General features: G+C 48.6%; 2 protein-coding genes and 3 non-coding genes across 5 annotated transcripts; 2 read left to right on the forward strand and 3 right to left on the reverse strand.

Moving 5' to 3' along the window:
- Positions 1-17,509: 17,509 nt before the first annotated feature.
- Positions 17,510-17,581, reverse strand: Trnaa-cgc (transfer RNA alanine (anticodon CGC)). Its single transcript has one exon. It is a non-coding gene; the product is annotated as a tRNA-Ala (tRNA).
- Positions 17,582-17,797: 216 nt separating this feature from the next.
- Positions 17,798-17,879, reverse strand: Trnas-gcu (transfer RNA serine (anticodon GCU)). The gene has a single exon. It is a non-coding gene; the product is annotated as a tRNA-Ser (tRNA).
- Positions 17,880-36,620: 18,741 nt separating this feature from the next.
- Positions 36,621-36,693, reverse strand: Trnak-cuu (transfer RNA lysine (anticodon CUU)). The gene has a single exon. It is a non-coding gene; the product is annotated as a tRNA-Lys (tRNA).
- Positions 36,694-37,026: 333 nt separating this feature from the next.
- LOC128722912 (mpv17-like protein) lies at positions 37,027-37,593 on the forward strand. Its single transcript, XM_053816605.1, has one exon. The coding sequence runs from the start codon at positions 37,027-37,029 to the stop codon at positions 37,591-37,593; it is 567 nt and encodes a 188-aa protein (XP_053672580.1).
- A 2,167-nt stretch (positions 37,594-39,760) lies between these two features.
- LOC128730541 (zinc finger FYVE domain-containing protein 9) lies at positions 39,761-44,813 on the forward strand. Its single transcript, XM_053823593.1, has 4 exons — positions 39,761-39,845; positions 39,925-43,715; positions 43,810-43,971; positions 44,058-44,813. Exons 1-4 carry the CDS (start codon positions 39,761-39,763, stop codon positions 44,217-44,219), a joined length of 4,200 nt encoding a protein of 1,399 aa, XP_053679568.1. The 3' UTR covers positions 44,220-44,813.
- The last annotated feature ends 27,276 nt before the right edge of the window (positions 44,814-72,089 follow it).

Raw genomic sequence — 72,089 nt, forward strand, 5'->3', positions numbered from 1 at the left:
ACCCACAGAAAGCGTTCTTCATTCTCGCACGAGATGCATCTCTGCAACCGGGAGCCATTTTGTTGGCCTTTTGTGGCGACGGAAACCGCAGGACAACGAGCGGGGCCGGGGGCGTTCCGTTCTCCCCACCCCTTGGGACAGTAATTATGACGTTTATATTATTTTGTCATTAATTTTAATACGCTTCCACCGTACGGTGCGATGCCTGCGGGCTTCCGTCGGTGTTGTTTATCTTCCATTTCATGGAGTCCCTTCGTCGGTCCTTGCTGTCGTTTTTCCCATCACGGAAATGAAACTCACCAAACTCCGCTACAGAGCTCCCTTTCCACTGAGCTCTTTGAGGCGCCTTTGCTTTTGATCGTTTTCGAAGAGGGCAATTTATCAATCAGCGAATGCACGAACTGCAGTCTCACTGGATGCATTCGCGATTCGGTGATGCATTTTGGTGCAATTAGAACGGAGCCACGGCCTTTTCCATGAGCCCCCTTCCCCAACACCCACCCACCCACACATTCAATTTCCATTCAATTATGTGCGAAATGAAATTGATTTAAAATTAATTACGCAACATCAATCGAGCAAGCGAAACAATCCCGAAGCAGGAATTTAGACAGCACTATCGCTTTCTCGACCACATTCACATGATGAGGGAAATTAATTTCGACAGTTTCCTTTTCTTTTTCCACCATTTGATCGGCTCGGTTTTAATTCCACCAACTCACCGGGGAGGGGTTAATTAAAATGTTGCAATTCATTTGTTATCGTTAAAGCGCATCACAGCGCAGCAGATTCCCAGAAACGCCGGTTCTAGTTCTGGACCTCGACATATGTGGCCCCCTTTGTCCCTTCTCCACCCCCACCGACCCACCACCACCCCCATCAAAAGGTCCACCGGTTTACAGCCGATATTTTATTTATGTGCACCATTTTCCTGTTCCCGCGTGGACGGAACGCGCTGGCATCCGGCAGCTTCGCTCGCGTATTAGCATTTCGGATTGGCCCGACTGAAGGGCCACGGGTCGTATGTGTGCCCAACACTCCGGTGCCATAGCCATTTGTGTGTGAAATGTCGGTCGTTATCATGTCACGTACCGGTCGTAACGGCGCGGGAAAAGAAGGCGCATTTGCTTAGCATAAATAACACGCCATCCCGAGCCAAAGAGCCGGCCTACTCTGTCTGTTTGACGCGCCTATATATTGTGGCGTCGATGTGCGCGTGTGTGTGTCTAGCCGTGGCCTAACAACCCCAACTCACCACCCCGGGGGGTGAAATACATTTTTCAAATCCCACCACACACTCTCCGGCAGCCCGGCGGAAGTGTTTACCATTGTGATCAAATTGTGCGGATTTTTCCCGAGTCCCATACTAATCAGGGGTGGCATTTTTCAAGCACACGAATGACACGAAACCCCGGACTGCTTGCCAGCCCCGTGCTGAATCAATCATCTAGCAACAATAGAGCGAATGGAGTGAGAGAGTGAGACGAGTTTTCTATTAGCTATGCACCTTTCGAGGACTCCGTCGATAGGCCATCCAGAATGTGTTGCATAGCAACGAGTTGTTCGCCAGTGGGCGGCCACTTGGACCGTGTGGGGGGATTGTGTGTGTTTTTTTTTGATTGATGCACGGTTTTGTCTGCTTTGTTCGCCTGCTTTGCACTGGCGGCCATCTTGCACCGATGGCGGACGATGAATATTCATGCCGGCAGATGGAGCTAATTAATTTGAAGGTGCAACCGAATTAGGAAGCATTCCTTTGTGGGGATTTGGGTGGATAGGCTCACGAAAGTGCTAATAAAACGCCTCTGCCTGCATGTCCTGCGATGGAGGTGATTGCATCGATTTGCAAGCGAATATGAGATCAGAATGGTTTTATATTGAATTATGCAAACAACAGCGAAAGGACCCCTCAGAGCATCTGGCTTCGTTTGCTTATTAATGGTGGTGGATTCTCGAGCTTCTTCTCGCCTTCACAACACGCATTTCCACACACAGAGCGCATGTGGATGGCTTCGCATGTCACTGCCATAAATAAAATCATGCCGCGTGTAAATTCGCGATAAATGCTCTCCAACCGTGCTTTGTGCTTCGTCTACGAAGACACACGTGTAGGAGCTTTAGAGCGCTCGACCTAAGGGCGTTTCGAGCCCAGTTGAAATGATTTTCGCTTTCGCGGTACGTGCGGTTTTGCGGTTCGTGCGATGCCCGGAAAAGGACCCCCTCCGATCTCGTACGGGAAAAGCCGTAAAACAATAAAGTTCATTTATCTCGCGCGGTTTCGCGTGTTTGCACACACACGCACAAAAAAAATAACCATCACACCGGAATGTGATACGAACCGGCTGGACGAGCTGGACTGTGGTGGGCGCACATAAAATACGACCGCTGCGTGCCAGTGGAAAAATCCACCCTGAAAGCCGATATACGACGGCGAGGCCAGTCGGTCCCGGGACGACAGCACAAAAGGGCACGAACATGCCAGGCACGTGGAGGGCTTCAAATTGACGACATTGGTTACATGATCAGGCACTGGCCCTGTGAAACACAAAAACATTCTTATCCACCGTGGAGGCTAAGCCATCTTGGCCTGGGAAACCTGGCCTCGCGTAGCCTCGTGGCTGACATTATTTGATAACAGCGCGCGAAAGTGAAACGAGAAAAAAGAGCAACAAAATAAACTGGAACAGAACGCAGCATACGGGCCTTTGGGCGGTACATGGCGCTGTTCGGAAGGAAGAGCAGAGCGTTTGCCTCACACGAAACGGGAGAATGGAAAAATAAGGGCTGAAGGGCTCCACTTTCGCGGCTAAACACGCCACGGTGAACGATAACAAACTAACGGCACGAAAGATGGGTCTGATGGGTGGGTGCAAAAAAAAAACAAGGAAAAAATAATACACCACTCGTTGCGCTTGGCGGGAGGCCCACATTTTCATTTCCCTTGTTGTTTTTTCCAACCACCCTCCAAGGTGGAAAATGAGCACAAAGTGGCGAACAACAAAGCGCGTTAAGCGAGCTGCTCACGAAGTGTGTCGCGATGTTATGTTAAATAACGTCCTCCCGCACATCAGAAGATGATTATGATGTATTGTGAACAAGCGCACCGTCTCCCTTTGCGTGCCCTTCGGCGTGCCCTTTCGCGTCATCCGCGTAACCAACGGACCGTTTGGCGTGTGGTACGCAAACCGCGAGCAATGTAAGCAAACAAACGCCTACTTGGATGGGCGGTTATTAGCATTTTTCTCGCCCCGGGGTCTGTTTCTTTCTTAAAGCGCGTTTTGAGCGTGCAATGCGAGACGCTTCCGTGTAGGGTGTCTAATGAGTGGGTGTGAAGGTGATGCATTCCAGCGACTTGCAGGAAGCTGAAGCAAGCCTGTAGGAGATTGAAGATCTGGCTCATCAGCATCTTCGTTCATTCGTTTGTTCGACAATCGCTTCAATTCGCATGTAGGAGCTGATCAGGTTTAATTCATTTCCATAAGCCAACTTGGAAGTTCTTTCGATTTCTTGCACAAAACCTCGGCCTGTTTCGACGAACCAACTGCAATTGTGATAAAAAAACTCTCCCCCGGAAGCATGCGCCTTTTTTTGTCTCCATTTCCCTGTTCCCTGGCTTAAGCTATGATAAACCAATTTAGCTGCCCTTCAGCCAAAACAGGGCTAAAAACAGCGCCGCGTAAGGTGGGAAAGGCAGCAGATGGTAATCAGATTTAAAGATTCCTGCACCAACTTGCCGACGCGAAACAAGCAATTTTAACTCCGTTCCAAAGTTTCAGCTCCATGTCGTCGCACGCATGCCCATCACGCTCTCACACTGCGAAAGTGGTGCGGTTTAATGGCACTTTCTTGCAAGGACCCGGTAATTAAATAAATGCAATTTTCATTGCAAAATGGCCCTTCCACCACTTTTCGCGCGGCTCTCCGGAATGTTTGCCGGGACGATTATGCCATCTGTTTTGCTGGCCCGTTTTTGTTTTTTTTTCTTCCACGAAGCGAGCGACCGAAGTTGTTCAACCGTAGTTCGTCTGATTGCGACAGCTTAAATGCTCCCCCGAAAGGGCTACGGAAGGGCCCCATTAGAGCGCCGGGCCTTAGCCACTTACCGGTTGGAGGTCGGTGGGAAGAAGAAAGCGAGAGAGAGAAGAAAAGAACCACGTGGAAAGCAGAAGCAAACTACACCCAATCAGGAAATGGCATTTAAGGAGTAAACCGTCATGTATTCCTCCACAAAACGCCGGCTCAATTACCGGGCTAAGAGGGTTTTGCTCTCATTGCGGTGGCGATTGCAATTGCTTTGGATGTTGTATTTCTTCTTTTTTTGCTCTCGTGAACCGGGCTTCTCAAGCGAGCTGTAAAAAGGGGAGGGTGAAAACGGCGTCTGGTGAAGCCAACAAACTGCACTTCCTTCTAACGACAATTGTCCACCCACACGAGGAGGGTTTAATTACGCGATCGCCCACGTCTGGCAGCCTGTTATCGGGCACGCATTATCGTCGATACACAATTAGCTGCAATCGATTAAAAAGGGTGTCTCTTTTTTCTTTTCTTCTTCTTCTATCCCACCAATCCACCCTTCGTGCAGGATGCTTTGAAAAGTGCTTTCAGCAATTGAGCACGTGGCGAAAGGAAGCCATGTGGGTTTCCTTGTGGTTTTTTTTAAACTCCCAACGCCATTTGTTGGCCATCGTCGCGACTGCCAGCGTGATATGATGATAAATTGAGTACGCCTAGGTTTTGTGTGCGTGTGATTATTTATTCAGCAGCGTCTCCTGCCGCACGTGTGAAGAAAACCCACGATTCGAAGGCGTTTTGCTTTCGTTGCTGGGCCAGGAGTGATGAAAAGAAGCCAACGAAAAATGTCACTCCGCGGGCGCAATCATCGATCGGTCGGGGAAAGCGACAATGTCACGAAAGGGGGGAGACTCACACAACAACAAAAAACCCTAAAAATAAGGGCACATACACGCTTGACAGACACCCGAGGACGCAGCTGATTTCCCTGGGCCGTATTAATATTCGTTATTAGGCAAAAATGATTGCACACCAGAGCGAAAATTACAGGCAGCGTCCCGGGTCCCGAAAAAAGATGGGACGACAAATTTTTAATACGTCACGAAACGCGTGTGTGTGTGTGTGTGCTTGCGTGCTGGGAAAACTAAACGCGTGTTTTCCACAGCACCATGTGCCAGTGACGTGGGCGCGTGGTGAGCGTAAATGGGTGGGCTTTTCCTGCTGCTCGCTGTCGAAGAAACCGTAATTTATTGCTGGCATGTAACCACAATCGCGCACCGAGTGACAGATAAAAATTAAACAAAACACAGGCGAAATGTTTGCACAAAAAGGCAAAAGCGATACCGTGATTAATTGCAGCTTTTGGTGAGGATTGAGCGTCGCGTGGTGCGTCGCGTGGTGAAATTAATCAACGATTTTGCTTCCTGTTCCTTCCGAAGGATGGCTTAGTCGTGCGGTGCGATATGGAAATCAGCCTGTCAGGGGTTTTTCATGCGTTTCCTTTCACAAACTGCCATTAGCGTGCGCTGTAACATGCCGCTGGGGTGCGTTCTGCTCGAGAAGCCCATGACAAGCCCTATTCTCGGTCGGTTTAAATGAAATCATCACCGAGCCGGAAATGCACGCAGGTGCCGTATGTCGGTGCCATTTCCAGCTCAACGGAATCAACAAACGATTTAGGGTCGATGCTTCAATGTCCCCCATCTTCAACCCATCGTTGATCGGGTTTTGGTGGGCCCTTTTTTTTTGAACAAAACAGCCCTTATTCTCTTCACCCAACGCCACGGACGATGCGTCCGAAAAACGCATTAAACCTCGTAATCCCTCGTGCTATGGCCGACTGGCGGTTCCTAATCTCGGGCTAGATTAATTTTTATGGCCACAATTTATCCATCCGAACCCAACAAAAAGGGGGAAAGGTTTGCGTGTGCGGTCCGGCGCGCAATCGCATCAATCAAGCCATTGCGCATGGAATCGCTTTTTCGGAATTCCAACGGCGCGGCTGTCGTTGTCCGGTTTCGGTTTCGGAATGCTGAAAATCAATCACTTCCCCTCGGCACTGCGGTGGTGCACAGGAAATAATGACCTCTTTTGGGAAGAGAGTCTCACCCTCCACCCTCCTCCCACCCACACTTGCCTCGAGCGACACCTCCGGGCCGTTTTATTATGATTGATGCTCCGGAGGCTCGCCGAATTGGATGCAATCAGTCGCCGGATGAATGAAACCATAAACCGGCTGCCGTTGGGTTTTGCGGGGCTGTAGGGGGGGTGGTCAGGTTCGCGAATTCCCACCCGCTCGCAAAAATGGGGGGGCCATAGTGAAATAAAATGATATGAAAAAAAAAAACCACCAACCCACCGGTTAAAGGGCGCACGGAAATTTGCTCACGTGGCGATGCGCTTTTACGGGGGTGGCGATCGAGCGGAACGGGGCATTGAATTCCACAACCCCCCCCCCACCCACACCCCCCTCTTACCTCTTGAGGGAGGGCCAACAAAAAATAACCCAACCCATCGACGAATTGGGAAATAAAATTAAGCACAGCAAGCAGGAGAGCGCAAGAGAGCAAACACACAAAATAATGCGCCCGGTCGGAGGTTAATTAGCATAAATTTATTAATCATATATTTATTCCCGTCCACGTAGTCGTCGTCGTCGTGTGCGTGGCTCGAAAACAGGCCTCGTGGTAATTTATACAATTTCATATATTTATATGTATTCCGTGGCCATGTTCGCCTGGTGTTGTTTTTTTTTTTATCTTTTCGCTCCCGTGGCTGGAGAAAGGGAAAATTCGTGGCCACCCTTGCACCGGCCATGTATAATTCATCTCGCCGTAAACATGAAATTACGAATAATGATCGATTGTTTCGCGAAGGGGGCGGGGGGGGGGGGGGGTGGGGGCAGCTAACAATAAACTATACATTTATGCCACGAGTTGGGCTGATTGGCGGACAGACGCGAGTCCTGCACGTTTTTCGTACAGCGGGGTTTGTCTCAGCACGGATGAGCGTTGTTAATTTTCCATTTCATTACGCACTGGGTTCCTTTTTCATCCCTTCTGTGGGTGAATTCCAGCTTCGAGCCGTTAAAACCTGCCGTTAAGGGTCCATTTTTCGTCGATCTGCTTCCGTCGGTCACGGTTAGAAACGCCAGTTTGACGTCGAAAAAAAAGGGCGTCGATTGCTATCTTCCACAGAGTCCCGTGTAGGCCTCGAGAAGGCGTACAAACAGGACCCGATCCGATAGGGTGCCTCAAAAACCACGCACCGTACGTGAAGCTCGAGATAACAAAACGTTCGTCCTCGCCGTCGATTGAAAAACCCACCTCCGGCCACGTGGGCGCTCGTGGGACGATGAGGATGACGGGAAAATTGCTGGAATTGAGAAGAATGAAGATAAATTAAGATGAAATATGTCACCAGCAGATAGTGGGAATGGGACGCAAGCAAGCACGCGTTGGTGTGCGTGTGCGTAATCCTTTGTACGTGCGAACGAAGCCCACAGACAGGCGCTCGGATGCAGTGGGTTTTGTTTTGTTTGCCCTCGTCGAGAAGGAAGGTCGAGAAGGTAGATAAAAAAGGGAACAGAGGAAAACTCACCCGTTGAGGACGATGAAGAAAAGCCAGCCCTCACGGGTTCACGTCATCATGCCAGAGATGCTATAGAGACCACGACCTCCAGCAGTGGGCTGTGTCACGTGTGGGATGGAAGTGTTTTGCAGGAAGAACGAGAAAAAAAAACCCTCAAGCCCAACGTGCCCAAATGCAGCCCTCCCGAGGCGATCGTCTAGCGCTGGGTAGTTGGCTCGTTAGTTTGCCCCCTGGCGAGGATAGGGACGCGTTTTATGGTGCCTTAAAATTGTACTTTTAATTGAAAGATGTGACGTAAATTATGATTCATGCACCGCGGCGTGATCGTGCCCATAGTGCTGCTGTTAAATGATGCACTCTCGGTGGTGGGCCGGTTTTTCTGAGAACGTTTGGTTTCAACTCCCACAGGAAGGGCGAGAAGTACTTTATCGACTGGGAGGTTGCACGATGGGAATGCAAATCCACTTAGGATAGGCGAACGAAACGGAGTAGAGCGGATTTTTTTTATGATCTCTTCTCACGTTTATTAATTCTGGCAGTCCACGACTCACGCCACTGACTGGCAGGATCTGGACCGGAGCGTTGAATTAATGTCAGTCATATAAACGACCAGGCCTCAGAAAGGTTGTGGGATTTTTTTTTCTACCAGCCATTCTAGGCTCATTCATGAAGAGAGAGAGAGAGAGAGAGAGAGAGAAAGAGAGAGAGAGAGAGTAATCCTAAAATTCGGCCTGTTAAAATACGTCAAAATAAAGGCAATGCAGTTTTAACGACGCCCCAAGGGTAGAGTATTTAATTTTCCATTAAATATGAACGTAAAATGTGCTCAATTATGAGCTCGCAGTCCAGAACCCTCTGGTGCATGATGAATGGCGAGCTTTTCGTGCTTCATTTCCCTCGGGTGGGAATTTTTCCCACCTGCAGCTGCATCCTACAAAACCACCGGTGCGAGATGACATTCGTTTGCCAAATTTAGATTCTAATTGCTCACCACCGTCGACGAACGATAGAACAACCGGTTACCGGTTTAATCGCTGATCGATAAAACGTTCGCTCCAGAGGACGTGGTTCTGTAGCTCCTTTTACGAGCACCGGAGAATACTAGCGCTTTTCCATTTCCGGGAAAGCGGCTCATGACGGCTCAGGTCTCAAACACGAACCATCGAAACCGAACGGCACTCGAAATCGTCGACGCTTTGGTCCAACACAAAAAAACTGAAGTTCCGTTGTAGCCAGAGTGATTCGAAATTCCGTTCACCGCTTTATCGCTGCAAATAGGGCGTGAAGGACATCTAACCGGTGGGGAGGGACCCACCGTGCAGTCGATTTATTTTCCAAATGTTTGGTCCCATTTCTGGCCCGTCGATTTCTGCAAAACCCATCATCGTCCAGTGATGATGATGAACATCGACGGCACGTTTTCGCTCAACATTTACGAGTGGGCGAGGAATTTTTCTAGCTTCTAAACCCCGTTGGGGGAGGCAAATATTCTAATTACTCGCTGGTAAAATTTTCATTCCCGTTTTTGTCGGTTGGAATCTTGCAAAAGCATGCTTCAATGTGCGGGCCCGTTGGCAAAGCATAACCCACCCTTTTGCTCACATTCGTAAGCAGAACGTCAGCGCTGCAGGACTGCCGGAACCTTCCGAGGAGCGCATTTGCATGAGCACAAACTTTCGCCACGGCTCTCTCTTTCTCTCTCTCGCGCCAAAGCCTAGCAGCTGCATTTGCAGACCTAAAACGAGACGAGAGTGCAGCAGCATAATCACCGCCGGTTGTGGCCGGACGAAATTCCAGCCATTCCAACAACCACGGCCGAAGATGACGATGGCGTCCGGAAAGTTTTGCCGGCGGAGATGAAAACTTCAAAAACCCGGGACCCCAAGCCGGCCCGCAGATAGGCATAAGCACAGCGGCGAGAGCACATTATTTAAACAACCAAAAATTTTAATTTTAAATTTCAATATAAGATCATAAACATTCCCGTCGTCCACCTCGTCGGTTGTGCACGTTTCTGTCGGCTCGAGCAGGGCTAAAACATTCAACCGACGGTGTTCGGGGAGTCCGCACGATCTGCTAGACCGCAAATACAGCCTTCATCCGGTCACAAAACCACACACACACGATGGGTTTCTCGCACAAAATAAGCTCCCCAGTTAGGGGGACGAGAATGCGCCATCGCCCCATTGCACTTCAAAGAGGGCGTGCGGCTTGGGTGAAACAAGAAAAAAAAAAAAGCACGCGAACGCAATAAAGCAACAACAAACAAAAAAAATGCACTCCAAACCAGCCGAGATCGAGTGGATAATGGCGGTTGTTTGGTGCACTTTACAGCATCCCTGTGCTGGGTGGGTTGGATTTTGCACGAGCGAGTCGAATGGAACGAACCAACCCACCAGCGCAAAATGGGCTCGTTAATGCTTCATAAAACAACATTAGTTTAAGCGGCAAACTCTGTGCAGAGCCTCATGGTAAGGCTTCGGGCTCTTGGGGGTCTTCTATCGTGGCACAAATATTATTGCAGGCGCAATAGAACGCCCGAAGCGTGTACGTGCCATTTTGTTGATTATTTGCACAAATGGCGTTTCGTTCTATCAATCACAGGGAAATTGGCAGGAACGGGCGATTGTGGCAGGATGCTCTGATGAAAGCACAACAAGCTCTCGATTAAATGAGCTCCAGCCGTCCAGTCGGGCCGTCATAATCATCGTCGTCATTGCGAGCGATTGCACATCGACTGCAGGTGCACAAGAAAAAAAACAATGCCAGAAATGCATAAAATGCATTCACAACATTCGCAACGTTCTGCTCGGGCAAATTGTGATAATCAGGCTGACGAACGTCATGCTCCTGCTCGGCAAATCAGTTGTTGAGTTAAGTGAGTTGCGGAAAGTCGAAATGAGAGCGAATGTCCTTCCAGCTGATCGTAGAGCAAAAGCGACTCATCTGTGAAAAACCCCAAAAAAACCATGTCCTCCCAATGGACATGAATCGCACGCGCTTTAGTCCACACAAATGGATGTTTCTTTTCTGGTTCCACTTAAAAAGAAAAAGGACTTCCAACCCGCATCGAACACCCTTCCAGTAGCCCCGAGTTTCGACTATTTATTCGTTATTTACGCAGTTGTTTTCCATCCACACAACGGTGTCCACTTCCGGTGCGGTTCGCTGTCGAGCGGTTCTGGCGGTCTGGCCGGTTCTTCTAACGAACAACAACACAGTTAGGGTGAAAAATACACAAACCCATACCCACCCCGTTCGTTCGTCCCATTTCCGCCCATTTGCAGCGCTTCTCCCACGGGAGAAATAAAAAAAGATCAACAGCAACCTTCATCAAAAACCTGCTTCTTTTTTCGTGGTCATTGCACCGCTCGAACTGCACGAGTGCATTTTCGGGTGCCATGGTTTCGGGAAACCGACGGGGGTTGGGAAAAAAACCACTTACAGCCAATCGGGAAAAATAAACAATCCCCCCCCGGGACGGGCGGAATGTAAACAAACAAAATGCACCGAGGCCAGAGAGGTGCAGTACCGACTGGTGGGGGGGGGGAGGGGAAGCACACACACACACACAGACAGACGTTGGCCATCGCCATCTTGCAGTGCATCCGATCCATCGATCGATCGACCACCTGCATCTGCTCATCTGCGTTTATTCCACGCTGCCAGCGAGAAAGTTATGATTAACCGTCGAGTGGGTTGGGTCCTTGCAGAGATCCTCGCGAATCTACAGACACCCGTATCGAGGGATATGCAAATACCGGGGCTAAATTTGCATACCATCGCATGGGCAGGTAACTGGTTTCCCCCAAAGTTATCACTCTACGCTAATCGGCTTACGGAAGATGGTAAAATTCCTCGGTTCCGGTTTAAAAGACGTCGCTTCACTTTTGCGCCGCCAGTTTCCGCGAGCGGACGACATTTTGCCGCCTGTGAAGTTCGATTTCGAATTATCGAACGATGATAATTTATGAAAATGAATAAAGGAAGCCATAACCAAGCTCGGTGTTCCGGGTTCTTTTTTTTGCGCATCGATTCGGTGTTTCGGAGAAGAGATATACGGTTTTTTATTTATTGCGCTCTGTCGTTGGCGGCGTCAAGGAAGCGTCTGGAATGAGATCACCAGACGGTGGTATCGGAGGTGCACAGGATCACCACCATGGCCCTTTATTAGCGTGCTTCTTTCCCACATTGATTGATCGTCAACTTCACCAACGCGAGGTTGTCCAAGTTGGCGGCGGCGTTGCCTTCACAAAAACGGCCTTCTGATTAATGCATCACCATGGCAACCTTTTTCTTCGCCAATCGCACACCTTTCGCACCGACAGACCGCTCGCGTTCGCGTGATAACTGAATTTAAATGCCCAATTACTGAGCATTGGCGTAAAGGCGTGCGAAGCGACCCAACATCTGCAGATGTGCGCCCCGTCGAGGTGGAGGTCGACGCCAACCTTGATTTAAATTGATTACCGCTCGACACGACGCAGTTCCGTGGGTGGGTGGGTGGCGTGATCTTCCGCCCCACAAAACTGAGAGAGAAACTGAGAGAGAGAGAAGGAGAAAGGGCCACCAGCATGAAGAAGGAACGTCACACAAGGCTGCACATGGAGGGCGGACACAGAGGGTGGGCACAGAGGGTGAGTGGGTGGGTGGGCAACATGAGAACATTAATTTTGATTATCCCCCCTCGATGGGTCCCTTTCCTCCTCGGGCCATTCGCGTGCTCATTTTGCTCGGAAGACCTGGCAAAGTTTCACGTTTCACTCAGGCTGACAATTTCTGCCCGGCATTTCAGCGCCGTCTGTCCGGTTTGGTCAGTTGCTGAACTCTTCATTCGTCTGTTCACACGCACGTGGAGCATATCAATGGCGCCTTACGGACCATCACACGATGTGTCGCGACATTTTGCGCTCTTTTTCCTTTTTGCTTCTAAAGGCTTCATGTAAAAAACACCCGGTAGCGGAACACTCGCCTGCCCTATCGTTTGTCTCAGTTGTTATGCGACGTGCGCTCTCTCTCTCTCTCTCTCACACACACTCTCTCTTTTAATAAACCCTGAAGGACGAATGGACGAGAACACGGTCACAATCACAATTTTGGTTATGATATTTATTTATTCCATCAACCCCCCTCCCCAAGGGTGTGATTTATTGGATGCATTTTGCCAACGAAAAAAAAGCAACCCCTCTCGTGAAGGTGCTTTATTGGGGTATGAGCATGACCTTATTTGGACTGGGCGGCTTTGGAAGCGCAACATCACTACGATAGTAACTTTCTCTACCATAATGTGGCTGTATAAAACAATGATTTAGGTAGCCAATATTGCATAGAGCTAAGCTAAGTCCCGTCCAATTTAGTCAGGAAAAGTCACCCTCTTGAACAAAACGTTCGACGTCCGCAATTCATTTCGCTTATTTATTCGAAGCCACGCACTGCTCGTTTTACGCTCCAGTGTAAGCCGATCGGGTCAACTATTTCGGCACAACTATTCCAAATGGCATACGTTGCAGAGAAATATTCACCACAACCAGTCACATCACGTCAGTAGCATAACGATTCGTACGTTCCACGCCATTTTTACGATCACATAAAACGAAAGCAGAAAGGTATCGACGTGGGTGGAACATGTCCCCGTTCGTGATATGTCCAGTGTGTCCTGGATGGGCCGTATAAAATTGATCGGCTTCCTGGGATGATGGTATCGATTTGTTACACAAGCGAAATCATCCGTGGGCGAAAAAAAAACGCCCGTACTGAGCTTTATCACAAAGCCCATGCCCCATTTAGGTTTTTGATACTTTACCTATCCATTTTGAACTCCGCGTGGGTTTTGATGTTCTCTAAAATACCGATTAGGCATGAATAGTAAAGCGTGAGCGGGCTGAAGTTCTATTTCGATAATTAAGTCGTAAAATGACAAATTCTTCTACTAGTCGTCTATTTGTCCGAAAGAAGTGTCCGATGGCTAACCTATGCGTTGAACGAATAACTTTCCTTAGGATCACCTCACCTTGAACGTCTTAGAAACGTCTTAGAAACGTCTTAGAAAAGTCGACCCGAAAACACTGAAGCTGCTGGCAATCGAGTGAACCAGTAGATTTTCCTGAGGCTGACATCATTAAAGCGGAACTTATTCCAATTTACCGGGCAGCAAAAAGAGAACTCGGGTCAGCAGTCAGAAGCCAACCGATACGTAGATAGTAGCTGGCTTCCAGTTCGAACCTCTGCTTATCGACGACAAAAGACCACAACAACAAAGGACGAAAAAGAACGCTCCCAGTGCCTGTGTCAGATGTCGCAAACTTTTATTGAAACCAACCAAAAGCCTGCCTACCAGGCGTTTTCTGTTACACTGCATCCATTCCGCATTCCCGAGCGCCCCCAGGAGAGGTCTGTCGTTCCCGGAGACGCGCCATCATCGTCATTGTCATCGTCATTGTCGTCATCGTGATCGTCCGTGTTTGTCTAAAAGTCCTAAGTGGTGAGTCCTTAGTAGCCCCGCTTGACGAAGGCTGACGTGAGCGAGGCAACGTTCTTGGTGGCGGTGTTCGCATCCTTGAAGAGCAGCTTGGCAGTCTGTCCGGGGCGTCCTTTCAGCTCGGACACCACCAAGGTGTTGCCCACCTGCGACACCTTGACGGCGCTGGCGAACAGCACCGCGGCCAGGACGGATAGCAGGACGAAGATCGCTTTCATCTTGGGCTGAATTCGGTCAGGAAAGTCTCGACTGGAGAGTGTTTGTACGTGCGTGCACAGATCGCTGCTACTTGATCCATCTCGCCCGGTGAGGGTCTCATTTTATACTCCATCCCTTTGGCAGGGCGTGTATTGGCCGCATTCACGAGGGTGCCCAAATATTTGCGCACTTCTCTGGGTCCGAGGGTGTGATGAAGTCTCGAAGGACGAACATCTGAGCGAAGGCGTACAGCAGGTTCCATTGTTGCGGAAACCAACGGTTAATGACGCGAATCAACGATACGCGTGTCTCAACAACAATTAGGCTTTTTGTGTGTGGAGACGTTGTTCTTCGATAGATTGCCCAGACAGTAGGTGTTCGAAGAAGGTGGATCATTCTGTTGCCGAGCGAGCTGGCGCAAGGGCAATAGAACTACAGCTGTGAGACATCGAACATTGACGTCCAGCTTGATTCAATCTCTGGACGATCGACGACTCTGGACTCAATCAATGACTCAGACACAGTGGCTGGGTCATAAATGGTTCTGGAACGGTCCAAAGTGACCGCCGGAATGGCACCCCAACGAAGGCGACGTGTGTTACGTTGATTGATATTTTAATTTAATTTATCCCCATGGGGCCGTAGGCGAACCCGGTCTCCGAGATTGTAAACCGGAATCTCATCGATCAGATATATCGCCCGGTTGGAATGTCTGATTGGAATGGCTTTCGTGGAAGGTTCCAAGAAAGACCAACGCTTTTTTTAGGTGTCTCTGTTCGATTACAAGCCACACATGCACACCTGCAGCATTTCTGGAGCTATGAGGTGTTTTAGGTGGCTGTAAAATGCTCCAAAACAGCAAAATTCGACTGAATCTTCGTTGAGAAAAAGCCTTAGGGCACAAACTTTGCACGAGCAGGGAGAAAACCCACCGATTGCTTTATAATGTGCATGTTTATTTGAAACCAGTAAGAAGGCCAGGAAATGAGACCCACAATCGAGACCACCGGCGTGTTCCCAACACGGGAGGGATGCAATTTAATACGTCCTGGAAAAAGGGGGAAAAACGAACCACCCTGTGAAGAACCTCGACCGCAAGCCAACCGACCGCATGATTTATTTTCACCAACCAACCGCCTAACCCGCTCGGGAGAAAGATAATTCCATTCCGCCTTTTTTTTTGCTTGTTCTTCCAGCCTGTTTTGTCGGGGCGTAAATTAATCCAAAAACCACCCCCGAATCTCGGGCGGCGCTAATGGATGGAACAACATTTGGTACACGTTTTGGTACACTCTCTTACCATTTGTTTTTTGTTTTTATCTTTGGTTTAAAACAAGTCTGCTTTCCCATTTTCGACCGAGCTTTAATTTCTGCTTTCGCCTCCCAGATGCTCCCGGAATCACCGGATCCGTCCAATCTGATCGCACCAGATAGGACACGGGATCCTTTTTGGGCTTCTGCTTTGGGCTTCTGGTTACGGGAATTCGATACCACGCACGAATGCACCAAGACCATGTTCACAGGGACGAAGGATAAACGAGAGAAGACAAGGGAAAACCAAAATGTAGCAGCAGTTTTACGACGAGAGCTTCCAATACGAACCATATCCAAGCAAGTTCTTGTGACTAGTTCTTCACTGGTTTCCGCGGATATCCTTTCGTGAGCTAGACACCCTCTGTTCTAATGGCCATCATGGGCAGATCCTTGCACGTGACACGAGTCCAAGTTCAGTCCCATTTTCATTCCGTATCACGATAAAGTCTTTCGATCCGTGGGGATGAGTCTTTTTGTCATTTAAACGGGTGCAGTTTTCCGCACGAATGACCAACTATTTCTCGCTGTTCGTCCTGTCTGACCAGCTCGGACTCAGCTCTGGCCGTACGATCGATTTTCAACCCCTTAAAAGTCCGAGTCTGGAAGTTCATTACAGCCTTCGTGCGTCCTGTTTTCCACCCTTCAATTGGGGCACAAACAAACGATCCAAAGCACGATTGCAATGTGCATGAATATTTCACACCCAACCACACGCAGTGAGAGCGAGAGAGCGAGCGAGAGAGAGAGAGAGAAAAGGTCTTGCGTCATTATTTGAAATTTGAATAATTTATTCCGAGATTATGATACGCCTTTAAAGTTTCATTGCGGACCCTTTTTGCCGGCTTCTCGGAATACGTAAATTGCATTCCGAGCTGCACCATCGATAAGCAACGTGTTATGATTTTATGCAGATGCAGATGCACCAATAGCCCTTCGGAATTGCGCCATTGCGGGTTGCAAAGGGTGTTATTTTTATGGTCCTCGGAACAACATACTCTCGGCTGTAAGGTTCGTTCCGGTGGCTGGTTCCGGTGATGATGAATTAAGTGCAAAACTAATTTAGCTCTCGTCCGTGAGTGTGTGTGTGTGTCCTGTTCTGGAGGACCCAAGCAAACAAGAGAGAGAGTAAGGGAATTCAATTCTCCAGATGCCACCAGGTGCCGCCAGGTGTTCCGAGGCCAATCGTCCTTCGTGTCAGCAATCGATTGGCATCGATGGCTCGATGGGTTGAGCGAAATCAGGCGAATCGATAAATCTTCTCGTTTTTGCACGGCCCTAGGCACACTGTTCGGGGGCCAGACCACGTGGTCACACGGTATTGTGACGTGTGCCGTCGACATGAGGCCCCTTCAGAGGGCTTCATCATCCCTTCGGTTGCTAGGCTCGACTTGTTGGGTGTTGCTTTTTACCCCACCGAGAATGACGAAGGGGTAGTGAGGCGCGCTGGCAACGTGACCAACAATCACCCTCGAAAGGGACCCACGAACGTGTGCGTCAATGGTGTGACGGAGCCGTCGGCCCTTTTCTGACGGACGACCCTAAATCAAAACATTATAAACGATCTCTCATCGCGCGCTGCAGACGGTTTTGTTGCGTCTTTTTCCTATCTCCCGCGTGGGCCCTTTAGAAGGGTGTGAAGCGGTGCGGGGGACGCGAGGCAAAACAAACAAGCCACGTACCGTAGACAGATTTATGGTTCCGTGATAGGCTAATATCGCCGGGGAAGATGGACAGGCCGAGGGAGAGACGGGTGCGCGTAAGAAGGGATAATAAAAAGAGCGCATGTAGGCCATGAATCAATCCGGAAGCTAGAGATAGGGGCTCATGGGCTAGAAGGGTGTAGAAATGATACTTACATGGTCATTTGTTACAGCTGAGCGACAAAAAAAGAAGCAAAAAAGAATTCATATCGTCACGTGGAGATGCCGGGGATTGAACCCGGGACTTCTCACATGCGAAGCGAGCGCTCTACCACTGAGCTACATCCCCGTGATGATGGCCTGCTGCTCAAGGCTGGTTTTGTTCGCTTCAGCCATACTGCTTACGAAACATTTGCGTATGTAGCTACCAAGAGCACTACCAGCATAACATTCAGTTAATTATGTTGTAGTCGCTTAGAACGGGAGCATGGAAGATCAAGAAAAAAAATGGGACTTCCGCGGTGTGACCGCGATGAGAGAGTGAGTTCCACCAAAAAACATCCGTCGACGAGGATGGGATTCGAACCCACGCGTGCAGAGCACATTGGATTAGCAGTCCAACGCCTTAACCACTCGGCCACCTCGTCACTGTAGAACCCGCTCGTTACCTCTCAACGAGAGCAACCAAGCCTTCTGACAGCACCTCGGGCCTGGAGTTATCCTGGAAGGATGGCGCGTAGCGCTTCCTTTTTCCTCGCTGTTTATCCCTTATTTCTCCCCATGCGGTTGTCCTGACGCCGGTTCACGAACGAGAATCGCTGACCTAAGTTATGGCGAGTTTTGGTAGTTGGAGGGGAATTTATTATGCTACAATTATTCTTTTCCTTGCCTTTTCCTTGCGACCCATGCAAGCGTAGTGCAAACGTGTCCATTATCTTTTCCGACGTGTGCCATCGGTATTGACTAATGATAATCTGCAACCGAGCAACGGGACGACCGAGGAGCGTTCCTAATGCAAGACTAATGACGTAATAATATTATCACATCATTCGATAGAATAACTACTTGTGAAGGTGCTTTCGCCTTTCGTATTTATCCAATTTCGTAGAGCTGATGCTCGGAGACACCGCAATGCTGAGCAGCAGAACAAACAGTTATCAATTAAATGTTCTTTAATAAATAACGACAAACCGAACCCGTTTTATGCAACATATGATTGTTTGTATTATTTTTTCTTTCCAGCCCTCCTAGAATAACAACCGCAGGACCAGTACGCACATAACGTATGTTGATATGAAGCCGCAACATTGGTATAATCTTATCGTTCATATTCAGCGCGTACGGAAGAGATGAAAAGTTTTCTAGATATTTAACGGAATAGGCGTTTGACATGAAAAAAAAAATCAACTTTCCTATTGAAGCTTTAATTCCGATTTATTCCCTCATCAAACAACCCGTTGAGAGTTAATGCCGTAAATAGAGCTACAACGACCGGTTTCCCGGGCTCCCAGGAACTAGCATGTACAAAATTACACACTCCAACACCGGGTTCCCGCAGCAGCACAACCAGTCCAACAACCCTGTGCTGTGCCATCAACATCAAAGGGCAACAGACTTCCCCTATGATAAAACATAGATAGCGGTGGCGTGTGGCTTCTCCATGCAAGCTAAATCAAAGCGTTCCCAAGCCAAACTAGAACTTGTTTGCTTTATAGTTCCAACATTGGCACTCGCCTCGGAGCCTCGTTCCTGGCACGTACCAACTACTCCACCAACACCGCCGAGTGACGAGCGAGAGATATTGGGAATGTTTTGAAAAATAAATAAAAACCATACATCCTGCGCCCTCCGTCCCTGGCTGATCGATCGTGGAAGGAAGGTCCTGGAAGTGGCCATACACACACACACACACAGTCACGCACATACACGGTGAGGAAAAGAATATTATTCCCTGCTAGACGGTTCTGCATAATTCGAGACTTTCTTGTCCCGCTGCTGCTGCTGCTGCTGTTGCTCCGCATTTATTATCATTCCTTTGCTTGTAGCCGGGCTTGTTGTCCTGAAACGAGTCCTCGCTCGGTGTAGTCCTGCCGGCGGCTCAACAATCTGAAGAATGCCAAAAACCCGGCAAACCGGAATTGGTGATCCAAAACTTTACTCTCCGACTGTCGCGCGGGGATCACGTATTTGCAGCGCATTGCATATATTCCAAGGATTCGGTGGTCGTGTGCCCGTGTTTGTGTGCCGCACATGAAACAGGCTACATCTCGGCACAGTTTCGGCACACGTACAGACGCGTCCTGGCTCGAGATTGAACGGTAAAACGCGCTCCACGACATGCCATGGCGAGAAACTTTTCCTACTGCCGCTTGGCGTGGGGATTTATCTGGAATATGAGTGAGGGGCCGAAGAAGGAGTGAAGGGGGGGGGGGGGGCAAGAAAGTGATGCCCTCCCTCCCTCCCCCCCCCCCCTCTCCCGCTTCCTGACACAGACAGAACGCCAGCCCCAAAAGGCGGCCCGAAAGAAAATCCAATAACTAAGGCTCCAGCGCCGGCGGAATAAACTTTCAGCCGAGGGGGTTTTCCCGACCGCTTTTCCAAGGCACTCACTCGCGCGTTCACGGTGTTAAGCGATGACGGTGCGCTATCCGAGACGGTGCACGTTCTGGCCACGGACAGACCTTCTCACCGAAGGAAGCGAAGTGAGCTAAAATCGCGATTCCTTACGTAGCGAAATTTCAATTGATTCCCACCGCCCATCGGGGAGACCTGGAAATGCACCGTTTTCCGTTCTTTTTTCGTTCACTTTTTCGTCAGTGACACGGGGGAAAATCTCCTCGTCGGGAAAACACACCGACAGCACCCGCACCCGGAACTGTCAAAAACACTTCCGAATCGGAGGCTGTGTTGGACCATTCTTGCTAAAGGGTCGAACGACACGCAAGGCACCCTTTTAAAACCCGGCTCAACTCCAGCTGCGTGTGCGGAATTTTCTACGACATTAAATTGCGCTCAGACCGAAGAAACGTCCGAAAACCAAACTCACAGCATCGAACATGCAATGCTGCCGAAGAACCACGACAATGTTGCACCAGAAGGGATCGTACGGGGAAGCCCTTCCGGCAAACATGTGTTTCGGTAATAAAGTGTCGTTACGTAATTGCGAAACACGTTCGATCGTAAAAGGCAACCGAAACTCGTCCCTGGCTGCAGGACGGCTCGCGGTATAATAAACCGAGCAGAAGCGTTTGCGATGGAAACGTTTGGTGGATGGAAAATGGGGAAATAATAATAATGGCGCAACCAACCGCTGTGCTGTTGCTGTTCTTCTTTTCTTTTTCCTCCAACTGGCGCCGACTTTTCGTCCGGGCGTCCTGAGACGGTCGGTGTTTTGGTCAGTAGCCAACCCTGGTGGTTGGCCCTTTTTCGTTTTAATTATTCCAACCGAAAAGGTGGAATGCTGACTACATCGTCTAGCTGCGCCCCAGGAATTTCATCGCTCCGTGAGATGGAAATAATAAATGGAATTGAGTTTTCGTGTCCGAAAGTCGAGTAGCATCCGAGTTGCACACTCGTGCCACACGAGAAAGAATGCATAAGCCGTTCATTGTGGGTCTTTCCGTGGAGCTTGACCTGGTCTTAAAAGGGTGACGGTTTTCGGCAGTGATTGTACAACTTGCTTAATTAATAGTTTTACCCAAAGTTCCTCGACCTTCGAGTGACACAATCGAGCTCATCCTGTGTGGATGTTTTGTGAATACAGCCAACAGACTTACTCAGCGCTTTTCAGCTGTATACCGAGACGCTTTTTCGATTCGTTCGAGATGTTTCTTCAAAAAACGCAAAAATATCCTTCCATCTCGATCGATCGATCGAACCCACCCCAGCTGAGGGTTCTTTGTCCTTCACATTCACCCTTCCCGCTGCATGATTGAGTTATTTAATTGAGTTTCACGACGCTAAAAGGCGATGCCCACGATTAGATCCACCATCTGGCATCGCAGCCAGTGCCGCGAGGATCGCTGACGAGCATCCTTTTCAATGCTTCCGTCGAGTGTCGTGACGTGTTTGGGTCCCTCATCCTTTTCTCCGGATGAAGGGTACCGTTTTTATTAAAAAAAATTAGTCCATAATTGTGCGATTCCTTTCGCAAATGAGCACCCCTTGCTCAAGTGCCAGTCAAAGAGGTTCAGTCCCGGACGACGTTCCCGTTCGAAGGGCAATCAGCTGCTCGACTCGAAAGGGCCATCTTCTAGAGCTGCTCGTTACCGACCAATTCAACCGTGTCGTTTATCATTTGGTGCACGTTGTTCGCTCGTTCGTGTTCCCGCACGTCCATCCGAGCGGTCCTACCGCTGGGAAAATCGTTCGTGATTAGAAGCGTCGTTTACCCGCCGTTGCCGGCAGGATTCCGGCCATAACCGGGCGTCCTATTGTCACTTCCGGCGCACGAAGGGAATAAAACAGGGGCCACAAAACACAATGAAAAAAAAAACCAACCAAGCCGACAAATCCGAAGCACCATCCGGCGCAGTCTCCTGGCGAGCGGCGAAACAAGGGCACGATTATTTATGGCACTTTTCAGCGTTTCAAATTAAATTATGAAACATTGGATGTCCCCATAAATTCATTTCATCCTGCCGCCCTAGCCGACAACCGGGCGCACGTCAGCGCACCGGAAGTCGCCTCGAGCCAAAAATGGGTTCGTTTGTCGTACCGGCCACTGCTGCTGCTGCTGCTGAAGCTGCCTTTTGACCGGATTTGGACCTCTCTCCGGGCTTAATCTCGCTCGCGCGATACATTCTTCCTGCACCGGAACGGCGGCACGTCACGAACATTAAATTTATAATTTCATTCCGAGTCCTGGCGGCGGACGACCAACAAAAAAAAGCCGAAAAGAAACGCTCGCTCCACTCACCAAGAAGGGTCCGGTCGCCTTTAGCAACCCTACCGAATCCGGGCAAGGCCTACTGACGCACGTGAGCTGGTGTTTTCGAGTTACAACCCTCACGTTACATTCAGCCGTCCTGTCCGTAGGCGCTCGACAAATGACCACTTAATTAAAGGTCAATGTCTCGCGGCGGTTGGGTTATCCGTGCGTGCATGCATGTGTGTTTGTCGGAAAAACATTTCCCGTCACGTGCCACCCATCCGTTGGCGGCCTAATCAGTGGCAGCTTCTCGAGCACGGTAATCACATTTCACCGGGCTGTGTGAGCCCTTTCGATGTGATGATTGCAGTTTCGCTTTCGGTGACGGCCGCGATTGCCGAAGGGCGGAAACTTTTGGCAAACAAAATAAACGGACAACAAAAAAATGTGAGCCAACGTTATGTTGCCCTGGGGAGGGCAACGAAAGGGCCATAAATTTAATATGCCGAGGGGAACCGAGCGCAAAAGGGCCGCTGGCAAGCGGGCGGATAAATATTTATCAAAAACCGTCGACGTTCAAACGATAATGGTCGCGATAATGCGCCTTAAGTGCGCCCCCGGTTAGAACGATGGTCTCGGTTTTTCCCGGGCCCTCGGGTGAAACATTCCACCGGTCGGAAAAATAGGGACCGAAGCGATCGCAGATGACAGTTTTCCTCCAGCGTGAGCATCTTGCGCCGTCATTCGGTGTCGATTTATCTCCTTCCGAGGCAATCCTTTGATGGGTGGGTGTTTGTCCACCATTTCCCGAACCCGCTTACGGTAATAATCCCACAAGGCCTACGGTTCACTCAACCGTTTCGCGGCGTTGGGTGGCGTTTGGGTGCCCCCAGGGGACTTTACTTTTGATGTGGCACGAATGCCGCCCTAATTATGCCTGGCCCTAGTGAAATTCATCCCACTGGCGCAGGGACGCTGGTAATGCTATCATTTTTTAGCACGTCTCGATCAGATTCCGGTTTGCCGGAATCGGCGAATCCTTGTGTCAGAGTGTGCGCTCAAGCCCATTGGGCACGTTTCTGATCTAGGTTAAAGGAAGGAGAACCAGCAGAAGCGCAGCACACCGTAACGATCCAATCCGATTTTAATCTCTTGTCATTCTGCAAAACCATGGAACTGTGCGCTCGCTTATCCCCTCGTGCCATAGGGGCAGGCGTAAGGGGCAGGGTGGTGGCACCCCATCTTGAGAGGCAATTTTCTTCCGCATCTAACTGCTTACAACGACAATGGGCCGTTTCAAAATGAACGACCGTTATCGTCTCGGAAGGCGCTTTTCCACGCCACAGTGGCCTTAGAGCACACGGAAAATCATTGAAAACTGGCCCGTCGTATGGACGCGTCTGTGTGAAAGAGAGTGAGAGAGAAAATCGTTGGAATTAATCGATAGTGCAACCGGACGGGACCCGGCGAACATTAGCTCTAGCGGTTGGCTTCAAACGATACGTACGTCGTTTGTTTTTATAGCAAACTTTCCACGAAAACCCAAACTCATTTGCGTCGCAATTCAACACACACACACACCGAGTCGGAAAAGGACAAATAAACGTTTCGCAAGAAGCATACCAACGGGGCAAATGGGGGCCAAACGAACGTCTCCTTGCAAAATTATATGCACACACACACACACGCACACGTACACAAAACACAATCACGACGGAATGATGGCCGACCCGTTCCGGTCTAACTTTTGTATTTATTCTGGGCATTCTTCTCGAAACGTGCGGCGGCCCTTTTTTCGTTGCCGCTCCCCGTCACGCAGGGATGGGTTAGGAACTCCAAAAAATGAAGCACACACACACACGGTCACGCGGGCACACAGACGGCATAAAACCATCAAGCCCTTTGATGTCACTGCCACTGTGGTTCCTAGCAACGTCAAGGAACACGAGATCCCATAATGGATGGCAACCGACGATCTCTCGCTCTCTCGCTCTTTCTCTCTTTCTCTTTCTGTCTCGCTTTGGCAAAAGAAGCAAACCACAAGCCCCAGCCCACAGTTGGAGTTATCCTGAAGGGGGGTTGAGAAACATGAGTTTTTACTTTCTTTTAGCTGCCAGAGGGTGAGTTTGAGACCGGTGATGATGTTTGCCCAAAGTTTTCCATCGTCGTCGTCGTCGTTGTCGTCGTCAACCGTCTCCTGCACCGGGGCGCACTTCTTTTATGATTATGACATTCAATTTTGATGCTTCCGGTGCCGTTTATAATTTACGCCGGTGAGCTTCCGCCGATTAGGCAGCCAAGAGCCCGACCCTTTCGAGGGTGACCCCGACGACGGGTGGTGCGTTTTAATTTCACCGGACTTCTTGTGTGTTGTGGTGTGTCTCAGGTCGAAAAGGAAAAACGCTTTCCCCACCTTCGCAACGGTTTCAGCACGTACACGCGTGTAATGGGGCCACCATAAACCCGTTCGATCGCTCACGCTCCACCGAAATGGTTTTTCCTTTTTACAGCCAATCCAACAGCCGGTCGAAGAAGGGAACGAGGGCAAAGAAATGCGAATGCTCCTCTCGTTGTAAAACTTCCGCCGTTAAGAATAATTTGCCATCGCCATCGTTAGCCGCTGAGAAAAACGGCACCAAACCGCCTGTTTTCCCGGCCGGTGTGTTTTCCTGCGGAAAAATGGCCCGCGAATTGCCCTCGCAGAAATGGAGGGCCACGAAATGGCCAGGGATTCTGAACCGGGACTGGTCGTTTTGCAGAAAATGGCCATAACGATTTCACCGTGAAGGTCGCCGGGACATTGGCTTGCCGTTTATATCACCATGTTTGGGGGATCCGAGTTCGGAGTAGTTTTTTTTTGTTGTTGTCGTTGCCTGTTTTAGATTTCCATTTCCAATCGCGATGTGATGGAACTTCTCCCACCCCCAGTTACCACCACCCGTACACACACACACACACACATCCACAGAGGCGTCGCTGGGCCCGCAAACGGTTTCGAATGTGCATTATAATATCAATATTGATACGGCAAAAGTTTTATGCAAACGACCTCCAGCTCCGGTTTCCTGCCAGCCGTGGCCAACCGTGGCCAGTCGTGTTTTGATATTCCAGCGCAAGCGACGTACGATCGTAAGATATTCAATACGCACTCCGCTTTCGCCCCCGACGGTGCCGCAGAAGCGCCGTTTGAAGCGCGCAGCATAAATATGCTGAATAAACATATCCCCACTCCAGCCACGGCCGGATCTCGTCGCGCGATGGATAATCGAATGACCCCACGCCCTGCGAAGTTCATTTATTTACGGGGCACGGTTGGCGGCAGATGAATAAATAAATAATGTGCCCTCGGAATGGAGCCGAGCACACACGAGAACCGTCGTACCATCACGTCCTGTGGGGAGGGGGATGGTTTTTCCGGAGCGCACAAGCGATTTAATTTCAAACGCAGACCCCGCGGGTCGGCTTCCGGTTCATTGGAGTGAGCACGACCACGGTTGGGACGATGGCCAGCTAAAATCAAACCCTGGCGGATCGAGCACGTGGCAGATGAAGCGTAAAATTCAAATTTCGAATATTAAATTGCCGCTAGTTCCGCGAACCGTTCGCTGGAAGGGCGAATGCATCTAAACTCTACTCCAAAACCATCCCCGGGGGCTGTTGGGTAGCCTTGATGCGTTTGATGACGAGTGATGCATGAAACCGGGAACCTAAAGCCACGCATATGGCACACACGGCCACGAGGTTCGAGCGACACTTTAATTCCCCCCACGGCTGTGTCCTTTTGATGTCTGATTTCGATGGCCGGTGTTTGGAGGACGCGGTCTCCACCTGTCTGGTGGAGTGGTGTTTCGCAAACGATGAGACCGATCGATTCGGAATGCGCCGTTAAGAGCCGGCAATGAAAGTTAATGGGCCGGAGCAAGGCGGCCTCGGCAAGCATTAAGCCGAGCCGTATGAATATGTAAAACATCATCGCGCCAGTGTCCGAAGGGGAAGCGTTTTGCAGCTAAACGCTAAATCATTCGCAATTTGTTATTATCCTGTTCGGCATTTGTAACAAAACGGCGCTTTAATTGCATTGAGTTTCGATGCAAAGTGGGGAGCATTAAACGTACCAACGGTTAATGGTTTCCACTCAAGGTTATGGTTTTGTAGACTAATTTGAAGCCGGAGAGTTGAGCTTTATCAAGACTGTAAACAGCGGTATGCTATAATTTTAATGCTTTTGAAAAATTGTCTTTATTCAGAAGATAACTTAGATACACTGTTTTACGGAAATCTATTGATTTCGTGCATTTTACAAAAGTTTAATGCAAATATAGTAGCAAATGAGCTGGCGTTGTTTGATATACCTATATGGGAGGTTTTTTTGGTACCAAAAATATGCACTCAAACATACAAATGAATAACTGCCAAAGCTACATGCTGGCAGAAGTATTAAGAGCACAAAGAAGCGTATTTTATTTTCAGCAACATTAAAGGCTTTGATTAAAATGTATCACATACGTCAAGGAGAAATCTTTCACATCACTATTATTTCTTTTACTTCGGTAGATTAATTGCTTATCCACAAATTGAATACAGAACAAAAGGAACAAAAATGCTGATTTTTATTTTTATGGATTTTGTTATTCCAAAAAATAAAAATAAATCAGACTCTCACCCGCCGGATGGACCGTGGGTCGATTGCGAACATTTCCGTGTGATTGAGTCGAATCGGTAACGGCAGATCGTTCCTAGCCCTTTGATAATCGAGCAGCATTCGGTAGGGCTTCTTGCACGTAAGCTTCGAACCGATCATAAACATACCGCGATAATTTGGCGAGCAACCGGTTACCTTTAGCATGCGTCCATCCTTTTCTACCGTAAAATCCACTTCCCGGATGAACTGTAGCAACAGGGGTGGATTTTCTTGCAATGTTATCGATTTGTTGGACACGGAATACTCGAGCGTTATGTTGACGTGTGAATTGTTGACCTTTACACAACCGATCGTGCAAATACCATCATGAATTAGTCGGTAGCTGTTTCTCGTCGTTGGAATGCCTTCAATGTATCCTGTCAATTCACCGCAAATGGAAAACGGCTCAACCCACCGGAGTCCTACACCGACCTGATTAAAACAGCCGTATACGACCGACTCGATAGAGCCGGATTTATCGACGATCAGAATGACCATCGACAACAGAAGGATCCAGAACTGCTGCCACATACTGCCCATCGATGTTGTCCCTCTAGCGATCAACACAGGACTTATTGAAACGGGCCATCCTTACAGAGCTTTATACCAAACAAACCGATTACCCAAGCACGGGGAATTGGCGTAATTAGTTTGGGTATTATTTGTGGCATCGCTTGATTTGCTTTCATTCGTCTGGAGTGTTCTTCGTCATCATAAGGAGGTTGTAAAACTGTATTCCGATGATTGAGGCATACTAATCGACACATTCGAAATATATCGGGATTATCGAGATATTAATTATCAAAAAGAGTGACTGTGCTTCGATGTGAGATAGTCATGCAAATGTCTCTCATTCACATTTAATCGTTTCCAGAAATAATAACAACTTACTCAATCATACTCACAATCATCCATTCGATGATATGATGTAGTAACTGCGTAACTGATAGCATATTTAAGGGATTCTCTACCATGCCAATCATCATTACGTGAAGCTTTTAATCATGACCGCATGACAATGCTCACTCACAACGACCATCAATCACCAGCCGGTCCTCAAGGTGCTGGAAAAGCGTAATTCGAACGAGAGAAATTAGCCAGAAATGAAGTAACCATGGCAACTAGTCTGCTATTAGCACACGGAACACGAGTATTCCTGGCCTTTGATTGCTTGAAACAGGGATCATCGGTTGCTATGGTTGCATGAAAGCCTCTCCATCTGCTGCCAATGCGGAACGATATTGCTGCTCAGGAGGTTTATCAAAGACTTTACCCGATTAATGCAATTTCGTTCGGGTCAAATGTTGCCTAATCCAATCTTCTGGTTCAGAGAACAGTAATGTTTGTCGGTTTGCTCGATACAAGTGAAATCATTAGGTCTGTTGTTCAGCTTTATCATACGCTAAAACATGCTAGTGCACAATGTCAGAATCTCAATAAGCTCTTCTCGCAGTAATGTAAGTGTTTTTGTAAAACAAAAAATGCACTTCACACAGTAAACGGTTCTGCATTGCCACATGCTGTTGAGTTCAGTAAAAAAGCGCTCGCCAGAGGATGCCATTTACGGCCTTGTAACAATAAAAAAAAAGATATTCAAAACGAATTCCTTGAGTGCTGCAACGTAGGAAGAATTATACTTACAAAACCAGCAACGCGCGCAATGTGTATGGCTTTTGAGCTTCCGTCTGAGTGATTCCAACCTCTTCGAGCATTTTTTTTTATGCTGGGTGCCAATGATTTCCATATAAATAGAGTGCTCGATGGAACGTGGCGATATCGAACGACTCGTTTTTGCCTTTTCACATATTAATATCATGATTCATGCACTGCAGTGCCGGCCCCAGGGCCCTTCTGTTCGCTCCGTTCGTGTTCCGCAGTACCGTGTTGCAATATCGTGAACATTTACCAATATTGCCTGAGCTCCCGGGTCTGATTTCCCAAAGGGCTCGCACATTCGCTTGTGTTCGCTCAGCTCTTCGATTGGGCTTCCGATCCCAATGCCGCTTTGTGCCCTTGTGAGCCATGCCCGTTCGTTTGCTGGCTCTGGTGTATGTGTGTGTGTGGTGTGTGTGTGTGTGTAGGTACTGTTTTTTTTGTTCATTCCCATCCAGCAGATTCGCCCATCGAGATGAAGAACAGCAAAGACGCCATCGAAATTGGTGGCCATAACACCGCCGGCATTTGATTGCCGTCGATTGTCCGTCTGCGGTTGATAGCGCGACCGGCACATTAATTTCGTGCCTTCGACCTCCCATTGCTGCTGCACAGCGAGGCAACAATGGCGATCGATCCAGCTTCATCTATCTTCGGTGTCATTAAAGGCCATGGTGGGGAGCGAGCGACCTCACAATGGCGAACCACAACTGAAACCCCCCGTGTCCTAACGACGAGTTTGTTTCGCCATTTTTTTTCTTTGCTCTCTCTCTCTCTCTCTCCATTTTCAGCTCCATTCCAGCTGACCAAATAGACGGCACAAACTGTTTTACAATCGAAATCGATTACCGCAGTGGCAATTAAATTCGATTGCACACCACAAAGCCCCGCGCATCGTGACATTTGGTCGACGCGCGAAAGATACGTAATGGTGCCGGCATCGGACCGAACTTCCATAAATAATATTCATTGAAATCAACGCAAGCAACGCGACACGGCAAAGGTCTCGGTTTGTTGGAAAAGGCGAAGCTCGAAACAGAAGCATACATATTTCGGTGTGCGATAAAAACAAAAAAAAGCCCCGAATCGAAAACAATCCTCAGGTGTGGCTGCTACTCGAAGGGATTGGCCCGGGTTCCTGGCCGTGGACAAAAAGGGCCCGCAATAAACGACCCGCACAAACAATGAAGCCATTGCCATTACTCACGCTGACCAATCGCGCGGTTTGGGCAGCGATGGGTAAAGAATTGCACGACCAAACCCACCGCAAACCACGGCTATCTTTGATCGAACAACCGAGGCTATCGCGAGGTAATTGCAGTCAAAGGGCCAGAAACAATAGCCCTGCTGGCGATCTGACAGCACGGCCTACTGCGCTACAGTGACGGAGGGTTTTTCTTTTCTAGACGCGACCAGAAGTATGATAAGTAATTACTACCCTCAAGGAGCGGCTCGAGAGCTCGAAAGCATCCCCATGGCAACCGGGTGAGAGTGCCTTTCGGTGGGCCCTTTTTCTTGTGTGGCCGAGAGTGATATTGTTGCCAGGCAAGTATCTGCAGCAGCAGCAGCAGCAGCAGCAGGAGAAAAGCTGATGAACATCGGCTGGTTTGAAATATCGCGATGTACAGCAAACACCAGCTGTTCGTTCGATGTCCGCAAAGCGTACGAATAAATCGCACAAATTAATCACGATCGCGCGCGAACGCGCTGCAGTGAATTGCCAACGAGCAGCTGGCGAGATTCCATCGGGCTTGATTTCATCGTGGAATTGCCCGCGGAATGGGGACTTTTGCACGGTACGCCATAGTTGCACAGGCGTGTGTGCGAACATTCGCGCGAGCTAATTAAGTTCCGTGGTTCGTGATCTGCATAACCTTGCGGTGGTTTGTGTCGGGGTTTTGATGCGCCTTTTCTGTACAACATTGGCATAGAAACGAGGCCACGGATAGGCGATGGAACAGGAGGAACAAATGCAAACAACAACAAAAAAAGTCACAAGCGGACGATTTATCATATCTTCATTTTAATGAGGACCGTTTTCACTATTTCAGCCATGAATCATGCAGATGGGTTTGAGCAACAAAGCGTGGAACAAAAAACCACGTACGCCGGTTTGCATATTCGTGGGCAAACGTGCTGGATTAGAAGAAATGGTCGCTTGTGAACCTCCTGGGCAGGCGGAGTTGGAGTTCTAAATATTCAAAACCTTTCCGACCTTCGCTGGTGGTTGATTTGTATCCGCTTGCTGCTGTGTCTTAGCTCTTTGGGATGCATTAAAGATCACCAATTTCTTGTTCTTAGATTATCATCGCCAACACGCGGCAACATACGCAAAGTCCTCCTAAATGACTTAACATTGCCTTTCGCTTGAAGTTGACCTCCTTTTTCTTCGCAAGATCGTGATAAAGGCACTATCGTAACAGGGCCGTTTATGCCCTTGAAACGACCTCTGTACAGCTTAACATCCTGCCCAGAAGGGCTTACACTAAGCCCGGTGCAACCTACTGAACGGAAATCCATCGCCCTACTGCGACAACCCACAAAGCCCTTCAGACCGGCCTACACCCAACCGTTGCGAAATAGCTCCTCAATTCTAAGAGGTCCACTCGAGACTCGAACGGTGCAATCAGCGGTGCAATAAACCCATTAGCATCCCGCGAATCGCTACCACCGGACGCACGTCGCACTGGTGCCGCAATTTCCGTGACTCGATTGTTTTGTCAACAATCGATAACCCACCACCACCCCTCCCAAGCACATTCATTCATTCATCACTCACCAGGCACGATGACGAAGCCACCGATCGAAGGGGTGAGATTGTGTCATTGTGGGGTTTGCGAGTGCGCGAGACTATAAAAAACAAGCGGTAAAAATAAAGCTCGTAAAATGGCAAAATTAAATGACCACCGTCTCCCCCTCTTCCCTACCGAAAAGGCTCAACGTCGTTCTTATCGCGGGTCGGTGAATGCCTCCAATCGGGGCACACCTCGACAGCTTCGTCTACCACGGGGGTTGTCTTTTCTTCGCCCACGAGCACCGAGTCTGGCCGTGTGATAATAAGCGCGAGAGATAAAGACCCAGCAACCCCAAAACCGAGTCAGCTGACGGATGCGCGATAGTGATCGTAGGTCACGACACACACACACACACACACCCATTGTCACACTTTTCTTGGACTCGGTACAGGCTGGGCTTTCGCGGGAAATCGCACGTAAGGAATCTGCAGCACACAAAACGGCAGATAAGGGTGCGTGATTCCTGTGCAGGGTTGCTGGCTAATTACCGGTGTTGCGGACCATGCGACAGACAGACTGATAAGGCAGCTTGGTTGGAGATTTATGACCACGCCAGACTGGCAGAGAGAGAGAGAGAAAAAAAGAAAAAGCCCTGCGTCACCGAAGGGCGATGATGTGATTGGCCTCGAGCGATGTGACGTGCCACGATAATGCGGTTTCGATGCGGTGATATTGCGATGATAGCCCCAGGGACTCCCTTTTTTGGGGTGTGGAGGAAAAATACCACCATTATGCGCCAACCGATGGGTGTGTTTGATAGGGCACTTAAGCTGCGGTAGTTAGCGTTATCAGGTTGCGATGGAATCCCTATCAAACCGTGTGCATCTAGGAAAGAAAAGTCATACCAAGCCATCCCAGGGAATACCACAATGCAGCAATGCAGATGCAGATCAAACGGTGCTTTTGTCGAGCTTGTAATAGAAATCGCAGCAAGTCGATTGGTGTTAGAATGTCGTCATGCTGTGTTTTCTGGTGCTTTTTCCAATCATCAAAAAACGGGCATGATATTCGCATCCGGTACGCTAAACTAATCATGAATCGTGCAATCGTCATGCATTTTATCCTCCATCACAGTTGAGCCTCGTGCGACATAGACGGCGAATTTATGGTGCAATAAAAACGCGAATCACTTAAACTCTGCTTAACGATGGCGTAACCCGTTGCTGGGCTGCGATTCAGGTTGAAAGAAAGTTGCCCTCGAATCAAGCGTATCGCAAGATGCTCCCGCTGGCAGCAGAAAGATCTCGCGCGATCGTTAAACCGCCTGAATCGCCGCCTTGCATCCTGGCCTCAGTTCCGGGAGCTTCCTTACCGGCAGTAACATGCCTTCATCTGCTTTTGGTCGAGCTCATTTCGATCAACCGAAGACGACACCACAACCATCTCTTGGTGATCTCGCAACCACGGACGGATACGCTGCTCACTATCGTGTGCCCGAGAGGCCATGGGGTGGGCCACGAAATCACATGAGCATTAAACATAATTAATTTTATACCCCATAAATAAGCGCATCGCACAAACCGCACCATACCGGGGGCTTTCGTGTGCCATTTAAATTCATTTCGTTACGGCCGTCAGTCCAGCTGGTTTCGGACCGTGAAAACGATTCGATAAGGGATCGTGGGCCGTTGCCACGGAGGGTGCGTGCGCGTGTGTGTATGTGTGTGTGTGTGTGGCCTAAGTCCGTGCAAATTCCCGGGTATCAAGCGATGCTATCGATATTTTATTTCAACCGTAATTATAGTATCGGTCCTTTCTGTGCGGCTGTCTGTTCTACGTGCCGATAGCTAGCTCGATATAATTATGGATCGGTTTTGTTGTTTCTTTTTCATTTTTTGTTTTGCTGCTTTGCCCAACCACACCGAGGGAGGCCCATTTTCCAATGCACGTCAGTTTCGCGTGGAGGAGTCCCTTCGATTGCAGCCGCACGCGGGAGTTCGTGTTGCACAAATTTTATGCTTTTTTAAGCTGTTTTATATGTGAGGGGGGTGTTTTTTTTTATGTTCCAACTACACGTTCGTACAGCCACACAATTCGCACAGACAGCGGTTTTCCAGGTCATTTTGCTTCATTTTCATTTCGCTGTACTTGCTGTTGCAAAAACGCAACAGTAATCCAAATAAAACTGCCAACGCCGACAGCACGCTGGCAAATGTTTGTCGTCCCTTCGATGGAGTTCGAGGAAAGCAGATGAACAACAACGAAGAGTAAAGCCTCACCAGCGAACGCTCGGGGAAAGTGGACTCGCGTTTTCATTAAATATGTTATCCTTATATAACCTCCCGGGCAGCCATTACTGTATCCCTGGGCTGAATGGTTCCCTCGGGATGAGGACAAGGTGAACGGCAAAAAAAAATCCGCCAATGGCCAGCGAAATGAATGGTCTGTGCGTGCACTTCATCCAAATAGCTTTTTAGCGCTACTAACCCCCTATTCATCTATCGTCGAATGGCGCTATTCAAACGTAAATGTTCTATTGTTTTCCATTAACGCGCGTCCATAATCCCTACGCGTTCGTTTGGAGTGGGTTTTTTTGATTGAACGTTATCACTCGATCGAATTTAGTGCTGGTTGATGGTAGAATTTAGCTTTCATTTTATTTTATTTTTCGGATCCATCGTCCATGTATCATGTAATCAGTAAGCGAGAAGAAATGCAAAATCAATTTGATTCTAACATTTTAATGCCCTTTCTATTCCGCGAATGGAAGCTATCTAATTTCAATCGAGATAGCATTCCAATTTAATGCACGCCATAAATGTAACCATGGTTTTGCTACAGTTGTACTGCACCATTAAACTGTGTTGAAATTCGCATGAAAAGCATACCACCGAATGGAAAATGCGGGGAAAAAAAAGTCTGCTTCCGCTCATTCCCCATCGACAGGATCGTACCGATTTACGATAAATCGGATCGGTAAATAATCGATGGAAAAAGTCCACCACACAGTTCACCAAGCACAAACGTAATGAATGTTTAATTTAGCGCACCATGCGTCCACGGAAGCGAACCCGCCAGGACGAAGGACGACATTATACCGGGTGGGCTTAAAAGTAACCCCACAATGAGTTGGATGAGCACATGCATTGCCTTTAAATACGCGGGGAAAACTATTAAACCCGTGCGCCTTTGCAAAAAGCTTACCCCGTCGAATGGTGGAAAAATGTGGGCCACCGGTATTTGTTGCGAAATAATCTGGAGGTAATTTACGGATCCACGAAGCCTTCCCTGTGCACACGTTCGTGCGCTTTCCATCGCGCCGGTGGAACAATTAATTCATCAGCTCGTATGATTAAATGAACGTAAATTATGAGCCCAGGCGCACACGGACACGTGCTCTAGCGAGTGGGTTTGCTTTTCCGAGCTTCACACAACCATTTCCCACCCACTGGGATTGTGCGGAAAATCCGAACGACAGCCAGAACGCACGGGAAATTGTGGGCTTGCGATTGCTTTAAATGGGACTAATTCATCACGCCACCAACCGACGTCGCTCTATCCAAAAAGGGCACGCGTGCCTTCGCAAGGAGCTAGTTGTGCCATTTCGTGCCCTTTTCTTTTCCCCGACGGAACCCTCGGTGCGTGTGTTTGTGTGTGCTGTCTTTTTGCTCTTCCATCTCACGTCACCGTGAGCGTCGAATCGGTGAATGGGACTTTGGCACGGAAGGGATTGCTATCGAAAGTAACGCAATTAATGCAACGCTTACTTCGCTCGGTGTAGCACAAAACCCGCTTGCTTCGATGCGACGTGAGGGAAATGGAAAATTGCCTTCCACTCACCGAGGGATTCTGCGCCGTTTACGGGATTTAATTGAGTTGCTGTGGCACCGAAATTTCCCGATTCCCGGGAGAGGTTTCAGCGAACGAAAAAGGACATCCCATCCCCCTTTGAGATCCTTATCTTGTGGCGTAAGAGTTGTTTTGATTTAACTTGAACATCAAGGCGTAGGCCCTGGTGAAATGGACCAAAAATCAGAGAGTGTAAAATGTATAAATTCCACCATTAAAAGTCGAGTGCAATAGATAGCAACCAACCAACGAGTGAAACCATCGTTTTACAAAGTAATGGACTTTCCCGTCACCGTAATCATTCTGGATGATGTGGATCATAATGCGTCGGCATCCGGCGACCGTTTCGCTGTTTTGCTACCGTGTTTCAAGCTCTCACTCTGGTTCCCCGGCTGCTCGAACGATCAACAACGAACATTTCCGAGTGGCAGCAAGTGTACACTTGTTTAACCAACCGCACCGTAGTAAATATGTAATTACGCTGTTAGCGTGCCGTGCATTACCCCGTGGAATGTGCCATTATGCGTTGCTGTGCCACATATTTGCGCTCAGTCAGATGAACTGGCATGCGGCATACGGCTCTCGATCGCTGGGGATTCGAGAGGTTTTGCTCCAACAGATGCCCAACAGCTACGACCGGGGGTCGAATCAAGACACGCTGTCGTAAAGGGCCAATCCGCGACACGAGCTCGTCGTTAGCTGGCACTTTTCTTACGGACTTATGTGAAAAATCCACAGGCACCGTAGGGCCAACGGTTGACGCCCCAATTGGCAGTCAACAATCACGATCACGTGGTGATGATGCTGACGCACGCCTTGGGCTCAAAAAAGAAAAATTCCCCAAGAGGGAGGAGAATAGTGTTGCCTGAGTTCGCCTCGTGCAGCATGCAAATGCGAAATTCCCCCAATGAGCACAACCGGTTCAATCAGATGCGATGCCCGTTCCCAGAGGAATTACCGTCCACTTAACCGGAAGCGGTGTGCTGGGGTTTTGCTCGGTCCTGCTTGGAATAATAAATTATCATTCAGATAAGAACGAAACCACCCGGTGTCGCCGGGAGTTGCAGTTGCATCGGAATTTGCATACAACGGGGAGGCAACACACCATGCGCACACCACCCGGCTTGTGCTGCTGCACAAACGCCTGGCAATTTCTTTAAATTACAGTCCAACCATCGGTTCGTGGTCTAGAAAATCGGAAGGCCCTTTGTCGGAAGTGCCTACCGAGGCAGAAACACCGACCGCCAGTGGTGGGGGCAGCAGATAACGGACTGCATAAATTAGAAAACTTTCAGCTAAAGTTGGCACGGAGCGTGCAATTATTCAGCCAATGCAAGGCGATGTCTCGACGGTGTGCGACCAGCTTCCTTGCGTTTCCTTGCTCGGGGATATAGTGCAGCATGCTGAAGGCAAAAATCTAATTTCTGCACCATTCTGCCCGGGGCAAAGTTTGGCCATTTTCCATTCACCGGGGGATGATGCAGCTGGGTGTGGTACGTTTTTCGATCTTTAATGATCTTGGGCATAGAGGAAATTTGTTCTTTATGTGGCTTAAAATAAAGCACACCTAGAGAAAATGAAGAAAAAAAAAGAATTTGTGCGCCCAACGTGGGGCTCGAACCCACGACCCTGAGATTAAGAGTCTCATGCTCTACCGACTGAGCTAGCCGGGCTGGTGATGGGTGAGGGTTTAATGCACATTATAAGCACACAGCCCAGCAAAGGCCTTGAACTTGTAATGGGTTCAGTCGGCTCGTCAGCTGACGCCCTTTTGACGGTCGATGCTTTACGCGTCGTTACGAGTTTGCTCCCAGCCTGCCCGGATGGCCTACTTTAGCACTATCGATTTTTCACCGCCATTTCTAGAGCAATAAGTCCGGTGGCAATAACTCTTACTGACACCGTAACGATCCCATCTTCGTCCGTAAGTAACTTCACGCGACTCCTGCTTCATTTGTTCCTTTTTCTTTCCACTAGCTCCCAACCGATATCTTCAGCCCGTCATCATGTGGTGGAAATACATCGTGGAGCTCACCAACGAGTACAAAATCCTCCGGGGTATGATATCCTACTCGGCCCTCTGGCCCATTGGGTGCCTCATCCAGCAGACGTTTGAGGGCAAACGTCTCCGGAACTACGACTGGGAGCGGTGCCTTCGATACAGCCTGTATGGTACGTTTGTATCTGCCCCGATGCTGTACACCTGGATGCGTTGTGCCAACATGATGTGGCCCCGGACGGACTTTCGATCTTCGCTTGCCAAGGCGTTCACCGAACAGGCCGCTTACGATCCGTTCGCTATCGTCTTGTTCTTCTACGGCATGAGCATCCTCGAACGTCGAACACAGCAACAGGCTGGCGATGAGGTAAAGTCCAAGTTTTTCGACACCTACAAGGTGGGTTTCTTCTACTGGCCTGTGGTACAGACGGTCAACTTCTCGCTTGTTAAACCGAAGAACCAGATCGTCGTTGCCGGGTTCTTCAGCCTCATCTGGACGACGTTTCTCGCGTACGTCAAGTCGAGTTCTAAGGTAGAAGAGAATCCAATCCTTGAAGTGAAAGCCAGAACATAGGGCACAAGGCTCCTGCCCAGTAGCAACCGACTAGTATTGGTAGACCGGCATTAAACGAGTGTATGAAAAAATTAAATATAAGCAAATTGTCTTGTCTACACCAATAAAAGAACGAACGATCGTCATTAGAGCATCATGTGAGCTTTTCTTAGCATCGTATAATGGATGAGACATTGTCACTTGACCACTGGCCTTACTCCTCGGGTTACTCGGAGGCTGGCCTCTCGGTGTGATGAATCAGCTTTCTCTCTGGCGTAATAGCCGTGATCTGCTCCGCCAAACCATCCAGCAGCGCAGGAAGCACGTGTTCACCTATCGAAATGAGCAAGTCCGCGATCTTCTCCACCCGCTGAATGTCACTGATCACAGGAATGTTCGCTCGGTTGTCATCACCAGGAGTGGACAGCTCCAGTTCGGTACCGTCCGTGACCACATCTCGCTTCCTTCGATCTAGCTGCGTCAGACACGTGGGAAAGTTCGTTTAAACTATGATCGAAAGCAACTGCAACTGCTGTCTTACACTTCGCCCGGTAGCATCGCGCGCTAGAAGGGCCACGATTAGGAACACCGCTGCAAAATATCCGAAATGAGCCATTTTAAGCTTGTACGTTTTAGTTTTTTTTGCAATAAAAACGAACCTCAGGCTAGAGCTGGCTTTTATACAGCAGGGGACATATGCGTGCAAATCGTGGAATTATTATCCATTCAACCGCATGCAACTGTTTATGTAGCATTATTGAAGATTATCGTTATTAGGGTTTCAGACTCGCTATCCAACTCATTTGGTAAGTCAATATCAATCATTAAATTATACTATGTGGACTTTTACAAAACTAAAACTCATATTTCTCCACTGTTTTTTTTTGTGAAGCAATGCTTACTTTTTCTACATTAACTTGTTTTATTGCAAACAATGATACATCGTTAAAGGGTATTTATTATTTTCACTATAAAATTATTCCAATATAATAAATCCAATATTGAAAATAATTGCTTTATGTGATTTACATATAATTACAACAAAATTTACGATGTGGGAAAATAAGCCCAGCATTTGATGTCGTTGTAATAGTAAAGATAAGAACCTCTTAGCTTGGACTCGCTTTCAAGCTGAGCTCAGTTGCTTTCAGATTGAGCAAACCATATAGTATTTCGTGATTATGCATTATGGATTCGTGCTTAACTTTTAATAGGTACTACTTATATTGATATCAATATGTATTTTAAATTAAACAACCTAAATTCCTGTGTCGGAATTCTTCAAGTTTTGCGAATGCTGCTATAAACATCGAACTTGAAAGCAACAGTTCTTGTCATTGCTAACTATGTCCCACGTGACGGTCAATTTTGGGGAGCGAATATGTTAAAAGCATAGTAAAATAAGAGCAAATATGGTAAACTATACAATCATTGAGTATTTTTGATAGTAAATGCCAAATAAAAATGTATTTTCATACTGCGGTAATTCATCTCAAATGTAATACAAAATTATGGGACTGTTCAAACTCGCTACGTCGATACATTTATGATCCAATTGTGTATCCTTGAATTGTTTAAGAAAAAGTTTATCACATATAATATGTTTTTCATCTTAAATTGTTGGATTATACAATATTTGTATAATCAATTTGAATGTTAACGTGTACCGCTCAATGCGTGATTTAACGGCATATGTTAGCGATGCACTTCACTCCTGGAAATGTCATTACGAAAACAACTGTCAATGTTGCAATTTGCAGTTGTTTTTCATTGTTACTCGAAAGCTATGTCCAGACGAATTTCGGCGTAATAATAATTAGTGAGGAGGCCCAGGTAATTAGTGCTGGCAAAATGTAATTCCATCTGTAAGATCCTTGGATCAAAACCATAATTGCTCTGCAAAAGCAATGGTGGTCTGTTGTGCTACATACACAATCTATTGTACAAAAATATTGCCGTGCCCACAATCAAAACATAAAAGTGGCGAATGAAACTCTCCGCTCTTTTCAGGTTCCGTGCCAAGCCAAAGGTTTATGTTTTTTCCGTATTCCGCCGAAAAAACTAATAAATCACGCGTTTCTGCTCATGAAAGAAAATCTTTGTTGCTGCGAGGAGGATCGACTAGCGACTGTCCTTGACCGGCCGCATAAAGGGTGGGTCTGGTTGGGTCTATCGGAAAATCCGCACAATGGACCTTGTGGACATTGACAAGGTATTAGACGATCTTGAGCTAAATGAAGACGATGGAAATAGCACTCTTCCTAAAGCAGTTGGTGAGGAATTGTTTGACACCAAACACGTCGCTATCGTCTCTTCACCCATAGAGTTTTCATCGGTGTCCCTTCGTTTTAGACATCAGCCCTAGTACCCGAGATCCAGCACCAGCCGTGAATGGCTCGACGGAACCTACAGTAGCATCGGCATCGACGACACAATCGCAGGAAAAACTAAAGTTTAAGGCCAACGTGGTGAATGTGTCGACTGTGTTTACGAGTCTCAACGAATACGTCAATGCTGGGGGAACGGAACTCGGCGGTGGCAAGCATGTGGCCAGTGACACCCACGAGCTTAGCATTCCAAGCGAGCGGAAGCCACTCCTAACACCGCCGTCGACGTCCTCGGTTTCGTCGGATGTAAAAACTTCCTCGGCCGGAGCTACGACGTCCTCGGTTCCGACTTCTCCCCACACGGAATTATCTCCAGAATCTTCACCGGAATGGTCGGACTCTTCCGAATCATACTGTCCATCGAGAGAGGCCACTTCTTCATTATCTTCATTCGCACATTCCTCTTCCAGGTCGTCCTCGTCCTCATCCGCCTCTACGAGTGACGCGGAAGATATGGGAAAGTGCGACGGTGAAGCGGAACATGGACACGCGCACGAAAAGCTACCCGAAGAGCTGTCCTCTCTCAGCGCGAAGGATTACGTACTGGATACGTCGTCGATGACTACACTGGCCACTACGAACGAAGGAGGTCATCGGAAAGAAGCACCAGCTGGCGATCCGCAGGATACATCGGCCTTTTCCTACCGAAACAGCCTGTACTCGGACACGCTGAGTAACGATGTGATAAACTTGGAAGGCATCTCGTCCATTTCCTCGATCGTAGCCGTCGATTTGACGAAGAGCGGCCAGGTGCCGTTTGCTAGGGACACGATCGGAAACGTCGAGGGAGCTCCCGTTGCCAAGGACGAAATCGAAACGACGGGACGGGAGGATGTGGAAAGACCCGGCAAGGCTGCTCTCGAAGCTGCCAACGTGCAAAAGCCCGCGGTGGGATTTGAATCGACGATGGACGACGTCTCCGATACGGAGTTAGAAAGCTACCTGCAAGAGCTGGAAGAGTTCGACTTTCGCAGCGTGAATGTAGAGAACGCCACGGTTCCACCAAAGCCGGACGAAGAGCAGCCGTCGGAAGCGGAACCCGAGGAGCAATCGATTCAAGAGACGGAAGCCATGATCGCCGGTGAACCGGAAGACATTCCGACGGTCCAAAAAGACCGCACCGATGCGAACAGCATCGACAGCCGAAGTGACGACGAGATTAGTCCCAGTTCGTCGCGCGGTGAAAACGAAGATGATCTGATTTCCCAAGCGTCCACGCTGGAGTTTAATGATCTAGCCATGGCGGCCACGACGGCAGCGGTGGCCGTAGTGGAACCGTCCGAACCCGTCGTCCCACTCGCCACCGGGACAATCCGATCTGAGGAGGAAGTTCCCGTGCCGTTGGATACGCTGGAGGTGTCGGGTGAATTTCCGCTGGATGAGGATGGAAGCGAAATACGCTTTATCGATTGTACGGAAACGGAATCTGAGCGGCACCTGGAAGCGGCACCCACAGAGGACACCATGGAACGACGAAGGACGGTGTCGCATCCGGAACGGCCCACTTCGTTGGAGTTGGTTCGAGGAACGGATCCGGAAGCCGCCGGTATGCAATCCTCTCCAGGACATACACCTCCGTCATCCCGTGGCATTGCTTCCGACCAGGGCCTTACGCTTTCGTCCACGAGTTCGGATGATTTTGGCGCCTCGATCGAAGCTCGAACGACGGTACCACATGGAACCGAAGCGGGTCTGCTTGATGGTGTCGAAGCGTCTCGATTGACCGACACGATTCAATCCCCAATTGCGTCCTCGTTGCCGACGACGTCGCTTCTCAGCCCAGCCCAAGCGCAACTCGGCAAAGTCCAACCGTTCTGGGTGCCGGACAATTCCACCAAATTCTGCATGCAATGCAATCAAAAGTTTTCCGTCATCAAACGGCGCCATCACTGTCGAGCGTGTGGTCAGCTGCTTTGTTCCTCGTGCTGTTGTCTGAAAGCCAAGCTGGAGTATCTGGGAGACGTTGAGGCACGCGTTTGCATCGAGTGTGACGTGATATTGAGCATTCAGCTGCAGCAAGCGATGGAAGCGGATCAGCACCAGTTTGCGGCCCTGCCAATGGCAGCGACTGCGGAAGGTACAATTGGCCATGGAGCGATCGAGGGGCGCAGTGCAATGATGAGTGGCCAACGGCAACCAAACCCTAACAACCCGATGGAGTACTGTTCGGTGATTCCTCCTTTACAGCAAGCCGCCAGCAGCACTCAAGCGCAATCTCCGATCTCCGTGATGGTTCCCGTTGGCGTGTTGAAGCGAGCTGGAGCACCTCGGAACATGCGCAAGGACAAGAACGTAATCTTTAGCGATGGCATACGACCTGGGTGTGATTTAACCGAGCTGGATCAAAACTGGGACGCCGTACCGACACGATCCTCACCACCAAGGACACGAAAAACGCGCGTTCAAACACCACCCGGTGCGGAAGATGACGCTTCCGCTGTGCCACGTTCCGGTGGCCAACTTTACTCGTTGATCCCCCCCGAAGAGAACAAACTACCGCCGGTGTTGAAGCGCATTAGTCCCACTGAAAGCAAACTAGTGGAGATCGAGAACGATCATACGCTGCTGGAGGGACTGCGTGAGGTCACACTTACGTTTGCGATCCAAAAGAACTTCCACGTGCTTGTGACGATCGTGGAGTTGGCGTGTTGCATCAACCGGACTGTGATCAATTTCACCACCCGCGGGTTGCACTACATCGGACAGGACGAGATCATCATCCTGCTCGTGCTGGGTGACTCCCGGACACTGCCGAAGGACATCTTCGTGCACCTGCACGAGGTGTACTGTGAGGCGGATCGTGGCCACATCATCACGGAGCTAGGCTTTTCTCCTGCCCGATCAAGCAGTTTCCTCGGTTCGAAGAATCACGGTGGCTTTCTGTACGTTCGCCCCACGTATCAGTGCATGAAAGCCGTCATCACACCGGAAGCGCCCTACCTGATCGGCGTACTCATCCACCGCTGGGAAGTCCCGTGGGCAAAGATCCTGCCGCTGCGGTTGATGTTACGCCTCGGTGCCCTTTACCGGTACTACCCGTGCCCGCACGTAAGCGAGCGTGATCGCGAATCCGTGTACGTTGAGATCGCGCAAACGATCGTGAACCTGCTGGCGGACTTTCGCCACTTTAGCTACACCATTCCGAACGTGCGCGGGATGGCGATCCACATGGAGGACCGAAAGACGAGCATACTGATTCCACGCAACCGGTACGAGCAGGTCGTGAAGGTTGTGGACGGTTCGAGCGAGCAGTTGATGGCTGTTGGGGGCAACTTTAGCCGTCTCGCCGATGGCCATCTCGTGTGTGTGCAAAACACGGAATCTGGGTGTCCGGAAGCGACGCAATACTCCACGCAAGCCATCAACATCGAGAGCCAACCGTGTAAGGTGACGGGTGCGTGTTTTCTCGTGCTCGATGGCTCACTCAAGCCGAATTCCGGGTTTACCGGAACCTGCACGATCCTCGAGGATGGGTTGCGGGTGTTGATCCCTCCCGCGAAGCTGCAACTCGTGAAGGAAGCGCTGAAGGCGATGAAAGACTACCAGATCGTGTGTGGACCGGTTGAGGGTGATGACAGCCAGCGGGAGTTGGTTTCGTTCGAGTGGACGACGAATGATCTGAACTTTAACATCGGTGTGACGTCTCCGATCGATGGCAAAGCGCTTGACGGTGTACCCAGCATACGGGTGCACCGTGGGACGGATTATTCCAACACGAATCACATCATGCGGTGGACGGAAGTGTTTATCCTGAAGGTAGGTGGCCTGTTCTGGCCTGTGTTCTTTGCGTTTTTGTCGATGAGCAATCTGGTTTCATCACACGCTCTCTCTCGCTCTCTCTCTTTTGCAGGGTGACGAAGAATCTAACCATCCGGGGGATCCCATCAACATGTCGAAACTGTCGGAAACGATCGCGAAGATCGCGTGTAAGGCACTGCTCGAATATCTCGATCTACTCGCATCGAACGGGCTCACCAAGATTGCGCTGCGGATCAGCTCGAATCGGGGCGAAGTAAGCTAAAGGACGATTTCGGATAATTTTGGGCCAATGCCATTAACCTGTTCTTTTTTTGTTTGTTTGTCACCATCACCTTTTAGATGGAGTATGTGGCCGGAAGCGGTGGGAATAAGCTGGCACCGCTTTACTCGAACGCGCTCGGTCACGTGGTGATGGAGTTTTTGCAACGTCAGGCAACCGCACTGCATCTCGATCAGCATGATCTCGTGTTTGAGCTGGTGTTTCACATTCTTGACAAGTAGATCCCGACCGGGCGGTTGTGTGTTTCCCGTTTCCCGTGAGGTTGTTTGCTGCTTGTTTTTTACTTCTGTAGTTTCCACACTGAAGGGCTTGTTGTCTTGTTTACGAGGAGAGAGAGAGAGTCGATTTAAACCAAGTGCTAGCCAGTACGCGCCAGAACGAGCCTCGACGAGCTCACGTTTGTCGGATGCAAAGCAAAACCGACTTACTCGCAGGTGCGCAACATACAGCGGATAGAAGAGGGAAACGTACACACCAGGTGCATACCGTGAATTATACATAGCGTATAAAGAGTATACATATACATGCATATTTAGAGATAGTTATATAAAATATATATATATATTTCTTATATATATAGTTAAAACTATTGAAATGAACCAGAAGCAAGTCACACGTTTATTATGTCACTGTTTAGGTAGACGGTGGTAAGAGGGATATTTATATTTGATTTGGAAGTTTTAAGGCCGGTGGACTACGGGGTTTGACGCCATATGGCAGCAAAGCGTATTGCAATGATAGTTACTATACCCAGCGCCGAGTTGGGTGCCGAGTTGCAAGCATGATAATAGCAAATATATTAGTGCATGCGAAGTGCACCTACAACAATCGAAGTCTTTTTAATTGATTTTTGAGTGTTTTTCTTTTACGTGTGGCCTTTACGATTTGTTGTTTGTTTTTATTTCGCGATAATCTGAGGTGTAAAAATGGTTGCAGGTTTGGTCCGAAAAGAGGTCAATAATTTTCCTAAAACTGGTGAATTTATCAAACAAAAGGTGTTATGTAGCATAAGCTGATTGGAAGCGAATACACGACAGTGCGAAGAGTGGAAGAAAAATAAATATAGGAGAATAAAAATTGGTGTGGCACTTCTCGGGGTAAAACAGCCAAATTTTTCCCTGAAGTACCAGGAGAACATACAAGCTAAGAGGATACACTTTTCGATATTTCGGATCACTGTAACAGGGTGGCACAGCTATAAACAAAGTGTTAAACCTGACTAATAGGTGGCGCTGTTAAAACGTTTGAAACATTTCACCCAGATAAAATGTTTGAAATGTTTCAGTTGCACAGCGTCATCTATGGGTGACTAGTAAAAATATAATATTTTTTAGCACAGTAAGTGCTATAAACAACAGCGCCATCTATTTGTGATATTTGATAACAGTGGCAAGTGAGTGCCACGGTACAGTAGCACAGTACAGTATTACAGTTTGGTGTAGAAAATTGGTATCTCTTAACTGGTATGCACTCCTGTTACTTTTGTGAAAAATTCTCTCTGGGTTGCTCGTGCGGTACGCGTAAAGATTTTGTTAGCCAATATTTTTTTTCGCTTTCCACGTTGATGTAAATAGCTTTTAAAGATCATGTTGTTTGCAAATAAATGATTCAAATGTCTTTTCTATCTCGTTAATTTTTTAGGCTTAGTTATGTGAATCCTCTTGATGATAAATTGAGGAAAAAATAGCAATAAATCATAGTTAACACCGTAAAAGTCATAAAGTCCTCTAGCTTGACGAAAATAAAATGTTTGATGGAAAATTCTAGTAAAAAGACTGCAATTATCTACTTCTTTGATGGGAGCCAAAAACTTATTATCCTTCTCGCACACACTTGTGCACTGTAGCGGAATTGCTTTGTCTCGTTTCATCGGCGATTTCCCACGCTATGCATAACAAATCGTCCACTTTTTGTAAAATTAGTATACACATGTAATATAGGCCGGGATGCAACTGTTAGGGCTCTTCTTCAATGCATCTTTCAATGAACTGCATGTGCATCAGAGAGAGTTCAAACCTCGTTACGGCTGTCTTAGGACGGCAGTGATTTTTGTTCCATTAGATCAATGCGATCGTATACTAAAAACACAAAAAAGCGCTTTCCAAAGGAGGTCTATACGGAGCTTCCTTCAACCCTAGAACAATAATTCATTATAAAAAAAAACACTGAATTAAAACAAATTCCTATTTTTCTAATCCATTTCAAATTTCCCTCATTCCAAGGCGCAAATTCAAAACCCTTATGTGTCTCATTTCAATACAACAGGTAAGTGGCAACGAAGTTACAAGTAAAAACCAACAAAAATACCCAAAATTAAACTGTTACATCATGCATCTCATAAATGCAGCCAGAACGCTTCCATTTCTTACACAACACAACCCCTAATGCATCGCTTTAGCCCCGCATTAAGATCACGATAATTTAGCCCACTCATTCGAATGTTTTAGCGATCTTCAGCGACTCCCAGCACCCACCCCAGGGCATTCCACCCAGTGGCCGGAAGTGGCCCTTCCTTCGTCCCAGCGAGCTAAAATAGAAACGCAATCGGAAGCAATCGAAGGAAGAAAAAAAAAAGCAAAAACGGAGGCGCAGCATCGCAGCCCACATAATGACGTTTGCCACGCGGCATAATTAACTATTCGATAAAGCCCCCCCCCCCCCCTCCACTCGCATTTCTATGCCCCCTTGGGTGTGCATTACATTCCTTGCTTGCACACACAAAAAACCCTCCCCCCCCCAACAAGCCGTTGGAAGAAAAGAAAACAACACACAAGCGGCTCCTTAAGGACGCCTTCTCCTTCATCAAGGCGTGATGAACTGAGCACTTAGGGGTGGGGGGGGGGGAGTTGGGGGGTTATTGGAAGGGGTGGGCAGCTCTCTGTGGAACCCCTTGAGCGGCATTCCATCCAATCACTCAAAAGCGCAGTGCATGCGAAAGTGCATTTGCATATCGGTCGAGCTGCAGCCGGCTTAAGATTTCACATCGAGGGTTGTGTGGGTGAGTGGGTGGGTGGGTGGGGTGCAGCAGTAAACCCTCGAGCGAAGGGAGCACCACTCGCAAGAAGAATAACAAACGAAACAGCACGAAGAAACAGCAGCAACAGCAGCAGGAAAACCAAACAACGAACTAGACGCAAAAATGCAAGGGAAAAAAGGTGCAAGCGCGCGCTGATAAGCCCATCAGGGGATGGGTGGTGGGTGGGTGGGTTGAAAAAAAAAAACAAGAACGAAACGCTTCCACAGGCGCATTACAAATGACACACAATAATGTGCTCGCGGTGTGCCGTCGGCGAGTGAAAAAAGAAAAAGCCCCACACTTTCGCTTTGGTTGGTCAAAAAGGGGCTCGCGAAACGGGACTTTTTGCACTTTTTGTTGTTTGAATCCCTCCCTCCCATCCCCCCCCCCCCCTTGTTGGCACCCTCACAATATTAAGGATCATCGATCTCGCCGCGTGCGATCATAACGGCCCTTTTCCTTCCTTCTTTTGGTGCTGCAGCTGCTTCATCTTCTTCGCCAAGCTGCAATCGAGCCGAGTCATGGCGATAATGAGGGACAAGTGAAGGGGTGGGTCAAGGGGATAGTTGAGGCCACCATCTAACATCACCCATCCGAGAGAGAGAGAGAGAGAGATATCGAAATGTTTTATTAGCAACTTCTCTACTCTTAACTTGGTCGCCCGCCAGATGGCGCTGTTTGCAGGAATGCATTTCCTTTTTCCTTCACGATCGAGCTGTGTTTGCTGCAGCCCTCTTCATGCGATGGCGATCGTGCACAGAGGAAGGGAAGAGATGATCGTGAACCACCCACCCCACCCCACCCCACCCCACCCACAGTGAAGGAAATGCAAAGCCCTTTTCGCGGTTCGGACGATGGCGAAAAGAGAAGCCAGCAAATGAGCGATTGTCATTGTCACTGCCGATGGTTTCCCTTGTTCGGTGTGGCGGGGGGTGGTTAGGTGGGTGGTACACTACCCCACCGAGCGATAGGCCAACCACCCAAACGATAGCCCCTTCAGATGGGTGGGCTTGAGTGGCGAAAATTATGCAGAAAAGGATCCGCTGACCCACGGTACCGTTTTTTTCTCTCTCTCTCTCTCTCTCTCTTTTTTCTGCCCGAGCGTTTTACTTTGTTTCCAACTCGAGCGACTCTTTGGGGAGGAAGGTGGGTGAAGGGCTCCAACACGCGGGCAGCATAAATTAAAAAAAAAAACCCCCATGCCACCACCCTAGCATTTATGACTCCTGTTCGGTGGCTCGGCAGAATCGATCAATCTTTCTGCGCAACGGAGCATCCATCGTTTGCGCAAGAGCCTGGCGTGCGTGTGTGTGGGTGGGTGGGTGACTGACACTAATGTAAAGCCGACACACGCACCGACTTAATCCATAAACAGTCAAAATGTCACCTCAGCGTCGCGAAAGAAAATGGTTAGTGGCCACCTTTCAAAGGGTCCCTCGAGCTATCTCTCAATCGATTGGCGTGCTCCAAAGTGTCACGTGTTTGTGTGTGTGTTTGTGTGTGTGCGTGGGTGTGTGTGTGTGGGAGACAACGATGAGGACGAGGACGACATCGACGATAGAGCAGAAGATCAATCAATGCCTTTCCGTGGGGGCAGTTGTTTGATTTCAATCCCATGATCAGGGCTCTGTGGTTTGGTCCTGGTTAGGTCCAGGTCTGCAAGGGTGGAGAGCAAAAGAAAACTCCCCCCAAAGAGGAGTGCATTTGCATTTATGCTGCACACCACGGTAGCTACCTTCGCGGGGAAGCGTTATCTTGTTCGTTTGGCTCCAATCCAATCTCAACCAAAGACGGGGCGAAAGACCAGCGAAATGCGATCGTGATTTAAATCCCACAACCGCTCGATGGACGATGATTCAGCCATCCTTTTCTGGGTGGGAAAACCTGCGTGTTGTGGCTTATCTTGCTGGAAACACAGTCAAGAGAGCCACACGAGCCACGGGCCACGGAATCTTGGAAGTGAGAAAACAGATCAGAGATAAAAATTTATTTCATAATTAAAATTAATTATCTCAATTAATCTGACGCGCCTCTCGCGCCGGCATTCGTGCAGCTTCCGTGGGTTACCTTTGCGTGCGTGTGTGTGTGTGTGTGGAGGGGGGGTTGGGTGATCGTGTTTAAGGGCGGATCGCGATAAAGGGCGGCCCATCGTTGGAACCATCGCTTGGATTGATCGTGCTGAGAAGAAGAAAAAAAAATAACCCGGAGAGCGCCAGGTAGGTGTTACATCAAACTCAATTAGCGTGGGAGTGGGGTTTCTTGGGGAAATGGACGCTGGTTTTTCCGATCGCTCCTTTCGTCGGTGGGATCTTCCTTTGCGTTTTGCGTGGCCAACATACCCGACCCTAGGGGGCGCTGGACATGATTAAAAGGTTGCAATCGATGGAGGTTTTGTGTCGAATCCGGGCTGGTTACTTGTCCGGTTTTAATGGGATCATATTTTATCGTGGACGAGTCGAAAGAGAGAGAGAGAGTGAGAGAGAGAGAATGGAAGAGAGAAAATTACTTTTCCTTTAGTAAGCCCTTCGTAAGCCGGCTTTTTTGACAGACGTTGACGAACGGTCTGTGACTGGAATATGTCCTGTCGGAGAAGTGATCGGATTCGAGAAGCTATCCACCTATGAGCCCGTAATTAGATCGAATAATTTAGTTTGTAACTAAAAGACTGTTGAACGCATTTGTGCTTTTGTCCCTTCAAAAAAACGCCACCAAGTCCCATGATCAAAGTTTCGGTGGTTTTGAGCCAGAAAAACAATGTAACCGGAACCGCCGCCAGAGGGCGTCCTGGCGTCCAATTAAATTCCCAAAAAACACACACACACACACAAATGTTGCGAGCCCGCCCACCTTTGCCATTTCGCTTAAACTCCACCACCACTCCGGCAACGAACGGGGTGATCTAAAATGAATTTATTGCACGGCTTTTTTGAGGCGAGAGAGAGAGAAACAAAAAAAAGGCGCCGCTCTTTCGGATGCCAACTCGACGAATCCTTGAAGGCTTGAATGGTTCGACGCGAACAATTACCCGAGACCCCCTTAACGCCGGTTCCTAATAAAGCGGCTTCGGAAAAGATGTCGGCAGCGCTCTGAAGCTGAATGGAGTGCTGCGGAATTGAATCATTAATTTTAATCATTTTACTCACTGGGAGAAATTTTCCTCCGCTTCCTTATAGGTGCTTATTGTTCGCGATCGCGGCCCGGGCGCGCTCAACCCTTCAAGGGGTCAAGGACCAAAGGCTGCTGCTGTTGCACCTGCGGTAAAAGAAGGTGCTGCTTTTGATTGATATCCGCCCTCGGAAGTCTCGTGGGAAGAAAATTAACCCTCCAATCAAACGGACCGTTGGCCATCCGTCATGCTTTGATGTCAAACGTTTGGTGAACGAAGATCGACCCGGTGGATTTGGGTCCATTTTCCTGCTGGTAGGGTGAATCTCCACCCACTCAAGAGGGGGTTTTTCCTCCATTTGGTTGCGTGTACGGCCATTTTGCACCGGATTAGTCCGCCACACTGATCGAGGATGACTATGAAGGATCGGTTCGTTCCATTCAATCCAGGTTTCAGTCAGACCGCTGGGTGGAGATAAAGAAAAAAAAAACCCCACGCCAGACTGGACGCCTTTTTTTTTCTTCTTACAATCGGTTTCAGCACATCCATCCCAATCAGGCGGAGGCTAGAGGCGTGCTGTCAGCGATCACTTGCGGATCATCCATCTTCTCTACGATCGCGCGATCCTCTCGCGCAGTAACTTTCAAATCACGCTAATCTGCGCTATCACGAACGGCTTGGCATGGGCGAACGATCGTTTCTCCAACGGACCGTTTCTCAAACATTACAAAATAGTTTTCTGTCTGCCCTCGGGCCCTCGGCAGACTCGGGACCCTTAGACTTGGCCTGGATGGCGTTTTAAATGAGTATGCAATCGGGCGTTTTCTCCCTCGTTTTTCTAGCCCGTTTTCAACCCGCACGGGAAAGGCCAATTGGACCCGTGACGTGACGTGGAAAGCGAGCCAATAATTATGTTCCTTCAGTGTATGTGTGTGTATGTGTGTGGTACAGACAGACGACTAATCTTCGTGAAAACTCCAGGCTCCTGCTGGCAGAAGTGTTCATTTCAGACCGATTTTCAGCCTCGCTGCTGGCTGCGTGTTGCAAGCCGGAAAATCATTCTGACCTGTGGTTGAGCTTGGGTATTATAAATACATCGTCCATCGTTCATCGTCCATCGTTCATCGTTCATCGTCCACCGTGCAAAATGAGCCAACAATTACGAACGCAGCCCCTTCTGAGGCGAGCAATTACAATATATCAAATGAATCTATCCACAACAAACAAACCTCGGTTGCGCTTTTCCACGGCACGTTTTTCCGCGTGCTACGGCAAGTTGATTGTCGATTGTCCGTCAGCAGATGGTTGATCGTAAATTTCCTTCGCTCTTCGTGTGGCAAAAACGCAAATGTCAAGCCGATGGTGGTGGTTTTTGGTGAGCTCCGATGGCCAAATTATGTCTAATAAATTGTCACGGAATTGATAGTGACACGATCGCGGTCGGTTTCTTTCCCTTTGCATCGTTGTGGCATCGTCGGTATCGGTTGAGAGATGGTCTAGGAAAAGTCACAAGCGCGTAACTCGAGACGCGGACTGGCGGCATCGGGTTCCTTATGATTAATGTCACCCTGGGGCCGCCTGGGCAGTCGGGAGGAGAATCGTTTCAACGAGATTTTAATTAATGCTCGAAACATTAGCACGAAAGCCACACGTACACGTAGGTTTTCCGAGCGCGACGGTGGGGTGGTTTTTGGCGATGCAGTTTTAGGGGCATTTTTAGAACCTCCACCATCGTCAAGGCACGATCTACCCGAGACGGAGCGAAATTTGAGACAAGATGTAGCACTAGTAAATGGTTCGTGCTGCGAAGGTCAATTTGGGGTGGGGTTTTGGGGAAAAATTGAAAACTATTTTCGACCCGCTCGGGATGGGCTTTGGTGACGTTTTGGCAAATAGTCTGCCAGTGTTGCGTGTGTGTTGGGAGACGCTTTGTTGCTTTTTTTTGGGGTGGTGAGCTGGCGTGAAGATCGTTGATCGTTATTTGACACGAAATTCTATCATTCGAGCGGGCAGGTTTGGTATTTGTAATATTAGTACGCAGGTAATGCATTCGAATCTGCTTTGATTTGTGAATTGATTTTTAATCGTAAAAATGATTGAAATTTTGCTTTTCGTTTATCCGTTTCCATACCTTCAACGAATGGAGTTAAATTACATGCACCAATTATCATTTAGTGTACCATTTATGACAAGGCATTTCTATGCTCATTTATGTTTTGTAATTTAAACAATTTTAGGGAACAATCGCACGATATAATAATGACTCGAACTAGACATTTCTTTACCCATATATTTGAGTCAGCTTAAGCTCACAAGGACCTGCAATCCTGTTGCTCTTCACCAGCTCAAAGTGCTAAATTAAATCCAATATAAATAGAAAGTAGCCCCAAAAAGAGGACACACAAGGGTTTGCTGAACAGTGTCGCTTGTTTCTCGAAACAACTTCCAGCTCCAAAAACGCACCCAATGTCGGCTGATGATCTGTTGCAGTGCATCGACTCATGCATCGACTCGTGAAACAAACCGAGCCTGAGTGGATGCAAACGAATATACACCTAGATGGAGCAAAAACTCTCCCACTCGGAGGTTAATTTTCAAAGGACTCGTTCCCCATCCCAACCATCGGGTTGTAACCGACACCCAGAACCAACGCAAGAGCCCAACGACAGAGGCTCGTGCTAAATGTCCTTAAACCAAACGCCTCGATCCCGTACCAACCCGCTAGTTTGTTGTTGTCCATTCGAAATCATTTAAACGCTCGTTTAGACGTAATTTCGATGACACATGATAGCACCATCGCACACGGGCACGGGATGAACTTTGCCACCAGAAGGACATGGCCGCCCTAAACCAGAACCGGAAACTCTATTAGCCCGTTGTCAAAACCCTTCAACAGATTTCCCACAAACATGCTTATTCACTAGCGAGCACCGATTGCCAGTGAGTGTGCCGGTGGGCTTCGGAAAACCGTCCCCAGTACGGTGTCGGAGTTTCGAACGAAGCTTCGACACCTGACCGAAGCCATCGGCATCCGGAAAGCCTCGAGGAGCCACATCGTTCGTTCGGTCATTTGGTTCTTGCCACAATTTTCCCAGCACTCATCAATGCGATCAAGTGTTGACGACGAGGCCAAAAACTCCCCTATTTTCCCGGAGGCCAGACCTCGGATCGGATCGTTCGTCCATTTGACGGCTAGTGAACGAGACCGGACTCAGACACCGAGCCAGGCGCACCGTATTTAGAGAAAGTAATCACATTGCAAACAAGTGCACAATATGTACGGAACGGTTCCGGCATCGTCGCAGAATGTATGCAAATTTATGTGTGTCCTGGCAACTGGGATGGCAATGGGATGGGAAAATCCGGCCCCCTTTTCCGGGTTTCCGATAAAAGTGTTTATTCAGCAGAAATGGCTTTATATTAAAGAACAGCACGAGAGACGAGAAACCTAATTTTCGTAGATTACTTTCGACTCGTTCACCTACGACGTGGAGTTTGGGTCCTAGTCTTTTGGTCGGTTGGACGACTGCGTTGTGAGTGCGTTTGTGACTGACGAGTCAGTTGGTCCTTACGGCCCCTTTTCCCCTTTCCCCTTTTCTCCCAGCCCACCCCACCGATGTGACGTTTTGTATCTCGGTTGTTACAGCATCCGAGCGCGCACGAGCGGAATGCAAAATATTAATTCGCCTTCGTCGCCACGGGCGATCGTTGTGGCGTGACTGGCACGGACGCGGGTGCGTCTTAGTGCCCCAAGTGCCCTAGCAAACAGGCAAGCAAGAAAGGAAGAAGAAAAAGGGCCGTCTGTTGGTCAGTGTGTTGGGTTGTTGGGTGCAACGGTGCCAATGCATTTTTCGCGCCATGTCCATCATCGGCACGGCTCTGTTCGATTGGACCCTTGGTATTGGAGGTCTTGGGGGTCTTGGGATGTAGGAGAGGAGGAGGGGGAAGTAAGAACACACACACATACGGGTGAGGCCAGACGGGAGTTGGAACTTCGACACTGCGAACCGTCACTCTCGCCGGTTATTATAAATAATTCATCACAACGGCGTGGTCGGGTGATGGGAATTTGACGACCCCGTCCAAGATGTACACGAGGGCAATGGGACGAATGAGGGTGGAAGGTGGTGGGTTTGTAAAATCTCTACAACACCATCTTAATTGCTAAAATAACAGATAACCAAATGAGCGCCATTACGCCTGGCGGTGGAGTCTTTAATAGAACCGATCCGTTGTGGATTGCATTATCTGGATGCGTGTCTGAGAGCCGTACATTGATGAATGATGATTTGATAAATGATGATGATTGTCGTGCGAACGATGGTGTTTGTTTTTTCGAACGAAGATTTGCTGCTTTTGAAGATGCATCGCACAACGATAGGCGATAGAAAACAGCGTGTCTCATGAAAGGGGATTGCAGCTGGAAACATTGATCATTGATTAATCAAAAATCAAGCTTTTACTGTATAGTTTATCGATTTTTTTCTCTAAGGTTAGAAACATTTGTGTTCATATCCTGGTATGGGAGCAATCGTTTATATTTATAGGTTCATTCCCCTAGCATATCGCTCCATCAGTCATGACCTGGGAGTGATGCAATAAATGACCTTCTAATTCCGGAGATTAACGATTCCGTACACTTTTCCATCAGTCATGACTCCGCAGTGATGAAATAAATAACCTTTCAAAGTACACCACGTCTTAAACCGGTTGAATGCGGTTCAAAAAAACACATTTGTGAGGAGGAAAAAAGTCCCATCCACGAGGCTAGGCATCCGTCCTGCCCCATAAAATGGGACTGGGTCAATAGGTTGCTTATTTCTCGGTTGCTAATATTCAAACAAGCAGCTACAAATCCTCACCACGTGCCGTGAGACTAGCCGGGTGGAATTAAATTACAATAAATTTTGGCACCACAATTCTGTCGTCGGTTTCACGCGACGTCCCAACAAATTCCAACAACCAACTCGTCTGATTTCCAAACAAAGAACCTTCTCCACCAACGCTCCACACGCTCCATTGCCACCAAAACAGGGCTTCGACGGCAGCAGAAAGCGCAAAATCACGTACAATCACATTAGCTTCCATGCTCTTTCCACGTTCGAGCAGCCAATTTCATTGACAACCGCGTTAACGACCGCGCTTGAGCCGCGCCCGAAACAAGCGTCCCGAAATTCCCACACATAAAACTTTTCGCCTTTTATGAATGAATCGTCCCCCTTCGTTTTCATCGAGTGGCGTTTGGTGCACCGTCCTTTTGGTTCTTTGCGAGCTTTTGCGAAGGGTTTAATCGCCATGTGGCAAAAAAAACGACGACAAAGTTTTATCGCAAACTCCCCGAGTGCATCTTTACATTCTCGCGAATCGCACCAATCGCTGGAAAATCATCGCCAGCGAGTCAAAGGTGAACGGAAAGGTTCTGATCCCCGTGGCTTCCGGTGTTCGGCACCGTTCCGGTACTTGGGGTGGACAATTAAAATTAAAATGCACACGACACAAACAACCGACAGACGGAACGCGACGTTCGACAGCAAGCGACACAATCAAGTTTTATGCTTCCTTTTCGGGGGTGGTGCGAGACTGCACTGCATTGCATAAACACGGGCGCTTTTATGAGGCATCGTCCTTTCGCATCGTCCTTTTATCGGGCTATCTTGATCCGTGGCGCGCGATCCGGCAAAGGTTCTATTTTTATTTTTTCCCTCCTTCCCGTTTGATGGAGCTTCGCTTTTATTCATCTTATACGATTTCATCTCACAAGCAGCAGGAAAAAGTGCATCATCCACCAACGGCGGCGATGCAATCGGAACCCCTACCTGGGGATCGTAAAATTAAATACCGTTCGGCTATAATTTAAAAAGCGTTGAGAATGACTTTATAGTGGTCCAACTCATCCCACCCCCACCATTGGGCGTTGTTTGGTTTTATCCCTGCGCTCGCAGGACCGGCGGGTGTTTTATTTCCTCTTCTTGAGCTTGAGAATAGCCGATGAGATGGGTGGCTTCGGCGGTGCATCGAAGGAAGCTGATTTTTAATCTCCTTCACGAGCGCAAGGCTTTACGTATCTGTACCCTGGGTGCCCTGGGTGCAGGTTTTGAGCAGGCTTTTATGGCGACGAGTCGCTTGTGACGTTCCGCGACCGCAAGGATCCGGAACCGTTGTAAAAGTGCAAGATTTCAAGCCGACCTTAAACTTATACTTAATAATAACAATAAAAGCGGGGAAACACAACGTTCGGCGGGTGGTCGTAAAGTGGCACACACACACACACACACACAAAAAGGCAACGCCGAGCTCCGGGGAAAATGGAACCGAGGGAAATAAAGCGAAGCCGAGTCGAAAAACAAACTCACCCCCTCTTCGGTGGGGGGGATAGATTCCCACCACGCGAGATCGGATTGCAGCGGGCAGGGCAGTAAATTGCACTTCAACACAGCACTGACGAAATAGGACAGGCAGCGCAATTTATTTCAAATTAATAAAACTTCAATCCATCCCCTTTTGCACTGGTGCAACGAGTTTTTTACGTGCGGCCTCTCTCGTGGGCCTTCGTTGGGGCGATTAATTGAAGTGAGCCTTCGTTTGGTTGGTTTGGATGCGAATTGCGTGTGGTTTTTTTCTTCTTCTTCTCTCCCACATTCTCGCATTGCGACATGTGACGAGTATCAGCCGTCTCGGGGAGCCGTCTCTGTCTTGCAAACCCAGCAGGTTAATCCTAGCGAAATCAGTGGGGCGTCCACTGGCACACGAATGCAACAATTTTATGATGGACGACTTGATTTATACGGCTGCGGATCATCGATAGTGGTGGGAGACGCGAGAAGAGAAAAACCCGTCCCAGGGTGTGGGCCCTTTTTCCCGATCGACGGGACGTTGATCCTTTCCAGCGTGAAGCGCGTGCTCGTGGCATTCGCTTAGCTGACACCCTTGGTCTGGCAGATCCTTATGCACGATGTCCGATTGTCCGGTTTGGGAGGGATGTGAGGATGCGATAAATTGTAGTGCTGGGGTACACCGTTTTATGCTCCTAACGAGCTCGCGTTTGGGAGTGCTGTGTTAGGTTGTAAATGGCACAATAATGGTTGTAAAAATTGTGTACAGCGGCCCTTTTCGTTCGTTGTGCCATCGCCAAGCGTGTGAAGCTGTTGGGGTGGTCATAAAAAAAAAACACTCGCACACAGCGGGACAATCGAGTAAATGTACATTTTTAGTGATATCGGTGCCACGAGAGTGAATTGCTGGAACGAAGCAATCACACAAAAGCTTTACAAGCGAGAAAACGCGTGCCATAAGATCGACGACAAGACGATCGATGCACCAATTGATATTTGCATCGGGAGTAGTTGAAGCTTGTTGTGAAGTTTATTGAACAGAAACATGATTGGATTGGGGGGAAAAACCCTCAACTCTTTGTTCTAAAACGGTCTATTAGTGCTTGAAAAATATTCAAACAAACGATTCGAGGCGAGATTTTCTTCAATGTGCCTCATGAGGTAGTATACCTTTTAGCACTTCCCAATATCAATCACAGAAAGCCAGCAAAGTTCGCTGGTGTTCAGGAGAAAACTCGAACGAATTAAAGCCACATAACCACGCTGCATGTTGGACCTTGTCCTTCAAAAACATTCCACACGTGCATCGAGAGCTCAAAACCATTATCTGACAACACCACGCTAATTCAATCACCACACGAGCCGCAGACACGCATGATGTAGCCCAGCTTCTGGACTAGCTTTCTGGAGAGAGAGAGAGAGAGAGAAAAAGAAAGGATAAAACTCTCGCTTCCGTGCCGCCGGCCACTTATGTGGTCTTTGTTTTTCCTCGCACAAAATTAGACCCAACGCGGGGTTGTCATTTGCGTTTCACCCGGGATTGCGAGGCATCAATTGCGATGATTGCCTCGCACCAATTAAGCGAAACAGCATTCAATTACGGAAACGATCCCTTAAACTGGATGCGACCTCGGGTGTTCCGGTTCTTGTGCTTGCAATGCGCCAACTTTTACCACATTGTCTAGGACCAAGCACCCAAGCGAACGACGACGACCTCAAAGCGCCTACAAAACGCCATAAAGGAGTCGTGCGGCTAGCGGCAATTTAACCATAATCGCCTCCAATTAGTACCGACCGGCAAATGAAGTGCAAAAGACAACATCATCACGAACGGGTCGTGATATCACCCTCAGCATACATTTTCCCGGCTGTGAAACGCGCGATTGCTGTACGGCGAAGAAAAACCCCACCAACTCCCGGGGTCGAGACACATATCGCGGGCGGAACCGACGATAATGATTAGAAATTATGCCGTCCATCACACACACACACACTCGCACACACCCGCGGAAACGATCGAGACATTCAATTGCCGACGCCGACACCGAGGCCCGAGACTGAAGGGCGTGAAGTGAAAGTTTGCGGCTGGAAAATTAGGCACGATTCTCGAATTTGTCACTCGCGCCGCCATTATTGCTTCATTTCCCGGGTGACGTTTCGCGTGCCAATTATACGAAGCTTCGCCGCAAGGGCTAACGCACACACGATCGGTGATCGGTGAGCCGTGCATTCGCTTTTGTTGCATTCCTTCCTGACGCAAATAAGACGTGTGAGACACACAAGCACACAGACGGCCTTCGGTGTCGTGGCACCCGTCACTTCATTACGCGTCGGTTCATTTGTCGGTTCGATGTTGATTGTAATTGGTGCAGGATCGCTTTTTGCATAGTGTCGGGGTTGCAGGTTGCATAAAATATGCGCCCATGCGTCCGTACAAGGACGAGATCGAGGTCCAATCAGGCCGTGGGCTGTCGAGCCGCTCTTTAATCAAATTATTCTAAAAACGCCTACCAAAAAGCGCACCGCGCAGCTTGACCCGATGCATGGTGTGATGGGTTTCTTTTTTGTTTAATTTAATTTAATTCTGTTATCACCGGCGCTGAAAATTGTCCTTGCACCGTTTTTTTTTCGCTCCTCTCTCTCTCTCTCTCTCTCTCTCTCTTCAATGTCTCCCCAATTGTTGTTGCATCCCGTTGATTATTATTCCATTTTACGACGTGTCGAAAAACATCCCGCGGCGATCATTACAGGATCCTGATGCTTCAGAGGTTTTGTTCACTCCACCGTTCCAGTGATACCGATCGACAGGACCAGGCTGGAGCAGAACGGTTTCATGTCGTTTCATACGCGCACCCTGGTGTGATGATGATGGAATTAAAACCCCCAAGAACGCAAGAAACCGGACGAGAGCAGACCGTCATTCTTGCGCAAGAAAAAAAAACCCCCGCGCAACGAAGACATTTGCGTGCTGGTTTCTTTTTTATCTTCTTCTTTTGCCTTCATGCATCCCGTTGTTTTGGCGTTGTTTGTGTGGCCCGGTGCGTGATGTAAGCTAAAATAATCAAATTAAAAATCGCTTATCTCGTTAGCATTTTGGTGCGTTTTGACCCGGCGGGATTCGAGCTGCGTTTAGTATCCGTGGCACGAACGGCCCTTCTCAGAAGCCGCCTCGGGACGGGCGGCATTAGTGGACTTGCAACTCAATTAAAAACTACAATAATGTGTGGGATCGGTTGTGTGCTTTTTCGACACATACACATACACACGAGCGCGTTCTGCCATAATGGCAAGAGTGATTATGCCGCCGGAGCTAAACTGCCAAAGCAAACCGTTCCCACGTCAAATCACCCCGGAAATGGGTGCCACCCGAAGCATAATGCCAAGCACCACCCGGGACGAGCACTAGAGAGGGAACTTTTTAATGAGATTCCTTTGTGACCGATCGATCGGAGTTCGGTGTACGATCTGCAAGCCACAAGATGCCTTCCTTTTTCAAGGCGTTTGACCCCCATCGCAGACCGGTCGCGTTTACAATCGGTGCAATTTAATTAAGCTTTACGCAGTTCTTCCACTCCGGGCTTCGACGGTGAGGTTCGATTAAAAGTTTTCCCTCCACGCCTGGTGCGCATTTCTATGCAAATGGCCGTCCGAGAGCGTGCAGGAAAATCGTTCTCCGCACGGAAGCGAACACCCGCGTCACACTCGACTCCGGTTGCATCGCATAAAGTACGTAAATTTATGAACTCCCGATCCCAGGAGCCCATCAGCCATGAGGAGGCTGATCTCACGTCCGGATTTTGCTGGCTTCCCGGGTTTGCTGATGGCTGATGTGTTCCTTTAAACAGGCTCCATTCGAGCACATTTGCATACGCAGCAGGGTCTTCAGCTCGAGACGCGTGCGATTAAGCGATAAATTATCGAAATTCACTCAGCCACGCGTCGTGTCACCTGTTTCACGAGGTGCTGGGAGGTGCTTAATTACTTCCAGCAGCGTCCAGCACACTTTCACTCGCTTTCGGTGTTTTAGTGGCTCAAACAGGACCGCGATCACGGCGATGGCGATCAGAACTCGCCACTCAACCCATGGCCATGTAATGATGATGGCAAATTTATGCAACTTTAATTTGTGTCCTTTCGCCGAACGTTTCGCACCGCACCATTATGCTAACGATTGAACGCACCAGCCAGAAGTGGTTCGCACCCTCCAGGGATGCAGCAAGTGCAGGAAATAAATCGCCGTTCGTGACGAATCGAGCCGCTCGCCGTGTTTGGATGAGATGAAATAAAAACTTTCAAACGGAACGAAACGTGACGCTTGAGGCGCGTTGTTTCGTTTGCTTCTCAAAAGATGGAGGAAGATGAAGCAAAATAAAAAAAAACCACACACAACGGCGTCCCGGTCGCTCGTCCGTGATCGAGCCTGTTTGCTTAAATTTTATTACCACGCCAGTAAAACTTGATTAGGAGCAGCTCGGCGGTCGGTCAAAACATTTGGTGCACAATCGCGAACGTGCAGGCAAATTAGGACCGACAGCTGTATCGCTTGGTTGATCATTTCGATCGATCCTTGACATTGGCCCTGATCGCGAGCTCGATCGGGTGCAATTCACCGCAAAACTCGATGCAACCGCTGGTGCCGGGATCGACACGCGTCCTGACACGTCCTTTTCGGTGTTTTTTGGTGGGCTATTTTTATCCCAGCGGATCGGTCGGAAAAGGAAAATCGGCCCGGAATGTAAGCGATACCGACGGAGATTCGCACGGTGACATTAGAGACCATTAGGGCGAAGGGATCATTTATTAATGCACCCACGATGCGGACCCGCGTTGTGACGTGTGATATATTGCCTCGGCACGGGACATGACACTAACAGACCGCGCACAAATGCAACTCGAAATAGATAGTTTCTTGGCACCGATTGTTGCCTCCGATTGGCTTCCATGCCGTGGATGTTGTGCTGTCTGGTTGGGGAGTTTTCTTTCTTTTTTATTTTCGGTCACCCACCAGAGGGGCGAAGGCCACGGTACGGTACGGAAACTGACCGCGGGTCGGGATTTGACGCGTTTGTGGTCCGAAAAAGCTGCCCAAGACACCAGAGTCTGGTGTGACGTGAAATTAATGCGTACCCATTGAAAGAGTGATCGAGGGTCGTGCTGAGGTTGAAGGCTACAGAGAAATTAACATGGCTTTGCGCCGAAGTAACCGACCAGCCGGGGATAAGACCAGCCTCACGACTTGTAAATGAAAATGAGCGGGAATTATGCTGCAATGCATCGTTCCATTAGGTCGGTGGTTGGTAAGCTGCGACCAATTTAGATACGGTGTTTATTGGTCGCGAACCTACGGTGTTTATTTGCTGCGAGGATTAGTCAGCTCAGATAGTGGAATTGGCATAAAAACGCACCGTTTTCAGAGCGAAATGATTGTGAGGAAAAATTGTCATTGCTTTAATTGCAGCAGCGCAAAGATGAAAGAAACTATATCTTTAGAGATTATTTATTTGTGTCAAACATGCAGTTGATAAAATATATGAGGTTTTGCAAAAGCTCAGATTTATTTAACCAGGTTGACTTTTTTCCATAGCTTAACATCATAACGTAAATCAACACCAAAGATTGTGCCATCATGGCAAGGGAAATAGCAACGAAAAACCGCTTTTAAATTGATGCTCACAGCTTCGAGATTGCCCTCGAATACGCACGAGTGTCGCATGAACGCAGTCGATTGATTTTCCATTGATTTCCTTTGATTTTCTTCTCCATCTGCCTCATCGACCGACCCATCACAAGTGGCCCCGATCGTAGAGCTCAATCACCCAAAAGCAAAGATGCAAACTCGTGCACAACCGTAGACACAACAACCGCGCCTTAACGCTGGCAAAGATTGCGCGACACCAGCGCGAGTGTCGGTTTTCCATCGATGGCACTCCATAACTGACTCATTAGCCCTGTCCCCATCGGGCTCGGGCGCATTTCTTTATTCGATTACATTTGTTTACTCTTACGTTACTGCTGCTCCTGCTGCTGCTGTGATGGTTTTGTGTGAGCAAAAGAAAGAAGGAAAAAAAACCAACGCCTGCTACTTGCGTGCACGCCTATGTTTACCGTTCGCGAACAGACAGCGATCGGTCCCACGCAACGGGAACCGCGTGGAAACGGGAAGTTTGCGGGAAAAATAATAAATTTCCCGCCCGCAGAAAACCACAACCCCTTCGCGACCAGCCAAGGGAGTCCAAGGGAGTGTCGCGAACGCAAGCTCGCACAAAACTCACGCTCAAGAAAGAGAGCTATCACTCCATCAGACGCACGGTCCGACACGGGGCCACATTCTGTCACATTATCGCGTCGGGTTTCGTTTCGTTGGATTGTTTGGTAAACACCCGCCAAACACGACACATCGTTTACCAAACACTGACGGTCTCGACGACTCCCTCGATAAGGACCGCGAACGGATTACGAGCATCGAAACGGATGGTTGAATGGTTTCGATTATCGCTGCCAGCTGGGAGCGTTGCGTTGGGAGTTCTGTAAACAGCATCCGTGCTTAGAGATCGATCGATTCACCCCACATTAGAGGGTTGGGCCGGTGCACTTTGGGTGTGAGAATTTATGGCGCTAAAAATATGCGCCCATCAAAATGTTCGTTGATCGCGACGACCTGGGAAAAACGAGAGCCGCGCGCGCAGAAAGCCGTGGCGACAAACACACGCTGGTTTATTAAATTCCGTATAGGTCATACTAATTAGTCGCCACATCGGTTCGAGTCGGAATGGTAGTGCATCTGCTGCCTTCAGTTCGAATTCGCGCCCTGAAATCGAATCCCTTCACGCCACACACACACACTCCCTACTGGCCACCGTTCACTTCACAGGCTCAAGTGTCCGTGTTGGGTGGCTTAAAAATATCTCATCCATATCGTTCGTTCGTTCGTTCGTTCGTTCGTTCGTTCGTTCGTTCGCCTGCCAGACTCGCCGTCGCGCTTTGGCCCTCGAGCTCGAGCTGTATATAAATTATAATTTGTGGCTAATTCGTTTAAATTAGATTATGAATAAGTAATAGTCATGATTTGTGCCCCGGTCGGGTTTTCTGCTCGGATCGGATTTCACTCGGACACGCCACGCAAATGCGCCCGCTCGCCTGACGTTTTCGACGTGATGCGTTTCGCGTGTGTGGCTGTGTGTGTGTCAGGAAAAGCCGACGTCACGACGAGTGAGCATTAGACGACGTCGGTTGGATGTGGCATTAGAACGCCCTGTACATTAGTATCCGAGAAGACATTCCTGTGCATGGGGTGTTTTTGCACACCGTTACACTGTGTGGCGTGAGATTGTCGGCCGGAGAGAATTATGGGAGGACATTTTGACGATCACCTCGATCGCGTTAAATGGGGTCAGTTGCGTGGAAAGCAACGGAAACAATTTACAGCACTCAAATGGCGCCCCATGAAGATGATCGTTGGCAAAAAACGGAAAAGCCACAATCTTGGCCACCACTGTAGGGTGATGATAATTTCATAAGAATGCACTACCGTTTGATGAAAGCTTTCTGGTGGTGGTTTTTGATGTAGCCTCGTTTTGCCAGCCACCCAACCAGCTGCATTTGGTGTATGCATTTATGCACGAACCGCGACGGACGCACGCGTTTTGTGTCGCTTTGATTCGAAGGATTTGTGGAAACTCGACTCACCCCCTCATTTGGGTGGGTGGAAATGACGCGGACTGGTGACTTCTGGCGAGGTGGCGGGGGGTCTTTTAAATTATTTTGTGATAACAATGTGACAACATTAATTCGGGCACTCTCTCTCCCTCTCTCTCTCTCTCGCTCTCAGCCTCAGGGAAGGATATGACCGGGAGCTTCAACCCGGAAGTGTGGCTTTCGAGCGGGCTAATTGAGTGCGATCGGTGGGTGGGTGGTTGATTAAATTCAATAACACAACCGGAGATTGGGATAATTATTTCGATTTCGGGGGATTAAAACCGCGCAAATCACCGTTGATCGATTAGGAAGATTAATTTGGAGCGGTTTTTTTTTTCAACCCTCCCAAGGCTCGCTCCCTGGCGAAAGGACGATAATGCCGGCTCGATGCGGGGTGGTAATTATTTGTACACATTTTTATCTAACTCTCGGTCGAGTGCCATTTCGTGTTTGTCAATCGCCAGTTTGGCGGTTTCTTTGCCTCGGTTCGACATGCGCGAGCCTCGTCTGATTATTTGACTCTCGGCGGGGTTTTCGCGTTAAAAAAAAAGACTCATTTGCATCATACTTTCGACCACCATCACCACCAACACCAGAAAGAGCAGCACCACCAGAAGCAACTGTATAATGATGGCAATTCATTAAAATAATCACTGCCCTACACGCTCGAAAGGGCGGCGTCCTGCTTTCCTAATGCACCCGCAGACGCTCACCAATTCGTCATGCAATGGCTCAATTATGATGCGTTTTATTTCATTTTCCTCTTTTTTTTTGTTCTTTGTATTTATTTCACTTCTTCAACGCTCTCTCGCGACACGCCTTGCTTGGGGATCGATTTTTCGACGCGATGTTATCGGCAATGTTTTAATAGTGATTCGCGCCACCGTGGCGTGTATAATTTATTTTAGCCAACCTCGGACCTTTTTTTTTTCGTTGTTTGCCCAACTCCGCTTTCCGCGTGCGGGAAAATTTGTCAAACCTATCATATTCTCATCACGCCTTTACTGCCCGCCGCCCCGCCTGGTCCAGTGAAGACGATAATGGTGACCGAACTTCGCTCGCGGTACAAGTCGCGGTGAGCACGTAAAATGGATCAGTAGAAATTTAATTGCGCTCGAAAAAGCGCACCGCAGTGGAGAGAAAAAAAAACACAACGCTCACACACACACACACCTAAACTAATGAATATACAATTAATGCACCGTAATTAGATCTGCGTTTTGTGCCTGCTGGCTGTGGTGAATGCTCATCGCAAGTGCACTTATCACGAGCCACCCATCGCCATGGGTAGGGGTTGAATTTTCTATTTTCGTGTTCCGCTCCGAGCGCGAGATCACAACCGATGTGGGGATTCGTAACCAAATCATGGGCCCCTCGTCCCCTGATGACGGATGGCCAGATAGCGGCTTGCATCGTGAAGAGTGTACCGTTGTGGGTGTGCAAAAAAAAAAAGAAGGAAAAACGACCCCAGTGCTAGGCTCGCGAACAACAACATTTTCTAGCATCGGTTGCATCGGTTGCATCGGTGGACCGGAATTAGTAATCAGCGATGACAAGCCGAACGTACCGGACACGCTCGTACAGGTCGGTTGCGGAAAAGCGGAAGCAAAACAAAAACACGGCACCGGAAGGCGCAAAAGAAGTAATTTTGCCCGTGATATTGTACATCCCTCGAGCCGGAATCTGATCATGTCGGTGTCGGTGGATTTCTTCAATGCATGCAATCAAGCCGCTATCGTTGCAGGTTTTTGGAAAATCGCCTATTTTGCGGGCAGTTTAAAACATGAAGCAGAGGACCAGCTTAATGGTCTTTTCCACTCCCGAAAAAACGCGTCCATTTCTTTGGGTTTGTAGTCGATTTTAAGCTCAAAGGCGCCACTCGGGACCCATTTCCCGTTAACAATAGGTTGATGGTGGGCCTCGAGCATGTGCATGTTCAACCGCACCGAGTTTAGATAAGGCTCTGTTTTTCCCGCACCGCCAGCCCACCATCCACCTATCGAGAAGCGAATAATCGCTAATGGTTATTATTGTTATAAAATACAATTAAAATGAAAATGTTCATATCCCAGGCACTCGAGGTGGTGCGAAGGGTGGGTTTTTGGGGTGTATTTCCACCGGTTCTGGGGGTAGTGGGGTGATTTCCACGCGAGCTTTGAATGGGTGTAGGTGAAGTGCACGTGTGTAGTTTCGTTCCGCCCACACGATGGGGTCCCTTTCAGCTTAAAAAGGGCGGACTTAGCAATGGCGGCCACACATTAGGCGGGTTTTTACGCCGTTTCTCGTTCGGTGAAAACCCATCAGTTTCTTGTTGCACATTACTCGCCAGTCCGGTGTACGTGTGTGTGTGTGCGTTCACTTTTACTGCTCCTAGCGGGTGGGGACCTAAACTCAGACCCTCGCTATTCGCTTTTACGGGCAACCAACGCCGTAAAAGTTTCGCTACTCCATGAAGTGATAACTAGCGGACCCGGTGCACATTTATTGCTTTCACATCGGCGATTTCTCGGTGAATTTTCTTATGCTAACGAGCAAAGTTATGCAGACGAGTGCACTGCCATCGTACATATTGGTGCGCTTGTATCAATTATTCACGTGGATGTCACAAACCGGGCGTAAGATGAAGATTAACCGGGGCGCAAAATGGGACCCGACGCGCCACCCTTGTGTGCCTTGATGGCAGGGAATCGAGATAAGCGAACGAAGGAAAGTTTGACGCGTGTTCCGACGTTGCAACCGGGTTTTGCAATCACGTCATTACCGTGGGCTCGCTGACTGACGTGCGAGAAAGAGAGAGAGAGAGAGAGAGAGAGAGAGAGAGAGCAGTTGAAAAAAAGCCCCCCCACTGCCTGGAGAAAAGTCCCATAATTTAGAACGGGTCGGCGAATGGCGTAAAAATAACGTACTAGTCAGCTTCTTGTGCTTGTGCGATGCCCGACCGCTTGGCTGGTGGAAATGCTCGGTAGGGCAGGAAAAATGCAATCAGATAAGAAAAGTTTTAGTCGATGGTAGCCCGTTGGCGCCAAAGTCTCCCTTTTGCCGGGAGTCAATCGTGGCAGGATCGTCGATATCATGCGGCACGAAGTCAAAAGCTTAATTGCTGCACTTGAGCTCGGGCCACGTGTCGTGCACTTGTTCCAACAGCCGCTGGGTTGGATCTAATTGAATAATTCTGTCCGTCCAATTGACAGCAGACGACGATAGATTGTACACGAGCACGGTGCAGTGGTAAAGTTTGTTTTTCTAATTCATTTATATCGTCAAACTAATGATCGGTTGGGGAGTGTTTGAACTGGAGTTATTTATACGAATACGAGTTATTTATACAAGTGGAACTGTGGGTTGTTGAGAAAATAGAACATCCCAATTTAATCGATAAAAGAACATTTAATTTCATTATGAAAAACTCTCTTGCGATAGTCTCCCACAGCATTTCGCTCTTAGCGAAGTTAAACAAAATGGTTTTTTTTCTTCTTAGCACGACCAACATACAGTGTCTTTTCTTCGGCAAGATCTTTGCCATTCAGCTCTTGAACCGCTTGCTCGGCTGCCTCTTGGACTTTCGAAAGCCACATATCCGAATCCACGGCTTTTACCGTCCTTCATCATCACGCGAAGACTCGTGATCGAAGACCGTCCTTCTCGAACATCTCGCGCAGTGTCTCTTCATTCAATTTCTCGCCAAAGTTCTTTACGTACACATTAGTGAACAGCCTTTTTGCCGAACTCCTTCTCACGCTCCTTGCGCGAGATAAAGCGTCCGACGAATACTTTTTTTATCGTTCAGCAACATGCCGTTTATCTTTGAGATGGATTCGTTTGCCGATTCCTCCGTCTCGAAATGCACAAAACCATATCCCTTGCTTTGTCCTTTCTCATTCTGAGCCATCTTGTAGCTCAGAATATTAACGAAAGCCGAAAACGTATCGTACATTGCCTAAAACGTTGCCTACTCCGGATTCTCGCAACGAACTGTTACGCTGCGACCACATAATATGAATCGGACGTCCTTTGATTGGATCAAAGTTAATCGTATCCAACGCACTTTCAGCATCGCTGGCTGGTCGCTGGAAGTTGACGAACGCGTAGCCAAGGTAGCGACAAGTGATAAGGTCTCAGCATGGTCATGGATCGACAGTATCGGTCCGGCGGTGGAAAATTTCTCGAACAGCCTTGCCTCGGTAATGTCCGAGTGCAGATCGCCGACGTACAGCGAAGCCATCTTCTGTTCACGCAAACAATTTGTAACGATTTCACTCGAAATGTCGGCAATATATTTTCGGAATAATTTTTTACGTCGTATGTCACCAGGATGGGGTTTTCTATTACTTCTTCTGCAATCGCACGTCGAACTGGTTTCAGCAGACCTACGACCTAGCGTCCTCACGAAGGTCCTGAATGCGAACGGATTCCTAAATTCCACACATGTTCAGTGTGAAATTTGTTTAATTAACATCTCCACGAAAATGGTACAAGCTCAAGCTTCTTTTTACGCTTTTTATCCCCCCGTTTTTGGTGTTGGAATTTCTTTCGTTCAAATGCACGATACGTCTTGCTTTTGAAAAAACCTAGAAGGAAAATGAAAACAAAATGTTTAAACGTGATTTTCTGCTTAAATATCAAACCCGTCATGGCCTCCTGAGACACTTAAAAGCTCTTTTTGATGTACTATTTGAAACACTCCACTCGCGCTTCTGAAGTTTTAGCATTGTTGAATGTTAAAAATGAGCATTTCTGTTGGGTTACGTATTTTCGAAAACAAAATAGCGCTACAAATTAGCAGCAGCTCTAACTAGCCGCCATCCAACAATGGCTGTTTCATTCGACAACTTACCCAACATTTAATTCTCCTCAACAAAGCACACGGCTGCGCAACTTTTACCAGGATGGAATCTTCAAACACGGCTCCAAATTCAATGCCCGGCAGCGGCACGGTAATGAAATGAGATTAAATATTGCGCTCTTCGTTGCGCATCTCTCGCCTGCAGCGATGGCTTCAGATCTAGCTGCGACCGTTTGAGACGTTTCGTTTGAAATTCCAACCGACCCGGGCCGAGTGTTGTCGATTGTTGTTTCATTTCCCGGTTCGCTCGGTTTTATTTCACGTCCCGAGATGCATCTGGCTTGCGCGTGTCCTGCGTGTCGTCAGCCGGACGGTATTTTACATTGTTGAAAAAGAAGGATAATCGTCCGGTGGCTGATGGGAATGCTTGGCGCTCAGCTGTTTACCTTCATTTCATGGCCGAGTTCCACTGGACGCATCGCGAGCTTCTGCGAAGGCACGCAAAAAGGGTGGCTCGCGAAACTTTTGCCCCAAAAGTTTTTCAATTGCTGTCTTCGGCTCTCGGCGACAAATTGGCTCAGTACAATAAATGGAAAAACGAAGGGAGATGCTCAACAAAGCGCCCGGTGTTGTTTGAGAGGGCCACCGTCCAGGCATTCGGAAATGGATGCTGTAAACGACCGTCCGGAGCCCATTAAACGCGAAATGTGAACCTACAGCGACGAAACCGATTCACGAGCAACAGCAGCAGCAGCAGGAGCATTACAAAATTAGTTGAACTTTTGTCGTAAACGGTAAAAAAGCGGCACCCGCCCGAGTGATATTGAGAGAAATGAGCGTTTCCCGAATGCCGTAAACACCTCTGCGGGCTCCCGAGGCAAACTTTATCATTAACGTCTGGTGGCAGAGCCATAAATTCCCCTTCATTATACTAACGCTCGCATATAGATATTGCATTTACGCCTCGTTCGGATCCCAGCACCGGCGTTCCTGGGACAGATCCGTCACCGTCTCCGGTGTGCTTGGGCGTCTTTTTCGCGCAGTCACGCCAAACCCCGCCAGACGCCACTTGGCCCACACACATGGCCCGGAAAATGCATTCGAAGGCCAAATGCAGCGCCCATAAATGACACGGAGCGGTTGAGGCGATCTGCCTGGTTTCCAGTGCGCCAGTGCCAGCGAATCGTTCGCCAAAGCCATCAAAACCGGATTTTAATGGCCTGAGACTTAAAGTTTTCCGCCAAAGCTCACCCTTCGCGTTTGGGGTGAGGAGTTCTCGGGTCCCTTCAGTGCGCTTCAGTGTTCCTTTCAGTGCACAAAGAAGAAAATATAACTCATTTCCTGCGAACCGATGCAAGGAGCAAAACCGAAGCAATGCGACGGCGATAACAACGACTCCTCCCAACCTGGGCCTGGGCGGTTGTTTTATGGTTTCACCGTCAAACAGCCCTTAAACCGCCGCCCAATGCATTCCCGAAAGGGTTTGCAAATGCAACGTGCGCACACATACCGTTCGGCTTGAGTGATTTCGGAATTCATATTTTAAACATATATATATTTTAGGTATAAAGTAAACTTTTACGATGCAATTTCGAAAACAAAATAATAACATTTTTTAATATGCAGCTACTCGGTGCAACCGCAAGCCACTCCCTCCCAACCAGGAAATGCACCAAGGCGTCCGAGTTTGCTTTTCACACACACAGACGCATACAAATGCAGGATCTTTATTAGTCCCCGGTCGGGTTGGCTCGTTTCGGGTGCTCATTTCGGGTTTCCACGTTTCCATTTCGAAGTCCGCTTTTTTTTTATTCCCTCATCGATGGAGCTCGTGTGGCTGCGGAGCGAACCAAATGTTGGCCATTTTCTGTGGTACGCTTTTGCGGTACTTTACGGAAAGGGAGTTTTTCCACACCGGCATCAAAGGGGCCACCCATTTCGGTTTCTTCCAGTGTAAACAGAGCCACTTTTTGCCTACCGCTGTTGGTTTTCTTTCGCCTGGTCGTTTGGTGCTTTTTTTTCGGGGTCGCTCGTTCGGACAGAATTTCGGTTTGGTCGGAAAAAAACCACCCTCAAAAAAGAAGGCATGGAAAAAGAAGATAAACTCACATGAGGCTGAGTTATGAAAAATCATCACACATGCTTGCCGCACGCTCCCGTTCGTGCATGCAAATATGCGACCCGAGACGCCAACGACGCCAACGACGACGACGACCAGTCATCAAATCCCGTCATTAAAACGCTACCCTGGCCGCGTGGGGTGGCAAATATGTATATGGGCTTTTTTTTTCTTCGGGCGCCGGCCACGTGAAAGAGCGATGATTTTAATTTGTTTTCCCTGTGTCCTTTCGTCCCGGGTCCCGGGATCGCATTAGACTACGCCGCCGCGGCCTCGACTCACATCCAAAATGCAGTTCTTTAGAGCCCCCGAGCCGAAACGCGGGCTGTGAGCTCCATCGACCAGAAATCAAATACAAATTAATTTACGGTGACTTTTATTGCTTCGTTTGGGACCGATTGTGTGTGTGTGTGTGTGTGTGTGTGCAAGTGAGGCCTTCATCGAGGCGGCTGCAGCTTGGGATGATATATCGCTTTTGGTTCGGCAATTCTGTTCCCGAGTGATGTTTCCTTTGCGTAATAAAACAAAACAGCAAACCGAATAGCAACAACAACACACAAAAAAAAATCGCCGCCCAAAAACCGGACCCCGCATTTCGCCGAGGGTACCACAAATTAGTTCTCGGGCGGGAAGTTAACAAAAGAAAATCATCACCATAAAACGTGCGCCCGAGCGTCCAGAGCGATGAGACAAAGTTGCGCGGCTGGTGAATTTCTAATAAGTTAAAATTCTGCCGAGCAATAAAAATATGGATTGATTTTTACAGCCCGTGTTTTGTGGCTATTTTTACTTTCGCGGAAACTGACGATGGCTGTTTCGTCTTTCAGGTTTTTTTTTTTCGCTTTCGTCCCGGGACTGGGCTCACGTGCGAAGGCCTTTTGTGCCGCCTTGGTGCCGTCCTGTGGTCCCGATGGGGAGATCTTTCTTTCGAGCCGTATCCCACAAGGATCCCAGGAAATCCTTGCGTTCAATAAATATTTAATGTGTTTAAGTTTAATGGCACCGGCTAACAGCGCCCGTGGTACAATGTTGCGCTCAAC

Source organism: Anopheles nili, chromosome 2 (assembly GCF_943737925.1).
Source record: "Anopheles nili chromosome 2, idAnoNiliSN_F5_01, whole genome shotgun sequence".
Taxonomy (NCBI): Eukaryota; Metazoa; Arthropoda; class Insecta; order Diptera; family Culicidae; genus Anopheles; species Anopheles nili.

What these genes read in the sequence shown, in the direction of transcription:
- LOC128722912 (XM_053816605.1), top strand. Translation starts at nt 37,027, where the DNA reads ATGTGGTGGAAATACATCGTGGAGCTCACCAACGAGTACAAAATCCTC.
- LOC128730541 (XM_053823593.1), top strand. Translation starts at nt 39,761, where the DNA reads ATGGACCTTGTGGACATTGACAAGGTATTAGACGATCTTGAGCTAAAT. An exon ending in CGGAAGTGTTTATCCTGAAG is followed by an intron (nt 43,716 to 43,809) that starts GTAGGTGGCCTG and finishes TCTCTTTTGCAG; the next exon opens with GGTGACGAAGAATCTAACCA. An exon ending in TCAGCTCGAATCGGGGCGAA is followed by an intron (nt 43,972 to 44,057) that starts GTAAGCTAAAGG and finishes ATCACCTTTTAG; the next exon opens with ATGGAGTATGTGGCCGGAAG.